General features: G+C 35.7%; 2 protein-coding genes and 1 long non-coding RNA gene across 3 annotated transcripts in view; all 3 read right to left on the bottom strand.

Annotated features, from left to right (window-relative positions):
- Positions 1-748, bottom strand: part of Hyal4 (hyaluronidase 4) — an 8619-nt gene extending 7871 nt beyond the window's left edge. Inside the window, exon 1 of the mRNA XM_020155696.2 lies at positions 1-748. This exon is cut by the window's left edge and continues 248 nt beyond it. Within this exon, the coding sequence (XP_020011285.1) occupies positions 1-706 (706 nt within the window). The 5' untranslated portion in view covers positions 707-748.
- Positions 749-17041: 16293 nt separating this feature from the next.
- LOC141418008 (hyaluronidase-1-like) lies at positions 17042-35232 on the bottom strand. The gene is given in 4 exon segments (XM_074057754.1): positions 17042-17151; positions 17154-17382; positions 30062-30151; positions 34294-35232. Coding segments are annotated over 4 exon segments (1368 nt in total).
- Positions 35233-58506: 23274 nt separating this feature from the next.
- LOC141417225 (uncharacterized) lies at positions 58507-59904 on the bottom strand. The gene is made up of 2 exons (XR_012441807.1): positions 59849-59904; positions 58507-58606 (listed from the first exon to the last, which is right to left on the bottom strand). It is a non-coding gene; the product is annotated as an uncharacterized lncRNA (long non-coding RNA).
- Positions 59905-60948: the final 1044 nt, after the last annotated feature.

The raw sequence follows: 60948 nt of genomic DNA on the forward strand, positions 1-60948 counted from the left end.
ATCCAGTATAATTTGGGGCATAAACATTATAATTGTGGCAATCTGGATATAAATAATAACCCCAAAGGCCCTTGGGCCGACTCTTCATTCCAAGTTTTATAGTTTCTTTCATGAAAGCCTTTGCACTTTCTTCAAAGGTTGCCTTGGCTAAATATTCAATATCAGTGTCTGATACATTCTCTTGCATATCAGAAATAAGCTCTCTTGACTTTTGTCTGTAGACATCCTTCGTGTTCCAGTTCCGGGCCCACTGTGGACGCCAATATTCCCAGTCAATAACAGCAAGTCCACTGAAATCTTCAGCAGGAATGTAATAATTAATGTCTTGGTCAGCTTTTTCCAGATGTACTTGCAAGCTTATGTTCTGGGGGAGACCCCCATTAATGGGGACACCCTGTGATGTATACCAAGGGTAATATCCCAATCTGTTGACATAAAATATAGTGACGTTTTGCCCTCTAGCCTTGGCCAGTGGACTTCCAATCACCTGAAACATTTTCAAATTCAGTCTTACATTATATTTAATCAAACACTGATCTGTTGGAGCATTCCAAGCAGCTATAAAAGGCTTCCTTTGATAAATTGGAAGTCGGGCAGGTTTTAGAGAAGAGATAGACTTCAGAATAAAAATTACGAACAGCCATGACGTAAGGTGAATTGGTTGAACAAAACAAAGCCTCAATTGTCCTTCAGATAAAAGCTTCATGGTAAGATAAAACACTTATGTTACCTCTTCTTTAGTGTGTCTCAGAAGATCTGTGAAGAGAGTTAACTTTCTGTTATGGGTATTTTGAGGAAAAATACTCAAATGTTTTATGAATACAACTATTATATATTTATATTTTAAAAGTGCATGGCATTTAGAAGTCTTAAAGAGATCTATAATTAAATTGAGATATAGAAACAAGTGGAGGGTGACCAGGCTGCTACTCAGGGACAAACATTGGAATTCAACAAATGTTCGTGGAGCACCAGAATAAAAAAATGATTAAGATGTGGTCCTTGCCTTCAAGGAGCTCACTATCAAAAATAGGCAAAAAATAATATTAACTATCATTTTGGAAAGCTCACCAAATCCCAGGCATTGTACTTGGGTGCATTGTAAATATCTCATTTAATCTTTTAATAATGATGCAAGACTTATAATTACATCTCCATTTTACAAATGAGGAAACTGACACAGATGGAGATGGAGAGCTTCATTGATGTCACATTACATGAAAGCAAAAGCGATGTAAACTAGTGATAATAAAAATTCATAAAGAATATCCTATGAAAATTTATGAAATAAATTACTTCTGGAAAGTAGAAAGAAGAGAACATGACTGAGTGAACTACAACTACAAAAGAATTATTGTTGAATAAGCTTATCAAAAAGTTTAATGGCATTAACACCTTTACATTCACCTATACCATTAAAACAGAATTGCATTCTCCTTATGCCTAGTACAGTAATACTAGGCTTTATTGTAGCTATTTGTTATTTGACTCAGAGTTCAAGATATAGACCCTTTCCTCTATAGTGAATTCTGCATCACATGTGTCTTGGGGGGATATGCCAAAATGTTCAAGTAGTTTTGTACCCTTCCATGAAGTTTAGATGCTGGTATGGACCAGACCAGTTAGATACATTCTATTCTAGACTTTGGATTGAGATCCTGGAATTCAAAGAGGCTGAGAGGTGATGTTGCTAATGACGACAGAAATCCCAGTGTCCAGTTAGTCATCAGTGGTTCATGCCTATAATCCTAGCTACTTAGGATGCGGAGATCAGGAGGATCAAGGTTCGAAGCCAGCCCAGCTAGACAGTTTGCAAGACCCTATCTCAAAAAAAAAAAATCACAAAAAAGGGCTGGTGGAGTGGCTCAAGGTACAGGCTCTGAGTTCCAACCCCAGCACTGAAAAAAAGAAATTCCAGTGTATAGGAGTGGTTGATCTTGGAATCAACTGATGGTTCTGCCGCTAAGTGGTAACACTGTTCTCTTGGGATAGCACCTTTCTGCTCAAGTAACCTCGGTTTTTTTAGTAGTTGCTTACAAGCAGGAACTCTGACTGAGGTGCTTTCTATGGAATCTGTGGCTTGCGTTTTCTCCAGCAAAGTCCATCACTGTGTGCTGTACGTTGTATATAATTATCATTTTTAACCACCAGAGGTCACCAACTAAACATCATAGTATTTCTCAGTCCCAGGATACAGATGTGAATAAAAATTCTAAATAATTTATTTAACTATTCAAAGATATTTTCAGAAATCCTAAGTAACAGTATATATATTGTTTGCATGTGTATATGTCAGGTTTAAGAGCATTAAAGGTAGATATTTCCATTCATTAAACAAACATCTGTACTATTCCACAGCCTAATGAATGAGATTATTCCACTTAGTAATTTAAAATATACTCTCCTAAAGGTCTAAATTGTGGTTTGAAGAGAACAATATTTTGAAGGAAACTGCATTTTATAAGTACAAAAAGAATTATGATAGTAAAAAGTGCCTCAGTTTTTTTTTTTAATTTTATTAAATTCTGCTTTGGGATAAGAAAAATGAATTTTCATTTGGGTGCATTAATGGAGTGGGGAGACTTTTCCTTTAAATTATTTAGTTCTTTGAGAAGACTATATATATGTTCTACCATGACACTGGCTGCTTCTGCTTTCAGTTTTATTTAAAACGGTTTTCCACTGACTATTGTTGCCCTGCATCAAGGCAGAGAACTTCCTCATGCATTTATTACCATGTTTTGGTTTTCTCCTGTCTTGGTATGTTATCATTCTCTTTACTCCTGTTAACTGGAGGCATATATTATATAATAGATGACAGACATTGGTCCTGATAAAATGTGCTAGTGCACAATGAATACAAGAAAAAGAAATAAGTAAAACTCCACCTATGTCTTCTGTTTCTGGTGAGCCCTCTGTTAGTTTCCTAAATGAGCACAGCTTACAAAACATGGCTCCTTTCCCCTGCTGTTACACTGACCTTGGCTTCACATCACATCTCTGATCTTGTCCCTCTGACAAAGGCAACGGAAAGGTAAGCTATATTTCTAGCAGGACTGAGGTCCTCATCTCATTACTTTTTCCTGTCCCTGATAGTAAAGAAGGCAGTGAAGAAGGTAGGTGGAGAGGTCCTCTTGGGGGAGACAGGTTTGGCATGTACAGATACAAAAGTCTGCAAGAAAACCTCTCTCCTTAACTTACTCACATTTCTTCTCTTGCTCAAAAGCTCAGTTGCTTCTGATGAATTTAAAAATAAGAGTGAAAAAAAGTAACTCCAGCATTCTATAGGCTATAGAGTTCTAATAGAAATAGACAATCTCAAAGAATAATAAACTTAGGCAAATTTATTGTCAGACCACTATGAAATGAGACAAAGCAATGTCACTTTTTAATTTGTCTAAGCAAAAACAAGAACAAGATCAATGTGCAAACCACAAAATGCCAAACATCCCTCTCAAATGAGGAATGAATGGCTACTCAATGAATGACTGCTATTCTTTTTTTATTTTCTGGAAAAACTTTGTTTTTTACTGCTACTCTTTACCCAAGGGTACAAATGCCTCTGCATTCTGACAATCTCCAATCTAGAGTGAATCCCTGCCTTCACATGCCTGCCCTCCAAGTAGCCCAACCAAGCCTAAATCCTATAATAGGTTCTTTTAACAATGACATACTGCAAAACCCCATGGTTCCTGGTGGTATGAATCCATTCTCTCACAATAAAAAAAGTGATAAGTCAGCTCATTTAAGTGCAAGTGCTGGGTATTGAGGGGGGGGAGAGGGAGGGGGCGGAGTGGGTGGTAAGGGAGGGGGTGGGGGCAGGGGGGAGAAATGAACCAAGCCTTGTATGCACATATAATTAATAAAAGAAAAATGAAAAAAAAAAGTGCAAGTGTGGTCCTAGTGGTCTTTGGATCATTGGCACCTGTGTGAAGGCAGAGGCACCTAGTGTTCATTCAGTCAGAAAAAAAAACAAAAAAACATTTTTTCGAGACAAGGTCTTGCTGTGTAGTCCAGGCCAACCTTGAACTCATCATCCTCCTTCCTCAGCTTCCTGATTGCTGGAATTACAGATGTGTACCACCACACTCAGCTCTAAATTCAGAAAATTTTTAATGAACTAAAATGAGTCTGGTTCTGTGTACTAAGCTTTCATCCTAAGGATTACAAAAGCAATAGTTAGCAAAACAGACAAAAGCTCCTGCATACACAGAGCTTAAATAATTCATAGCAATATGAATAAGTAAGACATACAGTAAATTGGGCGGTGATAGTAGCAAGGAAAACAAATAAAGGACATATTCGTTTTTAGGTGGGAAAGACTTATTGATCTTAAGGATAACAGGAGTGAGCTTGGAGGCTGTCTTAAGAAACATAGGGGAAAGACAGTGCAAAGGCTGGAGGCAGGAGAATGCCTACTATGGTTTAAGGACTTCAAAGAGGCCAGTAGGTAAAAAGAACCAGAGAGGTAAGAGGAAGAGTCTTTTAGAGACTCATAAGGACTCTGGCTTTTCCTCTAAGTGAGATGGGAAAGAATTAGAGAATTTGAAAGAAGAGTGAAGTGACATGATCTGTCTTGGGCTCAAATGGATTCATCAGGCTGCAATATTTAGGCAAGACTGAAAGGGAAAGAACACAAAAAAGAGGTGGCTGTAAGAAGCTCTTACAATAATTTCAGATAGAAATGGACTCAAATGAATTACTAAGGACAACTCAATACTATTTTTAACATTCACCACAAAGAAAAATGACAATATAACAAATCTAGCCTGACAATTTTATATTAATTTTCATGGCAACTCTAAACCTCTGTTCTTGTGCATTCAGTGTACTGAGCTTTCAGAGTATAGCACATGCTCTGAAAAGGCTTCTCACTTTATCCACCCATGTATTCATGGGCAGGTCTGATTTCCTAAATCTACAACTTTTCTATTTCTTTTTTCATGGTATTAGGATTTGGGGTATTGTCAGGTTGTCTACTCCTACATCCATAAGGGTTTAAAGAGAAATCCCAAAGATCGCAATCCCTATGGAATTCATCAAGTGTAATGTTTTATTCCCAATCCCTCAAAGAAAAGTGCTGACCAAAGTAATAGTTTATTGCTAATAACAAAAAGAACACACCTGTAAGTATTTATCTGAATGGAAGACAGAGAGAACCACTAAGTTCAAGGCTGTATCTTCAGTTCTATAGGACTAATTGTTAAGCTACTTTCTAATAAAACTTCTTAGAGCAACAGACAATGGTAGACATCCTTTTTTTTTTCTGATGAGTTTCTCTCATGAGCTTCTTAAAAACTCCATCCCTATTGGTCCACAGACTATTCTGCAATAGTATCTCTTTACCAGCCATAATCCATCATTAAGTACCTTATTTTATTAGAACTCTATTTCATGTCATTATCAAGGAACACTGCTGTCCTTCATTTGAAAAAGGTTTATAATTACTATGATGTACTGATGGTCTAAAATTGCTTTCTTTCCAGTCTTCTTGAAAATAAGCATAAGCTTTGCAAATGTATGGATATGACTATTTCAGGATCACTTGTACTAATGGAATATTCAAGGTGAAAGGCCACAGTCTTTTCTGAAGCAAGAACATTCTGCATTGTTAAGAAATGCAGTCTGAGAGGGAATATAGTTGTCTTTGTATAAAAGTATACACTTTGTAAAAAGAAAAAAAAAGTACTTCTTTTCCTGTAGACTTGAAATTTCTTGCAACCAGTATTAACAGCTTTCTTGGAAAAGCACACAAAGTCTCAGGACCACATTTTGAATAAAGTGTTCCCTCTGTCAACCTGTTTTTAAATAAGCTCCTTAAAATAACATTAAGTTGAGTCAAATTTTCAGCTTTCTAATTAAAGTTTTTGAACTCAGAAATAATCTAGGGATCTGTGGCATTAAATCATTTCAATATCTGTATTCAAGATTATAATTGACATATTCCCCTCCCCAAAATAGGATCCAAACCATTACTAGGAAAGCTGGGATGTTAGCCAGGATAACTGTAGAGAAACTAGGGATGGGAGCAGAGGTATAGCCTCAGGCCTTATAACTAGAACAATTATCTATACAGAACAGTTTGACCTGGGACCTCCAGATATTACCTCTGAATGTCAGGGTACAAGGCTGAACTGGACAGATGAGCATTTGAGATGCCAAAGACTTTGGCCAGATCTAATTGACCAGTCATAGGTAACTGTGGTTTAATTACAAATCCTGCCTCAGTCTTGACAGAAATGACTTGGGAACCAGGGTTTGACTGACTGTACAAATGCCATCCATCTCTACACAAACACATTATTTTTGCAAGGTAAGAAATTTGAGTGAGATGAAATGTGCACAGGTTGCTTCCAACTGGTTTGCAATGAAGAAAGAATATAGTCCTCGTGGGAACAGAATAGTGGAACTTTTTATGTAAATTATAAATGCACAAAAATTCTACTTCTACATTATTCATTGCTTCATTGTGTATAATTACCAAGACTGAAAATAAATATACATCATTAAGAGAAAGGTTAACATTAAGATTCCACATTACTTCTGTCAGAATAGCTACCATCAACAACACAAACAGCAACAAACATTGGCAAGGATGCAGGGAATAAGAACCCTCATACACTGTTGGTGGGAATGAATGTAAGCTAGTACCACCACTATGGAAAACAGTATGGAGGTTCTTAAAAAACTGAAAATAGACCTGCCATAGATTCAGCAATACCATTCCTAGCAATACACCTGAAGGAATGTAAGTCAGGTTACAAAAAAAGGCAACTGTACACCCGTGTTTATTGCAGCACTATTCACAATAGCTAAGCTATGGAAACAGCCAAGATGCCTCACTATTTATGAATGAATTAAGACAATGTGGTATTTAGATACAATGAAATTTTACTCAGCCCCAAAGAAGAATAAAATTTTGTCATTCGCAGATAAATGAATGGAACAGGAGAACATCATCTTAAGTTAGCCAGGCTCAGAAGGCCAAAAGCTGCCTGTTCTCTCTCATTTGTGGAATACATACCTAATACAAAAGCAGCAATGTTATGAAACACTGGTCACACTAAGGGGACGTCATGAACATGGGGGATGGGTAAAGGAAGGAAACTAAAAAGAGGAATATGGTTAATATGCTCTATACAAGTATGAATATAGAATTCTTAAGCCAACTGAACCCACCATAAGGTAGAATGAAGAAAAATAGAGGAGATAAACCAATTGGGATTATAATACATATATACATGGAACTATCACAAGAAAACTCCCTGTACAGCTATCTTTATCTCAAACAAGCAAAAATGTCATTTTTCTTTTTTTTTTTTTCTTTTCTTCCACAAAAGAGAGAACAGGAGAACCAATCCTGCCTGGAATGGGGGGTGGGAGGAGGAGGTAGGAGATGGGGGATTGGTACCAGTGGGCGGGGGAATGTCATGAGGAAAGAGGATAGTAGGGTGAATACATGAAATGATGCATACACATGTATGTAAATGCAAAAATGTTGAAACCATTCCAGAAATGGGGGGAAATAAAGGATAGCAGTGGAGGGGGTGAATTCAAGTATGATATATTTGATATACTGTAAGAACTTTTATAAATGCCACAATGTACCCTCACTCAGCACAACAATAAAAAAAAAGTTAAATAAAGCAAGGATTTCTATACAATGGAATACTATGCACCTATGACAAAGAATAAGGTTGCCTCTACATATTGATATGGACATTCCCCAGATACTAAAATATTATTTAAAATATGTGTTTTTAAAAGATGTTTATAAAATGTCATTTACCTAAGAAAAGGATAAGTGTGTGTATATATACCAATATATTTACATATATATATACACATACATATAAATATGAGTTGTTTAGTGAAGAATTTTCTCTGGGAAGATTCTTAAGAAATGGCTATATTGCTTGCTTCCAGAGAGGGCTGGGTAGCTAAGTGAGTGGCGTAGGCAGAGGTTAGGTGAGATTTCTTCGGGAGAAAAGTTCTGTTGGAATTTTGTACTACATTGCTGTGGTAGCCATTAAACACCATAAATTTAGTTGAAAACTCAAGGCTTTTGTGTTTTAAAAACACAAAAGAATATGCAAGTTGATTCTGGTTGTAAGAAAACAGACATGGCCTGTAAAGAAGGTCACATATGAGTTAGATTTTATTTAAAAAGATCATTTTTGTAATACTGTTTTGTAATCTGACAAATAAAAAAAAAACACTTTTGAAGAAATAAGAATTTGTTATCTTAATTGAAGAGAACACCATCAGCCAGAGATTTTAGGTGAAGTTCTGGATTCAAACACATTGGTATTAATAGCTAATTACAGGTTTGCTAATTACTGTGGTAAAGGAACACTAACAGTGCTTAATGGTTCAGTAGGTTTTCAGGACAAACACTGATGATAGGCTTGGAGAAATCAATCATTATGATTCCACACCACGGAATGCAGGCAAAACACCAGATTATTTATTACAAGCAGAAAAATATTATGTAGAGTGAGAAGCCTTTTCTGATGCAAACATGGCAAAAACTGCTTAACATAAAAAATATCTGTAGGGATTAGACATGGAAAGATGCTTTGATCGTTCTTTCTCATTTCCTTGACCATATGTTAGTTTTGGCAATTTATCCAATCTCACTGAAATAACTCAAGAACCTAGATCATCACCTGGTCAATTTCAGAGCATGTTTCTTGGAATGTTTAGAGGATTTTGATCCCATTATATTTCATCCAATTATACCTTTTTGATTAAGTCTAACTTGGACCTTATTTTTTATTCTTCACAGTTCATGACATTATTTTTCCTTTTTTTATTCATCCTCACAATTTTCCTTTTGTAAATCCTGTCTCAAATCTGTTTTCTTGTTTTGAATTCTGTCCACTACCCCTGCTGTTTCTACAATACAAAATGAGAAAATCTCAGGGCAATGTACAGAAGGCAGCATAAAGAAGAGGTTAAAAATCTCATGTCTTGGTTTGGCATAGTGGTAAGTGCCTATAATCCCAGCTACTTTGGGAGTGGAGGCAGATGATGATGTTTGGAGGCCAGCTGAGTCAAAGCTAATGTGAGACCCCCATGTGGAAAACAAACTAGAAACAAGAGAACTAGGGGTTTGGCTCAAGGAGTAAAACGCCAGGTCCTGAAATCAGTCCCCAGTACCACAAAAAAAAAAAAAATCGTATTCTGGAGCCAGTTATGATCATCAACACAATAGAAAAAAATTCAATTGTTTTACCTATTCAATTTTTATTTATATTGTTTTAATTTACCTTTCCAGCATATCACAATATTGTTTATTTTGGAAGAGTGGGTTACAATTTAAAATAATTATAGTACTTTATGTGTCCAAACATAATACTAACATTTTTTCTCTGAAATCTCATCTTACAAAAATTATACTTATAAACTAGAACTTAGATTCTAATTTCCTAACTCATGAATCTGGGGACAGTCTTGCCCAAACATCTCTCCCTCTGTACTTCTCTGTAACCCTGTTCAACCTTCTCTCTGGTTGACATTTTCATGAGACAGATTTCCCAGAGAGCAACCCCACTGAATTAGTTTGCTTTGTGAATATTTTACAGCTATGCTCCCATTTTACAATCTGTCCTCCCATTCTTATTTGGTTCACACCTGGGTTTGCAATGTCTGTTGACATTGTGACTGTTTCCTACCTGAAATATCTCTGTTCAACCTTCAGTAAACTTGAATATACACAACCAAGCCCATTAAATATGAGTAGTCTAAAGAATTTTGGGCACCTAAAGAAAGTAAAAGGTGGTAAAAGAGTGTTTGTGTATGTATTTTCTTTCACTTTTGAAGTGTAGAGCTGGTATGACCCGCTGCACAGATTCTAAGCCCTCAGCTTCCCGTACACACATTTCTGAATAAATGAGAAAGCTCTTGATATTGCTATTGAATATGCCAAGCTAACCTAATTATCACTAAGTTTTAGTAAAAATTGTTCTATTATAACCAAGCAAATTAGACTTTTCTTCTTTAAAAAGAAAAAAAGCTTTGTGGTCAAAATGTTAAATCTAGTCATCCACTAAGCATTAATTTACCTGAATTTTTTAAAAGATTATTAGAGAACTTGTTCTCTGTTTTGTTTGTCCATTCATAAATCATGAGAACTATCTGCTCTTGGATATTAGTGAAAAAAGTTGAATTTCTGTGTAAATTATAGCAACATACACTAAACACAAATGCAAAGCAAATACTTTTTCATACAAATGATTTTTAATTTTTAAAAATAATTTTATTTCTCCAAAACTGCTAACTGTATGCAGTCTAGTTATACAAATCCTGTAACTCAAAAACATTTAAAAAGAGATTATAATCTCCAATCATAGTCTTCAGAGGATCTTCTAATGCTGTAAGGAAATTCAGAAATGTTCAAATCATGACGTCTGAGTTGGATTAAGCATGCAGGATGTGTTTTGAAATGTCTATGTCAAAGGCAAAAATAATTCCCACCTAGAATAATGGTCAGTTCTTTTTGTTTGACTCACAGAGATCTTTAATAGTTAAATTCTTTCTGCGTATATAAGTGCTCATATAATGATGAATCACAGTATGACACATATCACATTCACCTACATACTTAAGTGATGAGGGTGTCCCTCATCTCTCTTTTCAACATGGTTTTGTTGCAGGTGCTGAGGTAAGAAACTACAGAATCCTTAGCAATTCTTGTGCATATGTTTGTAGCTTTACTATGACAAGACACCTAGGGATTTGTAGTATACCGATTCCTTGTCATTACTGTGGATGTGCCAACACAGCAGGAATATTAAGAATTTTCCATGTTTGCAGTCCAGAAAGGGTAGATGATCCTGAAATTTTGTTCTCTCTGAAGTAATTAATGAATGCAGGTAGAGTTGAAAGTTCTCATAATAATGGTTGCAAGAAAGGGAAGGGACAGGGGTCCTGGTGGAGCACTCTGTATTCTAAACACAGTTTTGTATGCTTTCTTTGCTGACATTCTTTTTACAAGAGCCCAGCAATCCTTAGAGGAATGTTGATGAAGCATAGCAAATTATGTAAGTGACAAATTGCACATAAGACAGTGCAGTCCATCTGATGTTAAATATCCAGGTAAGTAAAGTGGTTGTTATTTTGGTGGTGATATTTGATGGGGTTTTTTTATTATTATTATTCATTTATTCACATGTGCATACATTGTTTGGGTCACTTCTCCCTCCTGCCCCCTCTCCCCGACCCTCTCCTCCCTTCTCCCCTTGGTTCCAGGCAGGTCTTGTTCTGCCTTTATCTCTAGTTTTGTTGAAGAAAAGAGACAAGCCTAATAAGGAAGACAAAGTGTTTTTGCTACTTGAGTTGAGGATAGAATAATGGTCAGTTCTTAAACCACCCAACATATTGAATCAAAGAAATACTGCTTCTTGAAGAATGGAATTTGAGAGGTCTTTTTTCAAGTATGCACTGGGAAGAGGACCGTGGGATTCATTCATTTGAGTGTATCACAACATTAAACTTGTGCCTAGAGGTAAGAGACTTTATTCTGTGAAAAAGACAGCTAGGGATTGTTCTTGTCAGGAGTACATTGCATCTGCAATTCTATTACACAGAAAAAAATTCAAGGAATGTGCTAAAATAAGGAGACTGAGGCTTCAACAAATAATTATAGATGAAGATGTAAGTATAAATGTAATTTTAATACCTGAATTTGTTAAAGCATTTCCCAAGAACCAGACTCACAAGTTTATTGCTAAGAAAATATTACATATTATGATTCTCCAAAAAATCTTGAAGAAAGAATCATGAATTTCTGCACATAATTTTTATAACATGTTTTTTAAAGTTTTCTTAACTTCTCCATGTATCAACCTTTTAATTCCTTGTTTATGACTACCTAGCCATTGTTTAAGACTCAATACTTCAATGAGAACTCTCCTTCCATCAACAAGGTGAATCCTAATTTATTAGCAAGGCTGAAATAAATCATGTAACTAAACTTTGTTGGATATTGCTGTAATGACATTATATTCACCAATAAGTATCCCAAGTAACAATGACTTTAATATGTGTCACATTTAATGGAGGAATTCCAAAAGCCATGAAACAAAGGATCAACCCAGTACCATTTTAATTCTACAAGAGTGGCAGGTAAGAGAGTTGCTACTAAGAAAGAGAAAACATGTTAGACCTATGGAGGGAAGGTTTTGTATAGACAAGTGAAATAGAGAATCAAAGTAATTATTCAGGTCATTCAAGTTGAGAAATGTCTGTGAAGAGACAAAAGTTTTATATTATGAAGTTCATGTTTTCTTTTGTTTTAATGTGAGGTATTTGAGAAAAAGAAAGCCTGTAAACTAGTTACTCAGGAGCTGGGAATGAAGGAATCAGAGACATAAAGTTTTACTATTAAATTAACATGGTCAATCAATAATTTTTCAAATCTCTCACTTTATATGGAATCACAGCTACTAACAAGACAGCTTTTCCCCCCATCTCTTGTCTTTAAGATTTTCTTTCAAGAGACTCAACAATTTAAGATTTATCTTTTTCATGCAATTTAGGTACTTACTCTTTCTGTTCTGGAAAATAAAAAGTGTGCATTATCTGACTGGCTTTGTAACTGTCCTCTTTCCAATTACTAGGGATTTTCTTGTTTGAAGTACCTATTGATTATCATTTCTAAATATTCATTTACCTTATTAATATTTGCAAAGAAAAGCTTATCTGTTTTTATAACAAAAAATTCATTTTCTAAATGCTGTTGTGTTTCTTAATATTTGTTCTAGGTATGTGAGTGAGTTATGAAAATTAAAGACTATGTAAGCATAAAAATCTTAAATAAATTCACTTATGCTGTAATGGAAAACATTTAATGTCTATAATGTGAGCTTGAGGAATTCCTCACAGCTTTCCATTACATAAATATTAATGTTGCATCTCTCATAAAGCTATATGTTCCTATGACTTATTTGTGGTTAGTTTACTAACCTACTTTGTGGAATATATTTTGATACTATCATCAGTTAAGTACTAAGTTATTATGATCCAACATACTGCAAAAAGCTGCTTTTCAGAGAAACTGTGCAAGTAGAAGAGAAATAAAATGAGCCTTGATAGCCATTAACATGAAAACGTTTTCAAATACAAATTTGTAATAAAATTAATTGAAGATAACTTATACTAGTCAGTGACAAATGTATTTTTATGGTACTGGGGTCACAAAAACAAGCTTACATTTTGAAAGGCACTGTACTTGACAATAAATAAAGCTAGGCTAAAATATTTCTGAATATTCAAAGAAATTAAAATCAGTTTTCTTCTAACAGCTTTCAGAAAACTGATTTCTAAAAACAATCTTTAAATTTTTCAAACAGAACAAAAAGTATATTTTACCTTTGTTTTTGTTTGCCTGCTGGTCCTTTAGTCACCTGGTGCAAAGAAGAGGTTGAGTGGCAAAGGATGCCCCTCTGGTTCAGAGAACCTGTCATTACAGGGGTGACTCAGTCATCCATGTTAAACTGAAGGCTTGCATTAAATCTCTTTATAACTTAAGTCAGACTCTCTTAAAAGCATCTTTGTATAAGTGACCATTCCTTTCTGAAAATACCCAATTTAAATTCACTGACTTAAGAAGGAAAAAAGAAAACTCTGATTGAGACTTTAGTTGGAGAACAAGGAGATAAACAACACTGTGTATTTAAGATTTGCTGATTAAAGAGAAAAAAATGTCAAGTGCTGGGTGTAATATAACATATATTATTTAGAAAATAGATCTTAATGTGTTAGTATTAATGACAATAATTGACTCCTGTCATTAAGAAACATCCCGAGAAAATACAAAATGAGTTTACTAGAACTAATGGCTCAAGATCGTGAGTGAGTATACGTATTTAACTTGTCATTTCCAGCATGTTATTAGATAAAATACAATATAAAACTGAAAACAAGAAGCAGTGGCATGATTCAATCACTGAAAGAAGGTGAAATTGAATAAGACAGATAAGTTTTAAAAGTAAAAAACCGAAACAACAAACAAAGAACATAGTAAAACAGTAACTTTAGAGCATGTGCTGCTCATTCCATTGGAAAGAGAAATCCTAAATCCAAAGAATGGATGTAGATGGAGGGCCAATTATTGGAGCAATCAATCAGAGTGTTCTTTAGTGTACAGCAGAATCAGTTAGACCACTCAGTTTCCCAAGAGTTTGTGGAATGGCAGGAGAGATATTTGACCTCAGAATATTTAAACATCTCTTTTTATATAGGTTTCAATTTTTTGTACATTGGACCAAATATAAATCAGAACTGAACTGGATATAGCTGGATCTTCCTACTGGGCACAGAAGGGATAAAAAAGGAAAGGCTGTTCAATTCTTGAGGGAATTACACTCCTCTCCCATGATAATTTTCTCCTTACTTTGATAATTATGGAGGCTCCTACCAACCTGACTCTTTTCTACTCACATACTTCAGATGGAATCCTACTTGTCAGCATGCCCCAACTCCTTCCACAGAGGCCATCCTTCCTGTCACGCAAGAATTCTATTGAGTAAATATACTAAAACAAATGCAGGGTGTAATTCCTTACAATTAATTTTTCAATCTCACTGGTCTTGCATAAATACAAATGATGATCAAGGATTGATAAACATTTAATGCCTACAAATGTGTAATAGCAGCAGCAACAACAACAATAAAATCTGGCGTCAGGTATGGTAGCACACACCCCTTATCCCAGCACTAGGGAGACAGAAGCAGGAGGATTGTGAATTCAAGGCCAGCCTGGGGCTACATAATAAGACTCTATCTCATAAACCAAAACTTTTCTAACTAATAGAATTCATATTTCAGAGAGATTTAAGAAGCATTGACTCTATGTACCAAAGCAAGGCTATTATGAAGTATTCATATTACCCAAAAAGTTTTTTGGAATTAATAATTAGTGCCAATTTTTGGAGACTAAACTAGTATTCTAGGAAAAAAGTGAACAAATCTATAATTCAAAAGCAAAACAATAAATAAATAAAAAGGCAAAGACAAAATATCTCAAAGGAAAATGACACACTGTACCCATATAAAGGAATGAAGAGCCATCAATAGAAATTCCATAAATGAACAGAAAAAATGGAACGAAATCATACGAAAAATAATGAAAGAAAATCCTGAGCCAAAGATGAGAGTCTAAGTTAGAAGAGAACATCAGAAAGCTTTACAAAGGATGTCTTCAATATAAAAATAAACATGATACAATTTTACTAAGTACCAAAGAGCATGACTAGGGCATTCTATTTGAGAGGGGAGACATATGTGTCATTTGTTTAAAAAATAAGTAGTATAGAACAATTAAGTGTCTGTTCAAATGCGTATTGAAATATATTGTATGTAAATAAGTTAATCTGATTTTTGAACAATTAATGGGAAATAAGCAATGCTGTCATAGGCTGTAGACAATTTTTCATTGGTCAGGTGATTCAGAACAGAGACAAATCCTATAGTGGTTGCTAAGAAGCACTACTTTTCATCTTAGAAGATACATTTCATTTACTAGAATTATCTGTAATATTAGAAAGATATACTGTTCATAGATGAGTCCTTTCTCTCAGAAAATTATAATATGTATAAGAATGGGGTTTGAATTTTGATCTTTCGTTTAAGGAAAAACAGAGATGTGTGTATTTATTTGTCTTTGGGTTAAGCATAACTTCTTATGTTTATGGGACAGTTAATGAAGTATATAGTCTTGGAGCCCAAACTTACAAAGCCAAAATAAATTACAACAAAAACTGAATGCTCTTCACTATGTTTTTAATCTTAGCAGGTATTTTTCACAAACTGAAATTTTTAAATCTGTTAGAAATATGGTAATTCCTTTCATTTCAGTTTTTTTCTTCCTATTACAATTAAGCAAAATAAAAATTATTCTCTTATTTTAAAAAAGTTAAATGATTATCTATGGATAATAGCATTGGAATATTTATAATTTTCTTCTATGTATTTCTTATATGTTTTCCATTTTTGCTCACCTACCTCATGTTCTGCTTATTTTGGAGGCACTGTAAGTTTAAAAAATGATCTGACATGTTTTTTACCTTTGATGTGTTCACTGATGGCTGGACAATACTGGGTATGAGTTTCTCATTCTCTTTATTTCTTCTTTTCTTTATCTTAAAAATAGTGACAGTATTTAATATTTGCCTTTTCCTTATTATAATATGTTCAGTATCAAACTCCTGATATAATAATTGTTGAAGACTTTATCATCACCATAAGATAGAATGAACCATTTTTCCATTCATTGAAAACTGATGACTTGTTTAGGCATGGAACACTTCAGTATCAAATAAAAGAATTTCCCACAAAAAATCCATTATGTAGCAGTCTAACAAGGCTTATCTTCTGATGCTGATGAGACAAATGAATATCCAAGATGCTTTGAATAAAGTGAAAACCTACAACATTGATTTAGAGAGTCCCTCTCATACCTATATCTTGATTCTATGGGGTCATTTGTGTCATTTAAGATTCCCAATTTCTAGAATACAAACAGCTATTTTCTTTTGATTTGCTGTTCCTTATTGCAAGAATGCTCTCCCCAGATATATTCTTGACCTAATCCTCCTGCTTTCTGGTTATCTCACTAGAAAGGCCTTATTTGATGACACTATATAAAATTTCCAATGCTTTCTCCTATTCCCTAATTTCTTTAAATATATTTGTCTAATTATTATTTATTTACTAATGTTCATTCCCCCCCAAAAAAAAATGTAAGTTCCCCAAGGACATTTACATTGCTTGCTTACATTTACTTGCTTATCTCTGTTGACTAGCATGAAGTAAGCACCTATAAATAACTCTATATTAGTAAATGGAGTCAATGATTACTTTTTTTATTTTAACTGAAAAGCCAATACATATTTGAGAAGGGGCTTAAAGTTAAAGAAAGTCAACATTTCATACTCTTCAGTATTTCAAGGGGAAAATTAACATTGAGGTAGGAAGTAAAAAACAATTCAGCAAAATCACAGATAAATTCATGGCAAGGAAAACAGATGAATTAAAGTCAGCAATGGGAGCCTTGTTTAAGAGATCTGGAGAGTGATGGTAGCAAGACTCCCCATGCCAGCCATAATAACAGTGACACACAAATCCATTCTTCATGTCCATTGTTGTCTTCAGTTTGCTTTCTTTAGAAATGACAAATATGAGTCTCTTGTTTGGGGAATATTTCTTACTGCTGCTTTCAGGCATATGTAGGTAAGAGAAGGATTCAGGTGTTTTTCTAACACATCGTCCATGATTGTTACATAGACTCTGACTGCAGAGCTTGGCTGCAGATGTCACATTCACAGCATAGGAACCCAATGGCCCTCGGATAGATTGCTGCACAGATAAGCAAGCCTCCTGTCAGGAAAATAGAGATCTACTTAGAGAATGTTCAAAACATGATCCTCTTATTCAGGTGACATTATACCTGAAGATTTGTAATTGGTAAGGCTGAGGAGGAGAATATTTCAGTGGATTAATCTCTTAAATGAGAACAAGTCATTATACATTAACCTATTGATTAGTCATGCCTTTGGTTAGGAAGATTATGACCCAATCGATATTATTTCCAGAGGATGATGACACTATTAGAGATGATTCCCTAATGTAAACAGTTATTTGTAGTAACAGTTTAAAATAATCATTAATATAGAATGATTCCTAGAACTTTAACTTTACTGTAAAATACTTTCAATGCTGATAATGCAATATATGAGCACATTAGTTTGGAGTTTTCTAACATTGATGAGTCATCCTATTCTTTCCCTGCTTCTGCAAAGATAATGATTCTGTTAAAGTCACTGAGTAGATTTTCCACCCATGTTTCTATAATTTTACTAGGTATATACACATATCTATATATGTATGTGTGTGTGTGATCATGAACAAAGTGGAAATATTTTGTCTTTAAACATTTATGCAAGTGCATATTAAATGGAATATTTTATGCACTGGATTTTTTTAAACACAACATCTGAATTTTTTTTTAATATTGACACATGTAAATCTAAAATACTGATAGGTTTTTGCTGTTGTTTAGTATTTTATAATATAAATATACTTTACCTTACCTATCTATCAATAAGTTTGTACAAAGTAGGATATAAAAGATCATTATTTATAGCCAAATGCCTGAGTAACTTGTACTAAGATACAGGATCCAATCATAGTAAGTGTATCTTCCAACAGTCTGCCACTGGGTGCTTCACTGATGTATCCACATCATCAGTTCAAACACTAGAGCACATTTCTACCTAATACTGATCGTGCATGCTGCTTGGATGGACAAGTCTAGTTGAAATGATGTCATCTGCAAACCCTGAGATCTGACTGGAATCTTGATAAATTCCTGCCTTGATCCATTATCAAAAGAGCCATGGGAAAAACATAGAAGACTCATTAATAATATGAGTTTCCATTAACATCATAATCATTTTATCAATATTAGCACTAACACATAACTAAGAGCCAACAAACTTAGACCAGTGGAACATTTTCTCAGTGAGAGGAGGCCACAAAACTGTGATTCCATCTATGAAAGGTTGAGGAGATTCAAATGGAAAGTCAAAAGTCAGATAAAGCTCTTAATGACAGGTAGTTGAGTAAGGTAGCACTTTGGGCAATACCAAGTTCTGAAACTCCTGTGAGCAATATTTTTTGCTCTAAACACTTTCAATCCAGGCCAACATTATATTATATTTAGGAACAAATGCTATTATCAATCAAGACAAAACCCCTTGTCTGAGGCATCTAAGAAGGTTTCTAAGATGGAATAAAATAAAATAAGTAAACTATTGAATCAAAAGAAGAAAAAAGGAATAAAGGAAGGAAGAGAAGAGAAAGAGAGATTGGAGGAGACTATAATTAAGAAAGCACAGGACACAGGCAAATACAGTCAAGTTCAACTTGGGCCTCCCTGTTGTCAGCCACCCTGCTCCTCCAAACACCTTCTTAACTTCCAGAATATCACACTACATGTATTTTTTCCCCAACCTCACTATATATGCATCTTCTCAGCCTCCTTTACTAGCTCTGCCCATCTTTCCTATGTTTTATACTGGAATACTCTAGGCTTACTTCTTGAACCTCTTCTCCTCTACAGCTACACCCTTTCTCTTGATAAACTAGACCCATCTCATGGCTTTCACTATAACTCTCAAAAGTGCATCTCCCTGACCTTATTCCTGAACTGATTGTCCACTCACCTACCTACTTGACATCTCCACATGGATTCCTTACAAGCATTTCATACTTAACATACTAAATATAGACTACCCTACAACTTTGGTAGCCTTGCTTGATCTAGCAAATGACAAGTTTCCAGTGCTGTGGGAACAAAATCTTGGAGTCATCCTTTATTCCCTTTTCCTCTTATATTTAATCCATCAGCAAATGCTTTTCAGTTTGCTTTAAAAATATATCCAGAATTCACCACTACTATCACTCAGTTTCAGTTCACTTCCAGCTCTCATGTGGATTGTTGCAATAGCTTCCCAACTAGTCTCTCACAATTCGTTCTAAGTACAGTAAATACACATTATCTATGAAAAAAGTATAAATTTATAATAAAAGTGGTAAAAAAAATTCTAATTTCATACAGATTAAAATACTCCCCAAGTAATAATTTGATCAAGGAAAAAAGTTTAAATATAATTTCAAACAAATAAGAAAATTTACAATTAGGGTACTACATATTAAAATGTATTGAGGTAGCTAAAGTAATTTTCAGCATGAAATGCCTTGTTTTAAATGTTTCTTTTGAATAGAAAATTCGATAATTAAATAAGAAACAAGCCATTTTGGCATTGCCTTTTTCTTGGACTCCCATTCAGCCACCCAGTCATCCTAAGTGCTAACAGATGGAGTACTAAGAGTTATTTTGCCCATGTATGCTTTACTCCAGGTTTCCTACTACTCCAGTTTTCTGATCCTCTCAGTCACTTTTCTGTTATTGGAAGGTCTATCTTAGTTTTACCTGCCTCACTGAATGAGCGGATTCCCTATGTCTATCTCATTACCAGCATCTAGCCAGCTATTTCCTAGAACCTAGCAAGTGAAATTTTCTTACATTAAACACTCACAGCCTTCAGGGTATCTGTTCTTAGCTTCTAATTTTAAATATTTATCCAAAGGAATTTGCACAATTTGTTCATTTATTTATTCTATGAACATTGGTTCAACACTCTTTCTTAATTAAAAAAAACTCAACAAAAATGTGTCTCAACATGATAAAGTTCACATATGACAAGTCCATAGCTAACATCATCCTCAAAGGTGAAAAGGTGAACTCTTTTCTTCTAAGATCAGGTACAAGACAAAGATACTTACTCTGATCATTTCTATTCAACATAATACTAGAAGTCCTAGCTAGAACAACAAAGCAAGAAAAATAGATAAAATAAATCCAACTTGGGAAGGAAAATGTAAAGTTATCTCTGATTATAGATTTCATGTGGACTTTGTACACAAAAAAGCTGGAAATAATAAACAAATAAGCAAACCTTCAGGGTACAAAATAATATTGAAATAACTCAGCTGGATTTCTATATCCTAACAATTAACTATCCCAAAAGGCAACTGAGAAAAAAATCCAATTTACAATAACATCAAAAAGAATAAAAATGCTTAGGAATAACTTTAACAAAGGAGATGAAATGTTTGTACAATGAAAACTTTAAAATAATAAAGAAATTAAAGGTGACACCAAAAAAATGCAAAGAAATCCCATGTTCATGGGTTATGAGACTTAATATTGTTAAAATGACAATATTACCAAAATGATCTATAGATTCAATGCTGTCCCATCAAAATTAAAGTAGCACTTTTTATAGAACTAAAAAATAATTGAAATCCACATAAAACCACAAAAGACCCAGAATAGCCAAAGTGATCTTGAGAAAGAGTAAAGCTGCAGGCTTCACAATTCCTGATTCACAATATGTTAAAAAGCTGCAGCAGAAACTGCAATGCTGGAGTTATCACAATACCAGATTCAATATATGCTACAGCACCAAAGTAACAAAAACATTATGTGCCTGGCACTAAAACAGACATGTAGATCAGTGAAATAGAATAGATGACCAGAAATAAACCTATGCAGCTACAACCATCTGATTTTCAACAGAGGTGCCAAAAACATATGTTGGAGAAAAGTCAGCCTCTTTAATAACTGAGCCTGGGAAAACTGTACATCCACATGTAGAAGACTGGAACTAGATCTCTGTCTCTCACCTTATGAAAAACTAAATATAAAATGAATCACAGACTTTAAAGTGAGATCTGAAACTTTGAAACTTCTACTGGAAAACCCAGGGAAAACACTTCAATATGAAGGCATAGACAACAACTTTCTAAATTGGACTGCAATACCTCAGGAAATAAGAGCAAGAATTGACAAATAAGATTCCATCAAATTAAAAAGCCTCTGCATAGCAATGGAGACAGGAAAACAGTTAACAGAGTGTGGTGACAAGCTAAGAATAGGAGAAAATCTTGCCACTCTTCATCAGGGAAAGGATTAATGTCCAGAATATATGAAGAGCTCAAAAATTTAACAGCAAAAGAACAAGAAATCCAATTACTAAGCAGGCAAATATATTAACCAGACAGTTCTCAAAAGAAGTACAAGTGACCCATAAATATATGAAAAATGTTCTACACCCTTAGCTACTAAGGAAATGCAAATCAAAACTACATTATACAGAGGATCCAAAATGGCTACTGGGACACAGATACAGACTGCATGAGCTCTGAGACTGAGGGACCTTGCTGAGATACTGGAGACATTCTTTGCTGAGGTAAAGCACCAAGGAGAGCTGAAACTTTGGCACCCTGAACCCCTAGCCCATAGAAGTCTTCTCCATGCCACAATACACTGAAAGAGCAGGTGGCCACCACCCCCATGCTGCCACCATCCACCTGCCCGCCAGGCCTCCACCCAGTAGAACGTTCAGCCAGGCCACCACTCTCTGGCCTGCCTGACAGCTGCCCTGCCAGGCTTCTGCCCCACAGGCCTGCTGGCACACTGGCCACCACCTGCCACAGGAGGACTCCAACACCACCAGACACCAGCTGCAAACCTGCCTAGAAAACAAAGACAAACAGGACTGGAAGCTAAAGGAGTAACACCAGAACCACTAAGACTGAAATTCCACTGTTCCTGAACCAGGAATTTGTTTTTTTCTCTTTTCTTTAAATGTTTGTCCTACTTGCTGTCTGGTTGTCCACCATATCTCCCTATTGATTTCTTTGGCTCTCCATTTTTTTTCTTTTCCTTCTTTTTCTTTTTCTGTTTTCTCCTTCTTTCTTAGTTTTGTTAGTTTTACTATTGTAAGTTACCTAATACTAAATTACACATAGACCAGGGACAGAAACAATACCAAATGGAATTATGGGAAGATGAAAAAGGGATGGAAACCATTTTCCCCCAAAAAATAAACTAGTACAAGATTCAGAGGAAAATGAAGAAAATGGATACCCAGATCCAGACTCCAACAAAACAAAGATAAACTATACCAAGGAACCCAATGAAGCCCACAAGAACAACCTGAAAGGAGAAATCTTGCAAATAATCAATGAGAATTTCATAGAGATGTTACTAGACATGGTCAACCAAAATGTACAGGAGGCACTCAAGAAATTCCAAGACAACAAAAATAAAGAATATGAGAAAACACAAAAACAAATAAGTGAACTCATAAGAGCCCTAAATAAACACCAAAATGAAACAGAGAATACCATAAACAGAGAGATAAATGAATTAAGGGCAAAAATTGACAAGATTAAAGAAGAAGTGACCCATGATATGGAATACCTCAGAAAAAAGAATGAAACAGAAATACAAAACATAATGGAAGGCCACTCCTGCAGACTAGAACAAGCAGAAGACAGAATCTCAGAACTTGAAGATGAAATGGAAATTAAAGAAAAAACTGAAGAACTATTAGTCAGACAACTCAAGACCTGTGAAAGAAATATGCAAGAATTCACCAACTCCATCAAAAGACCAAACCTGAGAACCATGGGCATTGAAGAAGGAGAAGAGGTACAAACAAAAGGAAAGAGTAATATATTCAACAAAATAATAACAGAAAATTTTCCAAATCTAGAGAAAACTATGCCTATTCAGGTACAGGAAGCCTCCAGGACACCAAACAGACTTGACCAGCATAGAACTACCACATGAGATATTATCATTAAAACCAGAAGCTCAGAGAATAGAGAAAGAATATTGAAGGCTGTAAGAGAGACAAAACAGATAACATAAAAAGGTAAACCCATCAAAATCACAGCAGATTTCTCAACAGAAACCTTAAAAGCAGGAAGAGCATGAAGTGAGTTCTTCAGGGCACTGAATGAAAATAACTTCAACCCTAGGATACTCTACCCACTAAAACTATCTTCAAAATACATGAAGCAATAAAAGTCTTCAATGATAAGCAGAAACTAAAACAATATATGACCACCAAGCTACCACTACAAAAGATTCTTCAAGGAATTCTGCACATAAAAAGTGAAAGCAAACAAAGCCATGAAAAGGCAGGCAGTTCCAAATCACAGAAGAAAAGGCAAGACAGTAGAGAGCAACAATGATTCAGCTGCACAAAATCAAACCCTTAAACAACAAAGACAACTAAATGACAGGAATCTCCACATACCTATCAATACTAACACTGAATGTTAATGGACTTAATTCCCCCATCAAAAGACACCATTTGGCAAACTAGATTAAAAAGGAAGATCCAACAATCTTCTGCCTACAGGAGACCCATCTCATCAACAGAAACAAGCACTGGCTAAGGGTGAAAGGCTGGAAGAAGATATACCAAGCCAATGTCCCCTGAAAATAGGTAAGGGTAGCAATACTTATCTTGGACAAAGTAGTCTTCAAACTTATATTGATCAAACAAAATAAAGAAAGATACTCCATACTTATAAAAGGGAAAATCCACCAAAAGGAAATAACAATTATCAGCCTATATACACCCAACATCAATGCACCCAATTTCATCAAATATACTCTGAAAGACCTAAAAACATATATAGACTCCAACACAGTGGTAGTGGGGAACTTTAATACCTGCCCTATCACCAATAGATAGGTCATCCAAACACAAAATCAATAAAGAAATTCTAGAACTAAATTACACCATAGATCAAATGGACCTAGCTGATGTCTGCAGAATATTTCATCCAACTTCTTCACAATATACATTCTTCTCAGCAGTTCATGGAGCCTTCTCCAAAATTGATCATATCTTAGGGCACAAACCAAGCCTCAGCAAATATAAGAAAATAGAAATAATCCCATGCATTCTATCTGACCACAATGCATTAAAACTAGAAATCAAGAACAAAAACAACAGTAGAAAACATGCAAGCAGTTGGAAACTGAACGATACATTGCTCAATGATCAATGGGTCATTGATGAAATAAAAGAGAAAATTAAAAGGTTCCTGGAAGTTAATAAAAATGAAAACACGATCTACCAGAGCCTGTGGGACACAGCAAAGTCTGTCCTAAGAGGAAAGTTTAGAGCCATGAGGGCATATATTCAAAGGTCAGAAAGATCTCAAATCAATGATCTAATACTACAGCTCAAACTCCTAGAAAAACAAGAACAAGCAAATCCCTAAATAAGCAGAAGGAGAGAAATAATTAAAATAAGGGCTAAAATCAACGAAATAGAAACAAACAAAAAAAAGAATGAAGGGAACAAAAAGCTGTTTCTTTGAAAACATAAATAAGACTGACAGACCCCTGGCAAACCTGACTAAAATGAGAAGATAAAAAACTCAAATCAGTAAAATTAGGAATGCAAAAGTGGAGATAACAACAAACACCATGGAAGTCCAGGAAATCATCAGAGACTACTTTGAGAACCTATACTCAAATAAATTTGAAAATCTTGAAGAAATGGACAGATTTCTAGATACTTATGACCATCCAAAACTGAAACAACAGGATATTAATCACCTAAATAGATCTATAACACAAAAGGAAATTAAAGCAGCAATAAGGAGTCTCCCAAAAAAGAAAAGTCCAGGACCTGATGGATTCTCTGCTGAATTCTATCAGACCTTTAAAGAAGAACTGATACCAACCCTCCTTAAACTGTTCCATGAAATAGAAAGGGAAGGAAAACTGCCAAACACATTTTATGAAGCCAACAATTACTCTCATCCCAAAACCAGACAAAGACACCTCCAAAAAGGAGAACTATAAGCCAATCTCCTTAATGAACATCAATGCAAAAATCCTCAATAAAATAATGGCAAACCAAATCCAACAACACATCAGAAAGATCATATACCATGATCAAGTCGGCTCCATCCCAGGGGTGGTTCAACATACACAAATCTATAAATGTAATATAGCACATTAATTGAAGCAAAGACAAAAGCCACTTGATCGTCTCAACAGATGCAGAAAAAGCCTTCGACAAGATCCAACAACCACTTCATGATAAAAGCTCTACGAAAACTAGGAATAGACAGAATGTGCCTCAACACTTTAAAGGCTATGTATGACAAACCTATAGCCAACATCATACTTAATGGAGAAAAACTGAAACCATTTCCCCTAAGATCAGGAATGAGACAAGGGTGCCCACTACCCCCACTCCTATTCAACATAGTCCTAGAATTTCTAGCCAGAGCAATTAGGCAAGAAGAAAAAATAAAAGGAATACAAATAGGTAAAGAAACTATCAAAATATCCTTATTTGCAGATGATATGATCTTATACCTTGAAGACCCAAAAAACTCTACCCAAAAACTCTTAGACACCATAAACAGCTATAGCAAGGTGGCAGGATACAAAATCATCTTAAAGAAATCATTAGCTTTTCTATACACCAACAATGAGCAAACTGAGAAGGAATACATGGAAACAATTCCATTTACAATAGCTTCAAAAAAAATCAAATACCTAGGAATAAACTTAACAAAAGATGTGAAAGACCTCTACAAGGAAAATTACAAACCCTGAAGAAAGAGATCAAGGAAGACTACAGAAGGTGGAAAGTTCTCCCATGCTCATGGACTGGAAGAATCAGCATAGTAAAAATGGCTATACTACCAAGAACAATCTACATGTTTAATGCAATTCCCATCAAAATCCCAATCACTTTTATCACAGAGATTGAAGAATCTACCCTAAAGCTCATTTGGAAACACAAGAAACCACAAACAGCCAAGGCAACACTCAGCAAAAAGAGCAATGCTGGAGGTATCACAATACCCAACTTCAAACTATATTACAAAGCAATAGCAATAAAAACAGCATGATACTGGCACAAAAACAGACATGAAGACCAGTGGAACAGAATAGAGGACCCAGATATGAATCCAAACAACTATACCCACCTTATTTTTGACAAAGGTACCAAAAATATACAATGGAGAAGACAGCCTCTTCAACAAATGTTGCTGGGAAAAGTGGTTATCCATCAGCAAGAAACTGAAACTAGATCCATGTCTATCACCCTGCACTAGTATCAACTCAAGATGGATCAAAGACCTTAATATCAGACCCAAAACTCTGAAGTTAGTACTGGAAGGAGCAGGAAACACTCTGGAAGTAATAGGTATAGGCAAGGACTCCTCAAAAGAACCCCAGAAGCCCAACAACTAAGAGAAAGAATGGACAAATGAGACTTCATAAAAGTAAAATGCTTCTGCACAACAAAAGAAATGGTCTCTAAACTGAAGAGAACACTCACAGAGTGGGAGAAACTATTTGCCAGCTATTGATCAGACAAAAGACTGATAACCAGAATATACAGGGAACTTAAGAAACTAAACTCTCCCAAAATTAATTGACCAATAAAGAAATGGGCAACTGAACTAAACAGAACTTTCTCAAAAGAAGAAATTCAAATGGCCAAAAAACACATGCAAAAATGCTCACCATCCCTAGCCATAAAGGAAATGCAAATGAAAATTACACTAAGATTCTACCTCACCCCTGTTAGAATAGCCATCATTAAAAACACCAACAACAACAGGTGTTGGCGAGGATGTGGGGAAAAAGGAACCCTCATACACTGTTGGTTGGAATGCAAGCTAGTGCAACCACTCTGGAAAACAATATGGAAACTTCTTAAAAATCTAAACATAGACCTGCCATATGATCCAGCAATCCCACTCTTGGGGATATACCCAAAGGAATGCAACACAGATTACTCCAGAGGCACCTGCACACCCATGTTTAGTGCAGCACTATTCACAATAGCCAAGTTATGGAAACAACCAAGATGCCCCACTACTGAGGAATGGATCAAGAAAATGTGGTACTTGTACACAATGGAATTTTACTCAGCCATGAAGAATGAAATCTTATCATTTGCAAGTAAATGAATGAAACTGGAGAACATCATTCTGAGTGAGGTTAGCCGGGCTCAGAAGACCAAAAATCGTATGTTCTCCCTCATATGCAGACATTAGGTCTAGGGCAAATGCAGCAATGTGGTTGGACTTGGATCACATGACAAGGGGAGAGCACATACAGGAGATATAGGAATAGGTAGAAAACCCAAAACATGAAACCGTTTGATCTTCCCACTCCAGAGGAACAAATACAGAAACCTTAAAGCGACAAAGGTCAACACTAGAAGGGGATCAGGAACCAGTGTAAAGATCAGTTAGAGATGAATCAACTTGGGTTATAACACATTTGTACATGGAAGCAATACTAGGAATCTCTCTGTATAGCTATCCTTAACTCAACTAGCAAAAATGCTTTGTGTTTCTTATTATGCTTATGTCTTCTCTTCAACAAAATTAAAGATAAGGGCAGAACAGATTCTGCCTGGAAGCAAAGGGGACTGGGGGGAGAGGGTGCGGGCAGGGAACTAGGGGGAGAAATGGCCCAAACAATGTATGCGCATGTGAATAAATAAATAAATAAAAACTCTACAAAAGAAAAAAACTACATTATATTGAGATTCCATCTCACCTCTGTCAGAAAGGCTATCAACAACAAAACAAACAACAAATCCTGGCAAATATAGGAAGAGGCATTTATACACTGTTGGTGGGAATGTAATTTCCAACCACTGTAGAAATCAGTATGAAGATTCCTCAAAAAAGTAAAAGTAGGATTACCATGTTATCCTGATATGCCCCTCCTAGCCATATGCCCAGAGGAATCAATCAGCATACAAAGGAAATAAAAGGACACCCATGTTTACTGTGGCACTATTCACAATAGTGAATTTATTAAATCAGTCTAAGTGCCCATTAAGAGATGAAAGGGTAAAGAAATTATGGCATATATACATAATAAAATATTATTAAGCCATAAGGAAAAAGGAAATTTTAGTTATTTACAGGAAAATGGATGAAACTGGATAGCATCATGTTAAGTAGAACAAGCTAGACTCAAAAGAGAAATATTTCATATTGTTCTCATATGTAAAATCTAAACAGAATGACAGGAAAGTAAAATGTACCTTATTGGTGGAGACAAGTGAGAGATGAAGGAGACAAGGGAGGGTGAGGGGGGTAAATACCTTGAAAGTACATTGCATACATGTATGAAAATATCATAATGAAACACATTATTTTGTGCAACAAAAAAAGAAAATATTTGCAAATTGTATATCTGACAAGGGGTTACTTTTCAAAATACGTGACTCCTACAGTAAGTAACTCAATAGTTAAAAAGAAAACAAAAACACACATACACAACCCAATTAAAAAGAAAGCAAAGGACTTAAACATTTCCTAAAGAACACAAATAGCGAATAAATACATGAAAAGATGTGTAGCATCATTAATCATCAAAGAAATATAAAAACTACAATGAGATATCCCCTCACACCTTTTAGGATGGTAATATTAAAGAGAGAGAGGCAACAACAGTTGGTGAGGTCAAAGAGAAATTGGAGCCCTTTTATTCTTTCAGTAGGATTCTAACAAGGTGCAAGAACTATGGAAATTCCTCAAAAAATTAAAAAGAACTATCACATGGGCCAGTCATACATTCATACATATGTGTATACCCATAAGATTTATGAGTATATGTCCAAGAGAACTGAATTCATAATCTTGAAGAGGTATCTACCATGTTCATTACAGAAATATTCATAACAGCCAAGTTATGGAAACAATCCATGTGTCCATCAACATATGAATGGATAAAGATAATGTGAAATATATACAATAGAATATTATTCAGCCTAAAAAGAAGGAAATCCTGCCATCTGTGGTAGCATTAATTAATTCAGAGGACTTCAACTAAATGAAATAAGGCAGTCAGAGATGGACAAGTGCAGCGTGATTCCGCTTATGTGATGCATCTGAAAAGTCAAACTCATGAAACAGAGAATGTGACAGTAGTTGCCCAGGTTATAGGAAGTGAGGAAACAGGATTTGTTATTCAAAGGTTCGCTCATGTTAGATAAATAGGTGCTTAGAAATTTGTTGCATAGCCGTGCCTAAAATTGAAACACTGCATTACGCATTTCAAAATGTGTTAAGAGACTAGATCTCGTGTTAAGTATTCTTGCCACAAAATTTTCAAAAAATAGATCGTTAACAAACCCTTTTAAAGAAAGTTTTCCTCCCACATACTTTTGTGTCATAAACAATCAACAAAATAAGGAATCATTTTTAGAAAATCCATGCTCCTTACTGTAAGTAAAATAATTTAAAACTTTTGCATTCTTTTTCTTTGTAACATATATATTTATGCCATTGAATCTATTAAAATTCCTGCATAGTAGGTTCAATTCTACTACAAAGTTTTAGATGGGGAGGCTGAGGCTCACAGAGGTTAACTGACATACCCAAATCGTACCCTTAGGACCAGATGATCGCTTTGTCACTTCAGGCTGCTGGATGGAAGACTCTGTTCTCTCCCCTGTGACTGGCGCAGAGTAGGGGCTCAAACAATGTTAATCTTTGTACTCTGACCTTCACCAAAGTCAGGTGAGGAGATAACAGTATCAACTTGGTTCTGATGAGAAGAAATTTAATAAAAACTCACTATGAAGAATATATTCAAGATGCTGACGGAGAAACAATGGCTTACCTTTGAAGCAGAATATTCATAACCTCCCCACAATATCACTCCTGCAGCTCCCAGTGCTGCACTCTCACCAATAGTGTGCACCAAGTCCTCCTACAAAAGAGAGGTATCAGGAGCAGTTCTGCCAAAACAAGTTAGTCATTGATAACTCAACAGTAAGGCTCAATACGTCAACTGTAGTAAAGAACACACTAGTAATGTTATCTTTGTTTCTGAAGCAAAAAGATGATAGCAGAATTAGAAAAAGCTATTCTGCTTTGCATTTTTAGTAAATACTTCCAGGCAACATTCTAGACACTGTGAATGTAAAAATGAAATGTATTCCAGTTTCTACTCCTTTTTGTAAAACTTAGAGCCTCTGGCTTGCTAGGCAGATGCTCTTTCACTTGATCCACACCCCCAGCTCTTTTTTGCTTTAGTTATTTTTCAGGTAGGGTCTCATATTTTTGCCCGAGACCAGCTTCTGAGTACAATCCTCCTATCTGTGCCTCCCCACATAGCTAGAACCCTCACATAGCTAGAACTACAGGCTCACACCACCACATGCATCTTGTTAGTTGAAGTGGAGTCTCACTGACTTTTTTGCTCAGGCTGGCCTCAAATCACGGTCCTCCCTATCTTTACCTCTGATGATAGATACCTGTGATGACAGATATCTATCAACATACCCAATCCTCCAGTTCTATTTTTGAGGGAGTTCTTTACAGTGATATTTAAGATAAACACATAAATAAGTAAGTGCAATATAATAAATTAATATTTATATTATTAGCCCCCTACCACAAAGCACATACAGATTAGAAGAAATGCTTAGTTCTGCATGGAAGGGTCTGGGAGGGTTTCCTTGAACAGGTAGTGTTTCAGATAGGTCTGTGAGAATGAGAATGGATTCACAGGACACTCTAGGAAGAGCACAGTTTTATGTTCAGAAGGAAGATTAAGGGCAGAGGCTCATGTAAGCAAGAGCACAGTCCATTCAAAAAGCTTCCAGTAACTCCTGTGGTAAGGCATAGAGGATCTGGGGGAAAAAAAGTGAAAGCATGTCACAATGGTATAGTCAAAGGTACACTTAGGGGCCATGCATGGTGGTGCACAGCTCTAATCCCAGTTACTCAAGAGGAAAAGATAGGATAGTGATTCAAACTAACCTGGACAAAAGTACAAGATCTTCCTGAATAACAAAAATAAGAACAAAAGTCCTAGTGGTGTGGGTCAAATGTGCTTGCCTTGACCTGAGTTCAGTACCCAGTACTGTAAAATAGATGACAGATAGATGATAGATAGATAGATAGATAGATAGACAGACAGACAGATACATAGATAGATAGACAGATGTCAAAAACACCAATGAGGAGATGTTGGAAATTATTCAGTGAGAAATGATTAGGACCCAAAAAAGGCAATGTCGATCCTTTCAAAGAAGAGGGGACAGATTAGAGAGTTACTTGGTTGGTCACATGGACAATTCTGAGTTATCTACTGGACAATGGAAAGAAGAAAACAGAGGCATCCGAGTGACTCTCAAGCTTCAGGCCTCAGTGATTATAGGCCAACAGCAAAGATGGGGAAAATAGGGTGATAGGAAGGGTTGAGGGAATGATTAAGGAGGCAATCTGAATTCTTCCTCCCCACACACAAGAAGTCAGAGACACAATGCACAGGAGTGGTGCTTAGACTACAATGAATAATTGGCCGTGCCACCACAAAGTTTTCCCGCATTATAGAAAAGTTTCAATAACACAGTTTGAGGATCCCCTATCTGAAATGCTTGGGACCAGAGCTGCTTCAAATTTCAGATTTTTTTCACATTTTGGAATATCTGCAAATACATAATGAGATATTGTAGGAACAGGATCCAGGCCTCAACACAAAAGTCATTTATACTTTATATAAGCATGTAGGTTCATACATATACACATACATATATATGCCATATATACACACATATGAGCATAGTCTGAAGGTATTTTTTTTTTTTTGCAATATTGGAGATGGAACTCAGAGCCTCCGATTTGCTAGGCAAGTATTCTATCACTGGAGTTATGCCCAACTCCTCAAAGGTAATTTTATATAGTATTTATAATATGAATGCATTTTGACTGCAATCTGTTACCTGAAGTCAGGTGTAAAATTTTCTTCTGGTAGTGTTGTGTTACTACCCAAAAAAGTTTCAAATTTTGAAACGTTTTGGTTATGGAATTTTCTTATTAGGAATTGTAACCTGTACTAGTACTCACATTATACAATTTGTCTAAGTAATATCACACAAGGAAATCACCCTTCCATTATACTAATATTGTATTTCTTAAGCATAAATCAAATCTCTTATTTGAAATGAGACACTTGTGAAGACCAAAGAGAGTTGATTTAAAAAATTTCATTGAAAAGTTGTGTTACTTAGACAATAGTTTAGAAAAATCCATGCTATTTTTTGATATGTAATGCATGAAAGACAATAGGAAAATATTAAAACACTTCAATATAATATAATAGTCAGGTAATTCTATACTTTTTTGTGAGTACAGTCAGTGGTCTATTGATTTGTAAAGCAGAATTTAGAGATGATAACACATTTATTTAAAAAATCTAGTAGTACAAAAAATGGGAAAGATATGAATGAGACTTTCATGGAAATGTGGTTTATCTCTTTCACCCATTTTCTATCAAGATGAACTATAATTTTTCTTATTCTATCTACTGCATAAATTTTTTGTTATTTTCTACTGTTAGTAAAATTATTCCTTACATGTTGTAGGCACTCAATAAATAATTATGAGTGAATAAATGTAACCTAGTCTTTTTCCCAAAAAAAAGTGACTTGGAAAAAGTGACTTGGCTTGAGAGATCTGTCACTTGAGGAGTACCTAAGAAGAGTTTTGTGGTAATGACTAATATCCTAAAATATCCAGAGACTGCCTTTTGAAAGAAGGACTTGATTTATTTTATGCTGCACCTGAAGGTAGGATTAGATTTACTAGTAGGAAGCTACCCAGAGGCAAAATAAATTCAACATGCTCAAGATTTTTCTAGGAATTAATATTTTCCAAAAATGGCAGTTTTCCTTCTGATACAGGAAGTGACCCATCAAAATGTGCTAAAGCAGAAGCCAGATAAGATATGATTCATGTTTGGGTGGGAAGGGGATTAGATGCTGCTGAGATTACAGCATCTCACCATGATACTATGAGACTTTTCTCCTAAGCTTGTTGAATAATACATAGAAATCCTGAAATGATAAAAATGTCTAATCTCATCAGTAATATTTGGTCAATACATTTTATTCTGGAATATTTTAGGAAAATTTGCTACTGCTTTTAAATGCTCTTATCTCAAATTTAATTGGTTTAAGGAAGTGAGCTGTGTATTATCTATCCAATAGCCCTGCTTCTGTGTAGAGTAATGAAATAGTAGAATGATTGACTCTCAAGTATGGATGGAGATTTAAGGATTTTCCTGTTCAGTAATTGCATCCTTACAATATTGTCTTAAGTGACAATCTTCCTAATGCTTGAACACTCCCATTCTCTGCAAACTCATTATCTTCCAAACAAGGTCATCCCTACATCTGTGTACTTCTACTTAGTGTTGCCTAGAGACAATATCTCTAGGAATTAAAAGGATATAAACCACTTTTAATTCCTTGACACTAACTACTAGATCCCAATTACTCTTAACAAAACAAATCAAAACAAAATCTCTGCCATCTTTTCAGTTAACCTGATAAAACAGAAAAATTAGATGTAATGGAAAATACATTTGGTTGATAATTTACCTCTAAAATGCCATGTATGTTTCTGATTTGCAAAATTGCTACTATGCTTTCATATTAAGAAACTGATCCTGAAATTTCTCCCTGGTTAAAATTAATCTACATGCTTAAGCCAAGTTTAACAACTATTTTGCAGAAAAAAACCCTAGTGAATTCTAGGCAAGACTCATTATCCAAAAATCTGAGACACACATCTTTGTGCATGCGTGTGTGTGCAGTACTGGAGTTTGAACTCAGATCCTCATGCTTCCTAGGTAGGCACTCTTATCACCTGAGCCACTCAGCCAGACCTAGGCACACATCTTAATTGCCAATGATTCAGAATTTCAGAATTGGTTTATTTGAAAAAATATATGTCTTTAATAGTAGAATAGCATTCTGTTATCAAGGGAAAATAAATATCTTAAACCATTTCTTTCTAGACTTTATATTTCATTCTACTAAATTTCCATTTTTTTTTTCTTACCTCTGACAGAGCTTCAATACTGTGCAAATAAAATGGTCTGGAAAAAATAAAAACTGGCAAAACATAGTCATGTCTAGCCATTTCAGCAATTCTCATGGCTTCTCTAACTCGATGATGAACAAATTTCAATGCATTTAAACTTGACTTCAATATTTTACTCAAGTATATTGAAGGATAAAGTGCAGTGCTCTTCTCCCACAGCCATAGGAGTTGGTCATTGCGCAAAATTTCATCATCTGGGCAACTACCTGTGTACATCTCTGAATTTATTCTGTAATCAAAATTATAGCATTCTGGATAGAGATAAAAGCCCCATAAACTTTTTGGTCTCATTTCTAAAGCCATAGTGAGAGTGACGTTCATGAAACTCCTTCCAGCTTTTTCAAATTCCTGTTGAGCAACTGTTTTCACTTTTGTTTCTGACCAGTCAGGGTGATGATGTCTTGTGAGAGATAAGGAGTGGTTTTTATATATTGTTCTACTACCCCAATTCCTATCCCATTGGGGTTTCCAACTTTCCCAGTCAATAATAACAAGTCCTTCTGATCTCCACCAAGGGATAGCTTCTGCAATGTCATCAGCAGTTTTTTTTAGGTGTTCAGAAAGGCTCGTATTCTGTGGTATCCCTCCATTAAACAATTTCTCATCTTGGGAGATATATGGGTAATATCCCAACTCATTTGGAAAAAATATGGTAATTGTTGATCCACTCGGAGTCATTAAAGGATTTGGTATGATGTTAAATACTTGAAGATTCATAGTCACATTGAAGAAATGCTTACAATACATGGTTGGGGTTGCCCAAAAAATGTTGAAAGGCTGATTGTTGATCACTGGAGGCATTGCTGGCTTGCGGGCTGGTTGTGTGACCATGACAAAGGTCAGTAGCTCTCCTAACCATGTCAGCCATGGGTGCACATGGCTGGTTGTTTTCAGCATCACAGCAGTCTACTAAAAATAAGAAGAATATATATATGTTATGGAGTCAAGTTTCCTTTTATTTTTATAGTACATAATGAATAAGCCAAATATTTTTAAAGACTTGTGAGGATTACTAATATGTAGGCTTCATTTGTAGTTCTAACTACACAGGTAAGAAAAATGAGACTTTTCTTCCTTGAAATGTGAAAAAGAGATCCAGTGAATAAAAATTATAAAGAGTTTCATACAAATCCTCAGTCATGCACATTTTGCCTGCTATTTGTTCTAAATTTAATTTCATATAATTGAGTTCATAACCCAAAGCATCACATATGGACCAGCTTTTGGCTATAAGGCAAACTAGAAAGGAAAGTCTGCATTGATTGCCATCCCTTCTTATTAATTACTACAAAAGTGACTCCAAGAACATGCCCAGTTGAAGATTAACAAATGCTGACATTTTAAAAAATATTAGACTACACAAAAATAAATAACAAACTCTACTACCAGAAAATAATACCTTGTATGCAATTTGAAATGCACTGGCTTCAAAGGCTTGTTCAACTGTTTTTAAAACAGAAAGAAGTTACCCTTGAAATAGCATAGGATGAAATGAAAACAGAGATGTCAATTATCTGTTCTTGTAGACTCGGATACTCTCACCTTCCCTTAGGCACATAAATAAGCCTAAAACCTATTAGTTCTTTAACTCCATTTTTTCCCATGAAGAAATTGGTCTGTATTTTCAGCAGTTAAATTCCAAATGAAATATGGCTCTCCAGTCCCATCTAGTCAGTTGGGACAAAAACTGCCAAAGAATCTTCTGAGAACATAAGAACTAGCTAATACTTAATGAATTCCAGGCAATAAGATCTTACCCTGAAAGCAATATGACTGAAGTTATATACCAAAGTTATTTCATCATGTACTGTACACTTTTAAAATAAAGAAATCACAGATTTTTTCCTCTGATCTATTTAAGTTCAGTCTCTTAAGTCTCTTAAGAGTTCTACATTACCTTGTATGTAGTACTTGCTCTCTTATCTATTAAAAGGAAGACACCAACAAAAATCACATGCAAATTTTTACAACATAGCACCCAAAGTGTGTGAAGAAACTTGATAATAGGCTTTCTGTACATTGACTTCTTAATCAACAAAGGTAAATACTTTATTCTTAAATATGTTGGATTTTTTTTTTCATTTTTCTTTTATTATTCATATGTGCATACAAGGCTTGGTTTATTTCTCCCCCCTGCCCCCACCCCCTCCCTTACCACCCACTCCACCCCCTCCCGCTCCCCCCCTCAATACCCAGCAGAAACTATTTTGCCCTTATCTCTAATTTTGTTGTAGAGAGAGTATAAGCAATAATAGGAAGGAACAAGGGGTTTTGCTGGTTGAGATAAGGATAGCTATACAGGGCATTGACTCACATTGATTTCCTGTGCGTGGGTGTTACCTTCTAGGTTAATTCTTTTTAATCTAACCTTTTCTCTAGTTCCTGGTCCCCTTTTCCTATTGGCCTCAGTTGCTTTAAGGTATCTGCTTTAGTTTCTCTGCATTAAGGGCAACAAATGCTAGCTAGTTTTTTGAGACAATTGACTTTTTGTGGAATTTGAATTATGGCACCAGATGAATCTCTTAAGTCACCAGAGATGGCTCCCCTCCCTTCACTCTTCTCCAGCTATGGGATGACGATGTTTCATACCCCCAACAACAGAAAGAAAAAAAACCTCTCCTTTATCTTTGTTGTTTGAGGAATTTAATATACCCAATCTCCATAAATACCATTCTTTACTTCCCTTTGTCATGACTGCACATACTAGGTATGAATACCTAATAAACTGTGACACTCTTGGGAAAAAAAGCTTTTTAATTGTTGTATCACTTAAACATTTTAGAGTCAAAGGAGTTAAAATCCAAAATCCACTTTCAAGTATTCTTTTTGGAAGATTTTAATCATATTTTCTGTGCATATAAATGATACACAATCCATCTTTGTCACTCACCAATGGAAAATTTATTTTAACATTATCTTGGACCCCAATATGTCTTTTATTTTAAAAAACCTACTACAGTAACAGAATTACACATTATGAATTTCATATGAAATTTTAAGTACAATGAGTTAATTCCACATGATGCTTATTGAGGTTTTATACTTTTTGTAACAATTTTTGTCATTCAAAGTATAAAACTATATTCTACATATGAGAGAAAGCAATAGCCTTTGGTTTTCTGAGCCTAGCCAACTTCACTTAAGATGATGTTCTCCAGTTCCATCCATTTACCTGCAAACAACAAAATTTCATTCTTCTTTATGGTTGAGTAAAATTACATTGTATATAAATACCACATTTTCTTAATTCCTTAATTAGTTGTAGGACATCTTAGCTTTTTGCAGAGCTTAGGTACTGTGAATAATGCTGCAATAGACATGGGTGTGCAGGTGCCTTTATTGTAATCTGACTTATATTCTTTTGGGTATATGCCTAGGAGTGGAATTGCTGGATAATATGGCAATTCTATTTTTAGTTTATGGAGGTGCCTCCATCCTGTTTCCCATAGTGATTTACTAATTTACATTCCCACCAACAGTGTATGAGAGTTCCTTTTCCCCTACATCCTCTCCAACATTTGTTGTTGTTTATGGTGTTGATAGCCAATTTAACAGGAATGAGATGGAATCTTATCATGGTTTTCATTTGCGTTTCCTTTATGGAAAATTGAGCATATTTTCATGTGTTTTTTAGCCATTTGCACTTCTTCCTTTGAAAAAGTACTGCTCAGTTCATTTGCCCATTTCTTTTTTGGGTCATTGTATTTTGGGGTAGTTTGGTTCTGTGAGCTACCTGTATATACTGGTTATTAATCCCTTGTCAATCGTATAGCTGACAACAATTTTTCTCCCATTCTGTGGGCCGCCTTCTCAACCTGGTGACCATTTCCTTTATTGTGCAGAAGCTTTTTAATTGCATGTAGTCCCATTTGTCCATCCTTTCTCTTAGTTGCTGAGCCTTTAGAGCTTTATTTAGAAAAACATTGCCTATGCCAATTAATTCCAATGTGTGCCCTGCTCTTTCCTGCACTAGCTTCAAAGTTTCAGATCTTATATTAAGGTCCTTAATCCACTTTGAGTTGATACTTGTAGAAAGACATGAATCTAGTTTCAGTTTTCTACATGCAGATATCCAGTGTTTCCAGCAACATTTGTTGAAGAGGCTGTCCTTTTTCCATTGTATGTTTTGGGTGCCTTTGTCAAAAATCCGGTGGGCATAGCTGCATAGATTCTTATTTGTGTCTTCTATTCTGTCCCACTGGTTTTCCTATCTGCTTTTGTGCAATATTATGAAAAACAGGTATGCTAAGGAGAGGTCACATACAAGAGAGGGAGGGTAAAAGAAGGAAGTTAAGAGGGTGAATAGGGTTGATATACTTCCTATACAGGAATGAATGTAGAATTTTTTAACCCATTGAAATCACCATAAGAAGGGGCTATGGTTGATAGGAGAAAAATAGAGGGTTTGAACTAATTCAGGTTATATACATAAATATATGAAATTGTCACAATGAAATACTGTACAGCTATCTTAAACAAACAAAAATGTCATTTTTTTACTAAAACAGGAGGGCAAAACAGGTCCTGTTTGGGGAATGGGTACAAGTGTGGGGGGGGGAGTATATAAGGAAAGGTGGTCCAAAAGTGAACATGATGGAAATATTTTGTACACATGTGTGTAAATGGAAAATGAGACCTGTTGAAACTATTCCAGGAATGGGGGGAGGGGGGATAGAGGAGAATGATGTAGTGGGTGAATTCAATTATGATATATTGTAAAAAATTTTGTAAATGTCACAATGTACCCCCAGTACAACAATAATAAAAATAAATTACAAAAAAGTATAAAACTAGATCAAATTTTCTGATTTATAACATATGCACAAATATATACACTTGAATTTGTTGGTTATCTGAAATGCTTCAGGCAATGAATCAGATTAATGGATGCCACAGTAAAACCAACAAAATTGTACACATTGCAAAATGTTATAGATTCCTAAATGCAAAATACAAAATTAACAAACACCTGTGCATTAACATAGGGAAAATATCGACCACCTTGAGCATAGAGATGACATTTTAGATACAATAAAAAAGGCATAATCCATGAAAGAAATAGTTGATAAGGTGGACTTCATAAAAATTAAACATTTCTATTTTTCAAGAATGTAAGAATATAAGCCAAAGACTAGGAGAAAATAGTTTCAAAACATATATATGATAAAGAACTGTTATCTAAAATATGCAAAGAACTCTTAAAACACAATAATAAAATGCATGACCAGATTTAAAAGGCATAAAAGTCTTGAATACATATTTCACCAGAGTGCACAAATAGGCTAGGGTATAGTGGTACATGCCTGTAATTCCAGCTACTTAGGAGGAAGAGATAGGAGAATTCCATGTTTGAGGCCAACCTGGGTAAAGTTAGCTAGACCTTATCTCAAAACCAAAATAAAAATAAAATGGCTGGGAGCATGGTCCAAGTGGTAGAGCACTTGCCTAGCTTGCTCGAAGCCCTGTCTTCAATCCTCAGTACTGCACTTGTGTGAAAGAAAGACAGAGAGACAGAGAGAGATGTGTTCAGATGAAAGCATTTGTTCCTGTTATGGTGATCTACAATTCTCCTGAAGAACTAAGAAATACCAAGGTTTCCATCTACCTGAGGATGCTTAAGGGGGCCAGGATTTAGTGGTCTGGAATAGGTTGGCAGTCACACAAAGATGGGCCTGAACAAAATTTTTGATCAAATTTTAACAAAAGGTCATAAAGGAAGAGCAGTAGGCACTTGATCAAAGGAGATGCAAACACTGATTAGGTGGTCAATTTTCTTGTCCCTTTCTGTATGACACCTCAAGGTAAAAATTGGAGAGGCAATCAGGGCAAAAGTTTAGATTGAAGGATCTCTGAGCACTGGTGTTTTCAGTAATGCAATGGATGAGAATCATTTATCCTTGATGATGGGTAAGTCAGAAAATATATGTGGGTAACCATACTCATCATCCAGTTCTTTACAAAAAAACTGTCACACTATATATGCCAAAAACTACTGTTTATTCACATCAAGGGTTTGTGAGGATAATCAGCTTCCTTATAAAGAGAAAAAGCTATAATTTATGCATGTATGTGTGTGTGTGTGTGTGTGTGTGTGTGTGTTACATATATATAGTGTAGTGGGAGAAAATTGCTAACTGCAGTTTAAAGATAAAGACAATTTTGTAAAAACCTATACTTATCAGGAGTAGAATCAGTTCCACAAGATGCCAAAGCATGTTCAAAGCATGAAGATAGCAAACATGGTTTAAAAAAAATTTGCATTTGCTTTAAGCTGGAAGTGGTATTTAAGGCTTGAAATATGAGCAGAATTTCAACAGGTTAAACTTGAAAACGTACTCCAGATGGAACAAATGGCAAGAGGAAAGATATAGAAGAAGGATGACAAAGGGCCTGTATAAATGATTACGGACAGTGATTTTTGAGATGTACATACCTTTAGATGGAGATGTATAGTAGACAATCAGGAATTTTTCTAGGCAAGCAGTCTACCACTGAGCTACATTCCAGTTCAGTCAGGAACTTTTCAAGAGGTATAGAGTTTAACATCTTCTGAGTTGTAGTAATTGCTGACACAAGGAGGAAAATATCTACAAAGAAGAGATAAGACCTAACTTGAGGATCACATATATTTGTTTTGAATGAGGAAAAATATCCAATAACAGAAGGGGGAAAAAAACATCTTGAGAGAATTGAAAGGACAGTCTGGTGTGCTTAAAAATAAGGGACCAAAACATTTAAAGACGGTGTTAAGGTATGAATATATAATATGCCCCCCCCCACACACACACACACACAGCCTCAAGTGTTGTACCCAAGGTCTCCTACTGGTGGAGAGGCTGTGGAAAGATGAGAAGGTGGGGCCAAAGTGAAGGAAGTGGGTCGCTTGGGAGGGGGTCTTTAGGAGTGTCTTGTCCCTGGCTCCTTCCTGTCTCTCTAAGCTTCCTGTATGAAATTAAGTGATTATCACTTCTTCACTATATGCTTCCACTGCTATGATGTTCTGCCCAATTGCCTGGAACCAAACAACCATGGACTGAACCTTCTGAAACCATGAGCCTAAAATTGTCCTCTCTTAAGTTGTTCTGTCAGGTATTTGGTCACAGCAACACAAAAGCTAACACAGAAGGTGAGGTGAAGAAGAGAACCAAGAAAAGGTAACTTTGATGAAGTGATTAATATAAAGACCTTCAGTCATATAGCAGGTTTTAAGCAGTGAAGGGGGTTATGTGTAAATAAGTCAGCATTCTTCCTTATACTAAAGAACAGTTTCCAGGGCCTCTGCATTTTTCTCTAGATTCCTTGGCCAGAGCAGAGAATGAATTCCTTCTTAGGAAGGGATGCCTGGATAGTCGTGCTTCTCAGTTTCAGGGGTACTCTATTGAATTCATTCTTAAAGGGCTTAAAAAAAAAACAGAGTGCACTAGACTTAAAGTCATAGTAAATAACCAGGTATATAGAGGTTAATGTCTTTCAATTCCAAAATATCAGCTGGGTCAGTTACGACTGATTTAAGACAGAAGGGTAAACCTGACTAACACAGCAGTATACAACTGCATATGTTTTGTAATCTAAAAGATAGATCTTACTTGAAATAGTGTTGTCCCATTCACAAAAATGGTACAACCAATTGTTTTCTTATTAAAATTGCTTTTTCAAGCTATTTAAAATAGGTATTTGTTAATATTTGGCTCAATCGTTAGTATCTTTGATTTCTACTTTAAAAAATGAAAGTTTAATGCCATAGATTAACAATTAGATCAAAAGTAACATATACTCAGGTTGAATTCTTTTTCAGTCTTTAAAAAAACAACAAAAAAGTAAAACCAAAATATTCCCAATTTGGGATCTAAAATTTGAGTTTGATTTTTAATTTATATTAATAATAAATATAGCTCAAGAATACACAAAGTAAAGTAGATAGAAACTTACTATATCATAATATCCAACAGTTATGAATTTGATTTAAATCTAATACCTTCATTGAAAATTGAGCAGAAGCTTCTCAGGATCAGAGTAGGAATCCTTTGACATGCAAAAATGAAAAGAAAACACTCCTTTACAAAGAACATTTTGGGGGTTTGTGGGTTTTGGGGACTGAACCCAGGACTTCCCGCATGCTGGGCAAGTACTCTACCATTTGAACCTTGCCCCAGCCCTTTTGTTTTGTGTTTTGATTTTAAGATATGATCTCCCTCTCACTAACTTTCCCTGCATTAACCTAGAACTCATGGTCTTCCTGCTCCCACCTCTCATGTAGCTGGCATTACAGGCACACCTAATAGTTAAAAGGCTATTCAAAGATTTAGAGAAGAGGAGGCTATGGTGAGGAAAGGGATGTGCTTAAATTTAACTTTCCAAAAGTCCATATGGATGTGTAAAATTAGAATTATGAAGCAAAAATCTCTCTTTTACACAATGTCAGCAACTTTTACAAGCATCTTGGGAGATCTTTCTGTTCAACAGTATTAAGAACTACATTCGTTACTTTGACAATACTTACACTTTGAGAGTACATGCTCAGTTTCTTCTCCCAAACTCATTAATTAACAAAGTCACTCCTCCTCCTCTGGAAAGAATAAGAGAAGAGCCAAAAAAAGAAAATAGATAAGAGTGGTTTTTTCATACTACTATGGAAATTTCTTCTCCTCTAATACACAAATACCATGGAAAAAATGCACTTCCTTCATGAATCTGTTAGGGGGACCAGACATTTCTGTTTGGTGGAGACAGTCACAATTTCTACCCAATGCCTTAGTGTGACAGTAAGTAATATAATTTTTAAGCCTCAAGACTGTCCTAGTTTAGATAATAAGGGATATGGACACCATCATATGTAATGATTGCCCTACATTGACTAAGGAGAGGTATAATAAATATATTAGTTTCTACTTAGCCTACAAAATACAGCAATAGAATATTGAAGGAAAAATTATTAAAAATGAAATACAAGTGGTGATTTGTCAAATAGCTATGATATGCTGATTCATTGACTTTATTTTTTATGTATGAGTCAGTTTAAATCTTTTGGTATAAGAATTGCTTCTTTATGATTTTAAATTTAACTGTAGAATTGTTAGTAATATTCAATAAACCAATATGTACCTTTTTACCCTTTCTCTTATGAAAATAAAGGTTTCAGATAATCTTTGGTTCAAGATCATTTTGAGAGAATATTAACTATATAGGAAGAAAATAGACTGAAATTCTTTTCTGTATTAGTAACTCCTAATGCCATCCTCACCACCACTCAGTTACCCTTTATTTAAAAAGCAATGGTTTTTAAACATGTTTAGTAGGTTAATAAGATTTCTTTACCTCAGTAAAGAAACCAGAAGTGATTGAAAAATGTTTAAATTAATCATGTTTTCATCAATGAGGGACAAGGACATGATAGTAGATAAAGGAAAATCTATGAAATCTACTCTTCAAGGAATTTTTAATATTGGGTGAAACAGACATAGAGGACAGTGTTCGGTAATACATTTTTATTTCAAAATTACATTAAGATTTCAAAAGGTTATTACACTGGAAGGAATTTTTAACCATGCCAGGAGTTTTTGCATTCTAATTAAACCATAGCAGATGACATGCTTATTTGATTTTTTAAATACTAAAAGAAAGGAAACTTCTATTTTTATTTTATAATGAATTTGTGTACCAAAAATGCATTCAGAAAAAAAATCATATGATATTGAAGTCAAAAAAAGACCTAGTTTGAAATGCAAGATATTCTTATGCCTGATAAAAAAGAACAAAAAGAACAAACTCATGGAGCCAAAAAGAATAAGTGAAAAACTATTAACAAAAATGTTAGCATAAGGATTTATAATTGCCTTTCAAAGTATTAAATTTTTTAAATATCTATAAAAAGAGCTTGTTAACAAAAGAATTGGGGAGCTGAAAATATGGGGAAAAAGGAAGCTTTGAAAATAACTTTCAGAAAAAAAATCATTGCTTTTTAACAAGGAAATTAAAGGAAATGCACAATTAAAAAATAATAGTGTCTTCACTTAAAGCTGTGAGGAAAGAGGAAAATATGTTAAGTGAAAGTCAGAAAGAAATGACATTACCTTAATAATACTACGAGAGTTTGTAATAGAGGTAACTCTGATAAATACAAATGCCCTCACCTAAATTATTGTATAGCCTCTTACAGTTTTCCCTGCTTACATTCTGTTTTTACCAGATTCTCTTAAAAACTTAAGTCAGTCATGCCGTTTCTCTGCTCAAAGATCTTATGTAGCTCCTCACTTCCCTCAAGGCCTCAGATGATTGGACACAGTCCTCTCTCTGACTTACTTTCCTGTCTTTCTCCCCTAGATCACTCTCTAGTCAGACTACTACCCTTGAGGTTCCTACAAATAACTGAGCATGCACCTCTGTCAGAGCATTTCCTCCAACTTAGCAATTCTCAAAAGGTGGCCTAAGACCCTTTGGGAGATTTATAAATCTTCAAAACAGAGTAGGAAAGGGTCCTGAGACCAAAATACTGAGAATCACTGCTCTAACAAATCCACCTCAGCTTGGAATGTTCTTCCCTCAGACAACAACAGGGCTTATTGTCACACTTCCTTCAAGACATACGGGTGTACAGATGCTCCTGGGCTTATCATGGGTTTACTTCCTTGTAAATCCATAGTAGATTGAAAATATTCCAATCTGAAAATGTACAGGATTCACTTAACTTATTGAACACCATAGCTTAGTATCCCAGTGCGCACTAGTGGCTTGCCATTTGTGAGATTGTATGGCTGACTGGAAGCTAAGCTAGCTGCCCCTGGCCAGTATGGCAAAAGACTATCATACTGCTTGTCACCAGCCTGGGAAAAGATTAAAATTCAAAATTCCAATTATGATTTCTAAAGAATGCTTATCACTTTTGCTCCATCGTAGCGAAGTTTAAAAAAATTGGAAGCTGAACCACCATAGTCAGGAACTGTCTGCACTTCACTCTCCCAATGAAACCTTTCCTGACTATAGACTTCTGATTCTCACTTTCATTCAAATATGATATTTGACTTAAATATCATATTTATTATCTATTTCTACAACTCTAGAATGCAAGCTTCAAAGAGTAGATTGTCAGTTTTACTCAGAAATACATCCCAAGCACCTGGGATACAACAGATGTTTATAGAATGAATGATGAAGAGTTGACAAAAATGTATTTCCAAGATGTGCTAAGGCAATGATTTTACAAAATTAAGCAAGCAATATATACATTCCCCATACATTTATATCTAAATACAAATAATGGAAAAAAACAACATGACAATAAGCTTATCTGATTCACCTATGGCAGGTGAAAAAAAAAAACCTTTGAAAAGTTTTATACCAATAATTATATGCACCAGACTAAGAGAAAATGTAATACACCAGTTCCATCACAACTCATTAGCTAGAACTAGTCATGACTCCACATAACCTAAAAAAGGACCAAAAACTATAATACTATCATTTACCTAAAGACTTAAAGCTAGAAATAACAGCACTACATTGTGATACAAGTGTGTTTTAAATTTGGTAAAACAATTTAACAACCAAGTTGTATAAAATTCCTTGTGAAATTGGTTGAGGAAAATACAATGATTATGAAAAACAAATAAATGCTAATCTCATGATAGATAGTCTATTCTTGACTTATATAGCAGAAAATAGGTTAAGATGTATTATATTCATCATAATGAATTTATTAACATTTGGATTTGGAACCTCTTAGTCCTTCCTTTCTTCTTTCTCTTCTTTCTTTATTGACCCTACCTATATACCCTTAAGGATTCTAGGTAATGATAACACAATAGTAAATAGAAAGATTCCTGTCCCTGAAGACATTATAGTCTACTCTGGGAACTTACTCTGACAACAAACACAGGTAAGCAGAATTATAAAAATCATAATAGTTCTAGATTGTGAAAAACTGTTATAATGGAGATAAGCATTTGATAAAGAATACTTGGGATAGTCAGGAATGCCTTTCTGTGGTGATATCTGAGTTGAGATCTGAACACTGTAAAGAAGCTACTCTTGCACAGATCTAAAGGCAGAGAGCTCCAGACACACAGAACACATGCGAAAGTCCTGGCAGAGCCGAGAAATTCCAAGGAGGCATATATGGAATTAGCTGTGGAAGGAAGGAAGAAAGCAGTGGGAAATGAAGTTAGAAAAGGCAATCAGAGACCAAACTGTGCAGGACTTTGTTGATGGAGGAGGAGATGAACTTAGACGTTTACTCTAAGAGCAATATAAAGTTATTAAAGAGTTTTAAGCAGGATATTGACTAACAAAAATTCTTTCAGGTATTCAAAAGACCACATTGGCTTCTTGGTGAAAAACAGAGAATGTTTGGGAGAAAAAATGCTAACTGCAGAATGCCAGTTGGTTTTGATCAAGTTTGAATAATGGGGATTGACAGAAAGGAATAAACTGAACACATATTTTGTAAGAGAGCCAGAGATCTCCTTCTGTATTATATAGACAGAGCAAAGGAAAGAAGACTCAAAGACCAAGGGAATTGGTCTGAATGGTGATACCCTTCACTGAAATGGAAGAGAGTGAAAAGACAAATTGGAATTGCAGATAATCAAGAGTTCTGTGTTTAATATATTAAACTTGATGTGCTTCCTAAATATCCAAGAGGAAATGTCATGTATGTAATCTGGAAATTTATTAACATTCATTAAGCACTTACTTTATATGCTTAGTGGGTTGATAAATTTAATTTAAACTAGAATACATTTATATGCATAAAATATAATTTCTTTGTTTTGTTTACAGCTACTATGGTCTTGAATCCCCATGTATGAGTAGAAAAAATATTAATTAAATTTCCAATTCTGTTTAAATTTAATCTAAACTAACATTTGAAAAATTAAAATCATAGTGTTCCTTTTTCTGTAATAAAAACGCTCAATCTCTCAGCAGTTACCTCCCCTTTTCTACCTCTCTTCCTAAGGATGGTGTCTTTTCATGTAGGGTAAGTGGAAGGAGCTAATACAACCTCATGGCAGCAGGAAAAGAGTCAGGGAGCTTAACTTAGTTGCTTTGGGTTTCTGATGCAATGTTTTGGTTTGGTTTGGTTTGGTTTTTTTGATGCTAGGTTTTAAATTCAGGTTTTTGAACTAGGTTTTAAGCTTTTACAAGGCAGGTACTTTATCACTTGAACCATGCCTCCAGCCCTTTTTGCTATAGTTATTTTGGAAATAGGGTCTCACTTGTTGACCATGCTAGCCTGCTTCCCACTGTCACTGGGATGGCAAACCATGTCTAGCTTTTTTTCCATTGAAATGGAGTCTCACAAATTTTTTTGCCCAGGATAGTCTAGACCCATGATCCTCCTAATCTCAGCTTCCCTTGTAGCTTGGAATGAGAGGCTCATGCCATAGTATCCTGTTGCTGAGTGAGATGAGGTCTCCTGAACTATTTGCCTAGGCTAGCCTTGAATTGCTATCCTTCCAATCTCATTCTCCCAAGTAGCTAGGATTACAGAGTGAGCCACCAGCACCTAGCTGGTGCAATTATTCTTTAGCCACTTGGATCTTGTTACTTACCCTGTTGATATATCAGACTGGCATTTGTCTGGTATAGCTGTGGCTTAGTTTTGTAGCCTCAATCATGGCCTGGTCATGAGTTCTTGCTGTCTAGGCCCATGCTATCTCCTGCTGGTCCAGCTAACTACTCCAGATCTGGCTGTGCTTACATGTGATTCCTCCCTGAATCTCAAATATTGACTGGAGGGTAAAAGAGAACCTCTTCTCTGTTATGTTCTCACTTAATTAAGGAATGTCCAGCTCTAGGAGAACCAAAACTCCACAGAGAGATCTGCTTCCCTGGCTGTTACTGCCTCATCTCTCTCTCTCCTCTCTTCCCATAATTCCCCTTACTTTGAAAAGGAGTGGGTCTTATCTCAGAGAGAGCCTGACAAACAGAGGCAGAAGGGGTGACATCCTTCCATCCCTGGAGAACTATGTTTAGCTGAGTTCTCCAAGCTCATGAGACTATTGTCTTGCAGCATAATTCAAATTTATATGTCAGAATTAGAATCTTGTTTTTTTCTTTTGTTTACCAATTGTACAAATAATGGATTTCTTATGACGTTTTCATACTTATACACTAGTACTTTGATCATATTCACACCCCATTACTCCCTCTTGTTCCTCCTTCTTCCACTCCTTCTCAATAGTCCCCCTTCTGCTTTCATGTCTTTTAAAAAAAGTCCAGATGCATATATGAGTGGGAACATGCAATGTTTGTCTTTCTGAGTCTGGCTTATTTCATTTAACATCATGACTTTCAGTTCCATCCATTTTCCTACATTTTCCTGACATAAGTTCATTCTTCTTTGTGGGGAAATAATACTCCATCAAGGATATTTACCACAGTTCTTTCTTTATTCTTTGGTTGACTGGCACAGAGACTCATTCCATAGTATGGGTCTATGACTAGTGCCACAAGACACCTGGGTGTGCAGTTATCTTTATTGTATGCTGACTTTGTTTCCTATGGGTATATGCCCAGGTGTGGTATAGCAGAATCATATGGCAGTTCCAATTTTGGTTTTTGAAGAGCCTCTGTACTGATTTCTATAGTAGCTGGATGAATTTACATTCCCACCAATAGTGTATAAGGGTTCCTTTTTCCTCTGCATCCTTACCAGCATTTCTTTTTTTTTTTTTTCATTTTTCTTTTATTATTCATATGTGCATACAAGGCTTGGTTCATTTCTCCCCCCTGCCCCCACCCCCTCCCTTACCACCCACTCCGCCCCCTCCCGCTCCCCCCCCCAATACCCAGCAGAAACTATTTTGCCCTTATCTCTAATTTTGTTGTAGAGAGAGTATAAGCAATAATAGGAAGGAACAAGGGGTTTTGCTGGTTGAGATAAGGATAGCTATACAGGGCATTGACTCACATTGATTTCCTGTGCGTGGGTGTTACCTTCTAGGTTAATTCTTTTTGATCTCACCTTTTCTCTAGTACCTGTTCCCCTTTTCCTATTGGCCTCAGTTGCTTTTAAGGTATCTGCTTTAGTTTCTCTGTGTTAAGGGCAACAAATGCCCATATATCAATTGGATTATTGTTCTTTTGGTGTTCAAATTTTGGATTCTTTATATATTCTGGATGTTAATCCCTTGTCAGATGACAAACTGGCAAGTACTTGCTCCCATTCTATAGGCTATCTCTTCACTTAATTTACTCTTTCTATTTGCATTCCTTGTACCACAAACTTTTAAATTCATCTACATAGATGGAAGCTTCCTTAATCTCAAGGTAAAAACCATGAGATCAAAAAGACCAAAAATTATATCATCCATTTTACAAATATTACTCAAAATATACTTATTACCTGATTAAATCACATCAAGCTTATTAGTTGGATGCTATTATTGCCCCCATTTTAGAGATGAGGATGCTTTTGCTTATGGAGATTTTCAAACAGGTTACAGATGGTACTAGACTCCAACTAGCTCTGTCTAGAAAGCTCTTACTAAAATACCTTTTTCTAGCTAATCCTTGTAAAAGACAGAAAATAAAATTTGGGAATCAAAAACAAGACATGATACCTGGATATGGACTGACTTAAAGCTTATACACTACTAAAAGCTCCAAAGGTCAATAATTACAAAATCAAGTAATGTGCTCATTAGGAGTGTTGTGAGAGAATTGGATAATGGTGTAGAGAGAAAACTGACTTTATTCATCAGTCCAAAATCTCAGGAGCTTCGTACATCAGAAGTTTATTTTTTGTTTACATTGCATCTCTCATTTGAATAGACAGAACTTTCTGTTCCACACAGTCACTCAGAAACCTGGGCCAATGGAGCTATTGTCATCTTATACCTGCACCATCCTATGTATCCAACCTCCTCAGGTATTGTGAAGGGGAAGAAAAACTTGAGAAATTTGCATGGGCTTCTCATTACCTCAGCTAGGAAAAGATACCCTTATATGCTGTAGTGTTTCATTGGGCAGAGCTTCTCCTGCAAGCTATGCAATGGCAAGGGGACCAGGAAGGTAGGAGACTAAATGGAATGTTTGATCTGTCTTTGTCACAGACCCAAGAATATGAGACACACCCAGCCACCTTCCCCCTCCTAATTTCAGTTCTTTCTCTTCAAAAGTTGCTTTTAGTTTCTGGATAAATATTATTATTCTTTGGAAGAAATGGGTTTGCTGTCTGTGGTTGCAAAAGAATATTTCAAGATATTTATAAATCCTTATTAAAGACTAAATTATGTGTCTAAGATCATTGTGGGTATTTTCTAATAAAGCAGTGTTTGGTGACACCTGCTCTTACACCTGTTAAAATGTACATAAGGCATCAAGAAAGTCAAAGGGTAGAGACTCTAATGAGTGCACAGTGCCTAGGCACCCAGCCTGCCCAGTTAGCTGGCCTTCCTTCCGGTTTAAATTCACAAGAGTGACTTAAAAGTTAAACTTCTGAGTGTGTTGCAACTAGCTCACCAACTACAACTGACAGGTTTGCAATTACACAATTCCTATTGCTCTATTATTTAGAGTCCCAAACCACAGAATCTTGGAACTGCGAGTGTTAACACAATGTAATTAAAACATACTGTAAAAATTCCCTTCAAATTTACTTGCTGTCTTTAGGAAATCTAAGGAAAGAGTGCCATCTGGTGGCAGGAGTGAAAAGAGACTTTGGGAAATTGCTTACTGGGGAACCAGTAATTTTAGGCATTTGTTAAAACTAGTGTTATTAATATAGATAATTAAGTTTATGAATAAAAGCCTTTTGAGAGCTTTGAAACTGGGACCTGAAAGACTAAATCATTTTCTCAGAAAACAAGGATAAAGAGGAGGTGTATGGCTTTCAAGGTACCACTTGTGGTTGACAGCCACTCAAATGAAACCCAGGTAAATTTAAGTAGGCTCTGGTAATGAGGCAATGACTATTTACACCTGACACTGTTCTTACTGAGAAGCCAAATACCTTGATGGATTTGGAAAGTTTACATGTGACAAAGTCAGCATCTGCCTCTAATTCCTTCCTACTTGTTACTAGATGGACAACAGCTACATGTTGGCTGGTATCAGAAATCAGAAATCTTGTCTTTTTGACAAAGGCAAGAAAAAGTGTCTATGCCCCATTTGTTAGCTGACATTTTTCTCAGAACTTTAACATTGCTTCCTTGAGATATTAAGCTTGGAGATCTATTCAGTCATATTAAAGTTACCCTATAATGGACCTGTTCTGAAATCACTGCTTCCCACTCACTCCCAGCTTTCTCTGTGATGTTCAGTAGGGAAAAGAGAATGGGAGCCGTTTTCTATAGAATGGAAAGGGTACAAGAATAATCACAAAATAGATGCAAAACCTTCTTTATCCAGCTGCCTGTTCACTTATCATTGAGTCTCATTGAGCCAGGCTTCTTCTTATCAATCTTTACTGTAAGGTGCTTTTACTTGACTTCACCCTATGAGTATCAAAACCACATTAATAGTATACAGCAAGAAGTTCTAGTCAGTGGGCTTCTACCCTCAAGAAAGATAGCATAAAGATGCCCCACTACCGACAAATGGATTAAGAAAATGTGGTATTTATACACAATGGAATTGTACTCAGCCACAAAGAAGAATGAAATTTTGTCATTCTCAGGTAAATGAATGGAACAAGAGAACATCATCTTAAGGGAAGTTAGTCAGGTTCAGACAGCCAAACACCACATGTCCTCCCTCATATGTGGATTATAGACCTAACACAAATGCACCAATACTATGGGATGTGGGTCACAGTAAGGGGAGACCACACACGGGAGGGGTAGGGCAAGGGAAGGAAACCAAAAACTTGAATGTGATTGATGTGCTCACTGTACAGGTATGAATATAGAGATCTTAAACTGGCCAGGACCACCATGGGAAGGGGACTAGGGAGGAGTGAAGAAGACTGGTAGAGTTAAACCAGTTGGTGGTGTAATACATATATACATGGAAACAACACAAGGAATCTCCCTGTGTACCTATCTTTATCTCAAACGAGCAAAACACCATGTTTCTCTTATTATTGTTTATGCTTTTTCTTCTACAAAATTGGAGAATAGGAGAGTGGAACAGATTTTGCCAGAGGGGTTGGCGCACTGGTACCAATGGTAGGGAAGAGGTGGCAAGGATAGGGGTAGGAGGATGGATATGGTGCAAATAATGTCTATACATGTATGTAAATGCAAAACTGACACCTGTTGAAACTGTTCCAGGAACCAGGGGAAGGGGGATGAAAAAGAGCAGTGGAGGGAGTGAATTCAAGTATAATATATTTGATGAATTGTAAGAAATGTATCAAATGCTATGAGGTATCCCCATCCAGCACAACAATGAAAAAAAAATAAGGCTTAGTACTGCCAAAAAAAGAAAGATGGCATGGTCCAGGGGATGAGAGCCTGGGAACTCTTAAACCAGACTGCCTTATTTTATTTTAGATTTTTGTTCTCTCACTTAGCTATCAAACCCCTACCCCCAACACTCACACACACCATGTGCCATCCTTCCAACCTGGTAATGATGAGATGGTTATTCCAACCTGAGACAATTCTCAGTGAAGAGCCAAATGACTTGATCATTTTTCAAAGTTTACACATATCTGCCTCCAATTCACTCAGTACTTATTAACAAATGACTAGCAACCACTGATCTTTGTCTATAGGTGTGAATATTTTTGACATTTTGAATGAATGGAATCATATAGTGAGTGGTCTTTTGTGACTAGTGGCTTTCATTTACACAATGTTTTTAAGGTACATCCATCTTGTAGCATGTATCAGCACTTCATTCCTTTTCATGGCTGAGTAATATATTCCATTATATGTATTTGCCATGTTTTGTTTATCCCTTGACCTGTGGATGACCTTTGGGTTTTATTTCCACTTTGGGCTATTATGAATGATCTCACTACAAACATTATTGCACAAGTTTTGTATGGAGATATGTATTCATTTCAGTTGGGTGTATACTTAGGAGTGGAATTGCTGCGTCATATGGTAACTATATATTTAACCACATGTGTTAGTCAGATTTCCATTGTAGTGATAAATACCTGCAATGAGACAAACCAACTTAAAAGGACGAAATATTCTTTTATTGGCTCAGCTTCAGACATTTGAATCCATGGTTGCTTGGCCCTGTCACTTTGAGCCTGTGGTGGCATGGTAGTACATCGTGGCAGGTGCACTTGGCAGAGTAGGCCTATTTACCTCATGGTGGCCAGAAAGCAAAGAGACAGACAGGAGGAGGCTAAGGGTACCATTACCCCCTTCCAAGGGACATCCTAACTTCATTCTACTAGACTCCACCTCCTAAAGGCTCCATCAACTCCCAGTAGCACTACAGGCCTTAACACACAGGCCTTTGGGGACATTCATGATCCAAACTAGGACACCAGATTAACTGTTGGTTCTATTGCTGTGTACTTGGGCAAGTTATGCCTCCATTTCTTTTTCTATAAATGGAGTCAACAAGATCTCAAATTATCCTAAAAAGCTTAATTACTATGTGGAAGACTCATAAAATACTTACAAATACCATATTAATATTTGAAAAGAATCAATTTCTATAGCCTTTTCCTTAAGGACTGTATTAGAGATAAAAGGAATTGTCTTGGCTTTGGTTTGTTCAGTTTTGGATAACACTATTAGTCATTTTCTGTTCTTCCATCTTTCTGTTCTTACCTCTTGTGTTTAAACGGTTGCTTCTTGCCCAGTGCCTTATAGTGATTCATAAATAGTCCTTATCTTTACACTTGCAAAAGTTCAAAGCCTCACTTAACACAAGTTGTATAGAGCTTTGTTCCCTTCAGTACAGACTGCTCTGAAACACCAAAACACATGCCCAGAGACACCTTGCTTGGAATGGTTCTAGAATATGTGTAGCAGAAAACCCAAACTTGGTGCACCTATTGTGTCCAGGTGTCCACAAACCAATCTAGAGTATTGGGATCCCTTAAAGGTGAATGGCCTGGACAAAAAGACCTAGGAGCCTGGGAGGGAAGATCTGGAAAAGCATGCTTGAGCTGGAAGCTTACTTGTTTAACAGACAGAGCAGTGGATCATGGGAGCAAGAAACTACACTTGGCCTTCACTGTTATTGCTCCCTCCACGATCAACATCACTGTGCAATGGAAGGAGAAGGCTGAAATGTAAGAAACAGATCTACCTTTAGGGGCCTAGCAGTTCTGTGAGTACTACCTCTGCCAATGGGACTCTAGAGGAGTTTCCTTATTGGCCATAGAGGGAGACAAGCAAAAAGATCAGTGATCTCTGGGTGAGACAGGACATCAGAACATAGGGACTACGGGCAAACTTCACCCTCAGGATCTCTAAGAAAGAATAAATTAGTGCAAAGCGCTTCTACCAAAGGACTGAAATTTTATTTTATTTTATCTTTTTTATTTTAGTTTTTGAGACAAAGTCTTGCTATGTAGTCCAGACTGGCCTAGAACTCTCTATTTAGCCCAAGCTAACCTGAAATTTGTGAGCCTCCTGCCTCAGCCTCGTGAGTGCTGTGATTACAGGAGTACACTACTACACCCAGCTCAAAGGACTGAATTTCTACTAGGTTAGCAAGTGTGAGCTCAAAATCTTGAGATTTAGGATATTATGTTTGTGAAATATTTATCTGTCCCACCAGGTAAAGCCTTAGGCAGTATGGATTATGTATAGTTAAACTTTACAGTTAGTTTACAGAAGAAAAACTTAGGTGATTTATCTAAGTGCACAGAACTAATAAGAGGCAGTTCCAGGAATCAAAACCAGAGATTGTGTGACTCCAAAAACCAGGATTTTTCTCCCATAGTTTAAAACTTCTTAAGACATGGAAAACTCAAAGGAGCATGACCAATACACCTTTAAATTCTCCAAATAACAACGATACAAAGCACATAAATTGGACTGGGAACATGGCTTAAGCAGTAGAACACCTGCCTAGCAAGCACAAAGGCCTGAATTCAAACCCTCATACTTCAAAAAAGCATATAAATTAAGCAATTTCTATATGCTAAATGATTTGCTTGTGCAGCAGTGTGACTTACTCATAAATTCATAAATATTTTAATTTTTCTTACTGTGTTTTCATCAGTGAAAGAATAAAGTCAGTGTTCTATGCCCTTGAGGTCTAGATTTCCCTTATCCCCAGAGAGAGTTTACAGGACTCATTTCAAAGCCATCAGCCAATGAAAGAATTAAAATAAACTGTACCAAAAAGGGGATGAAAATGGAGACAATGGGAAAGTGACTCAACCTTGACTAGGTTCTCCTGATGGAAATAGGAGAGATTGTGGATTTCTTCACAAGTTTCAACTATGCATTCTGGGAGCAATAAGTCCTTATATAAGAATGGGTATTTGTGACTAAGTAGTCATCAGAAAGGAACATTTTAAGGGAACGTGTCAGCCCTAGCAAAGAGACTATCTCTAATGTGTGGCAGTGATCAACTATTAACGATCATTTAGAAGACTGAGCTACCACCCATATTTATGAAAGATGTGTAGAAAGTGGCTCTATATGTAGCAAGCAAATGGAGCAAAGGGGGAGGATAGTCCTATAGACCAAAACCACTCTCTCCTATTTTCCTAGAAATATGTAAGCCTAAAAATTTTATAAATTCCAAAGAGGATAACTCAGGTTGATAAATCATATTGAACTTACCATTGACTCTGGTACATTGTGATTTGGAGATGGCTTTATTTGAAAAAAAATTAAAAAGACAAGAAATTGCTTGCATCTAGAGTGTTAGGGAGCTATTCACATTCCATTTACACCATTTATGTAGACCACAATCCATTTTCTATTCTCAAAACACATTACCCAAATTCTATTACCATTTTCATTTTACAGATAATGTAATTATATGTTAAAATCGAACAACTTGCTGGGTGCCTGTGAATCATGCCTATAATTCTAGTTACTTGGGGGGCAGAGATCAGAAGGTTCACAATTGAAGCAACCTGGGCAAATAGATCTTGACTATTTTGAAAACACCCAACACAAAAAGAACTGGCAGCATGGCTCAAGGGGCAAAGAACCTGCCTAACAAGTGTGAGGCGCTGCGTTCAAACCCCAATACCACAAAAAAAAAAAAAAAAAGAGCAACTTGCCTATGTTCTCCACATGACTCACTATCCTTTCCAACTATGAAGAATTTAGGTCTTTCAGACTTTGCCTACTTCATGAAGAGCCCTACAATACAGCTCATCCACATGCCTTGAATACTAATTCAAAAAGTCTATCACCACAAACTATATAAACAAATTGGTCCAACATAAACAGAATATATAGTAGAATGCATTCTTCTAAAAAAGTTTATTGATATTCAATTATATGTAGGACATAATGGAATTCATATATAGGCATGTCTTCAAATTAGTTGGATAGATAGGACATAGAAGTAAAAGTACCTTGCACCAAGTTTCAAGAGTGGGTTATAGATCATAAATGATAAAGGAATTTGTTTTGTAATGAGAAATGTAACAGAAAGGTCATTAGATAACATGTCAGAAGACATCAGTTCTAATTTTGATACCAGTTGTGCCACTTCTAGCCCCACAAACTTAAAGATTTTTATTCTCTCTAGGCTTTAGATTAGTCATTTAAAAATTGTGAATGGTAATTTGCTTCTTTCTTTAACATTATATGTGCAAAAATGCTTATTAAACATAATGAGCTTTGGAAATAAATGAAAACTACTGTCTTCTTTTCATTAGTGTCACGTCTTCATTATTCATGATAGCTGTGTGTGTGTACATATGTACACAGTAGGCATACATGTCTATATATGTGGTCTGGTACTCTGGAGAACCCTAATAAAACAATTGTCTTAAAGTACAAATTATATTTGCAAGAAAAGCATGGAAAACAATCAAAGGGACTTTAGAATAGACTGTTTTACTATCAGTATATTTCAGGTTAGATTTTGAATACTTACGAAGTTGCAAATAAGAGAATATGTTTCATAACACCTTCCATTATTCTAAAGAAATACATGCATTTAATAAATTTAACTAGGAAATACAAAGACAGAAGACTGTCCATGATTGTTTGGGGTATCTGATTTTCCTGTTGTGATCTTAGTGTATGTCTCCGCTCTTGGTATTCCTTGCATCACAATATCTTCTTTCCCAGTCACCCCCGTGCCCAAAAAGGCTATAGCCCATTCTCTAAGATACAGTTCAACGATGCTTCCAAGCTGAAATGTCCAATTCCTCACTATTCCTTCTGTGCTCTGTTCATCTCATACTATTCAACACTTCTTGTCCCAAATTGTAGTTATCTGCGTGTTTGTACTGTTTCCAGCTGGAAATAACAATTGTCTTGAGGGTACTTTACTGATAAATCACAATTTTTACCAGAGCCCACTAGAGCTTCTTATGGAAGATGTCTTGTTAAATACATGCTGAATGAATAAACCTTCATGGTCATTTCATTCTCCAGAGTTTATGATCTTCTGTTTGATTGGTACAGGTAAAAGTCCTATAAGTAATTTCTATTGAGTGTTGTAATCTTTTATGTTTGGCAGAGATCTGGTAGGGAATATTGATTAGGGATGAAAAGCAGCAGCATGGAGCTTGAACTATCAAAAGAATGACCTTGAACATTGGCTTAAAAGTGTATTTTAAATGGGTGAAATTTCTGAACAGAAGTAGTAAAATATAGGCTTTGAAGTGTTCACTGGTGACTTCACAGTAACCAGGGAACATCCTGGTTCTCACATGAAATGTTCTTGATATTTAACAGTGATATAAAATAACTTCTAAATATGTAACAAAAGCAAAGTACAAGGATCTGTGTACTCACCAAATATTTCACTTTCAAAGATATTTCTGTAACGTCAATGAACAGTGTGTACTTTTCATCTAAATTCAGAACACTTTCCTAACTTCACAATATGTGAATAGACAGAGTGTCACAAAAAGAGAACAACTTCTCAGGAATTAAAAAACAGAACCCAGATCTATCTTATATCCCACATTTTTAAAATCCCAATTTAGTATGTTTGATGACCCATAATCCTTGTATATCTGGATTTTAAAATTCATTGAAATATTATGGTTGGAAAAAAGATGTGTTCTTGAATTCAATTCTGTAGTTTCACATTTGAATTAATCCAAGAGTTCTTGTGAACAAAATTTCTATAGAAAACAAGAATAATAATTCACAATGCATTCAGTTCATTGAGTCAACATTTATTGGTAAAGGACATGTTCTATGTTGAGTGCTGGAGACTCATCTTTGAAGAAATGTAGCTTCTTCCTCAAGACAACCAGCGTCTGTTGGAGGAAGCAGACATTCACACCAAACTTACCAGTAAGTTGGTAAGTTTCATTATTGCACAATGCTATTTTGGCTTTCCCTGCTGCTGACTCACCTTGGTAAAATATACTATCTCTTTTCCTCTCTCACACCTGAAAAGGTATATTCTCTCTTTCTATGGAAATTACCCCCTCAATACCTACTCTATAAACAGAAAACTCTTCAGAAAGAAAGGAAAGTGTTTAGGGTTCAGGCCTATTGAGGAAGATTAGATTTACTCATCTCAGAAGAGGAGTGGAAAGAGATTATTGTGTGGAATTGAAAAGGCAGGTGACTTTATGTGGTTAGGGACTTAGATGTTATTCTCACTGAGTAGTCCAGATGATGGCAGGACATTTTAAAAAAGAAATGCATTAAGTGCCTGGTGACTCAATCCTGTTGTTTTGCCTGTGAGCCCTAGAGAATGCCCCAGGAATGAGCTGAGCATGCAGGAAGTGTTCTACACAAGCCACCAAGCACCCTCCCTTCAAGCAGGCCACACAATTTGGGCACTGGCATGACAATTAAGGAACTAGTTAAAGTGCTCAGGAATACCTTTCCCCATGATCATATTGGATGAACTATATAATGTCCCTGGGAAACTTGAGCAACGTTAAGAGAAGACCCTCCAGTAATCAACATTATGCATGCTGACAAGGGAGTTCAGAGCAAGGTGTATTTTGGGGTTTTTTCAAGATAAAAGTAATATAGTTTCCATTTTATCCAACTCTCGTGTACCAAACTGATACCCCGTATGGTTAAAACAGATATAGAGCCACAAATATAGATATATAAATATAGTTGTGATAGTACTTCTCTTTCCCTACAGATTAAGACCTACTTGGTCATTTTAGTATTTCTTAATTGGACCATGTCTTAAAATTAATGCATATTTTTAATACTCTATTTTTTGCTTTGCTTTAAAAATCAAAACTGTTATCTCAGAACCATACGGTATTATAATTCCCTGTATTGAAATAAAAGGAAAGGATGATAGAAGGATAGCTGTTTTTTTTTTTTCAATTGACTCAAAAGATGAATAGAGAACAAAGCAGAGTGAGAAAAGCAATGTGGAGTGGCAACTTGCGAAAAAAATCATGGTGAGTGCAGGACAACCTAAGCATCATTGGCAAGAGACAATATAGCATCTCTTTGAACCAAAACTACTTTTGAGTATTTATTTAGAGGATGTGAAAAATTATATTAATAAAAAGACTTACATATGAACAAATTCCTTTACTGACTGGCTTCTACTGTTCAAGGCATAGTCAATGTTCTAAAAAAAAAAAATGTGACCAGTTAGTTAGAAGCATATTCAGAAATTAATTTTTTTGGTAGAACTGGGATTTGAACTCAGGCTTCACATTTGCTAGGCAGTTGCTCTACCACTTAAACTGCACCTCCAGTCCACCAGAAATTAAAATTTTAAATAAAAAGCTAAGTCGTGGCCTTTTAAGCAATATCATGGCCTGCCTTTTGGACCTTGGGATTTTGGCTATTTCAAACTACTTATGTGCAAAAAAAAAAAGTTCAGAAGTGGTTATTCTAGCAGGGAGAGTTTTGTTTTGTATTTTTATTTCTACTCAAAGGCTTACCTCTTTTGGTAGGGATGACACTGAAAATTTACATCTTGCCAAGGATAGCAAGTCAAAGCCTGCATTCACTGTCAATATATTTTCAATGTAATCTAAGGCCGTGTAACACTTTTGTAGGTTGGTATCTGGCTGAGACTGTCCATGTGCCCAACATCTTAATCTACCTGGGTCCAAGGAATTTCAAGAAGCAAAGGCGAAGTAGAGACATGTTTGTTGAAGAGAGGGGAAATGAAGCAGCATAGCACATTATAATTTTTTTTTTTTTTGGCAGTGCTAAAGTTTAAACTCAGGGTCTCATTATTGCTAGGCAGGTGCTCTATCACTTTAACCTCTCCACCAACCCTGTTTTGTGTTGGATATTTTTGAGTTAGGGTTTTTTGAACTATTTGCCTGGGCCAGCTTCAAACCACAATCCTGCTGATCTCTGCCTCCCAAGTAGCTAGGATTATAGGCGTGAGCCACTGGCACCAGGTTCCATTACTGTTTTAATGAAATGCTTCAGCATAGACAATCTCTTTCGATCCTCAGGTCATTGTGACATAAATATCATTGTCCCCATTTTAAAGATAGTGAAATGGAGACTAAGGAGTTAATCTGCCTTACACAAGGTTAACCAAATAAGTAGAAAATTGAGTGTAGGAGCATCTGAATCTCAACTCATCTAGTTTACATAACAGGTACTATGACTATACAATTCCAGTGAGTTTTTTTGGTTTTTCAAAGAA

The sequence above is a fragment of the Castor canadensis genome, chromosome 2, assembly GCF_047511655.1.
Source record: "Castor canadensis chromosome 2, mCasCan1.hap1v2, whole genome shotgun sequence".
NCBI lineage: Eukaryota > Metazoa > Chordata > Mammalia > Rodentia > Castoridae > Castor > Castor canadensis.